Source organism: Quercus suber, unplaced genomic scaffold (genome assembly GCF_002906115.3).
Source record: "Quercus suber isolate HL8 unplaced genomic scaffold, Cork oak 2.0 scaffold_135, whole genome shotgun sequence".
NCBI lineage: Eukaryota > Viridiplantae > Streptophyta > Magnoliopsida > Fagales > Fagaceae > Quercus > Quercus suber.
Window position 1 is genome coordinate 55,970 of NW_027069597.1, and position 72,089 is coordinate 128,058.

The 72,089-nt window shown below is 36.9% G+C and overlaps 3 protein-coding genes across 5 annotated transcripts; 1 reads left to right on the forward strand and 2 right to left on the reverse strand.

Moving 5' to 3' along the window:
- The first annotated feature begins 21,259 nt into the window (after positions 1-21,259).
- Positions 21,260-26,202, forward strand: LOC111994395 (transcription initiation factor TFIID subunit 15b). Of its 2 annotated transcripts, XR_002881079.2 has the most exons (7): positions 21,260-21,597; positions 21,711-21,834; positions 22,464-23,154; positions 23,750-23,900; positions 23,975-24,056; positions 25,532-25,743; positions 25,865-26,202. XR_002881079.2 is itself a non-coding variant. In XM_024026269.2 (6 exons), the coding sequence occupies exons 1-6, from the start codon at positions 21,345-21,347 to the stop codon at positions 25,641-25,643; spliced, it is 1,413 nt and encodes a 470-aa protein (XP_023882037.2). In that variant the 5' UTR covers positions 21,260-21,344; the 3' UTR covers positions 25,644-26,123. The 2 variants fall into 2 exon arrangements, 1 of the variants encoding a protein (XP_023882037.2); XM_024026269.2 differs by having other exon boundaries at positions 25,532-26,123.
- Positions 26,203-38,399: 12,197 nt separating this feature from the next.
- Positions 38,400-39,353, reverse strand: LOC111994385 (uncharacterized). Its single transcript, XM_024026257.1, has one exon. It carries the CDS (start codon positions 39,351-39,353, stop codon positions 38,400-38,402), a length of 954 nt encoding a protein of 317 aa, XP_023882025.1.
- A 9,379-nt stretch (positions 39,354-48,732) lies between these two features.
- LOC111994408 (protein FLC EXPRESSOR) lies at positions 48,733-55,108 on the reverse strand. 2 transcript variants are annotated; one of them, XM_024026282.2, is made up of 4 exons: positions 54,353-55,106; positions 52,199-52,371; positions 52,004-52,086; positions 48,733-49,044 (listed from the first exon to the last, which is right to left on the reverse strand). In XM_024026282.2, exons 1-4 carry the CDS (start codon positions 54,877-54,879, stop codon positions 48,952-48,954), a joined length of 876 nt encoding a protein of 291 aa, XP_023882050.1. In that variant the 5' UTR covers positions 54,880-55,106; the 3' UTR covers positions 48,733-48,951. The 2 variants fall into 2 exon arrangements, with proteins under 2 accessions (XP_023882050.1, XP_023882051.1); XM_024026283.2 differs by lacking the exon at positions 48,733-49,044 and adding an exon at positions 51,198-51,378 and having other exon boundaries at positions 54,353-55,108.
- Between the last annotated feature and the right edge of the window lie 16,981 nt (positions 55,109-72,089).

Sequence of the window (72,089 nt, forward strand, 5' to 3'; positions counted from 1 at the left end):
CGAAAGGACAGAAGTTATTTTGCCAAAATCCCGAGGAAGAACCCCGTCCGTTGGATCAATAGCCCACCGTTGGATGCAATGGACAAGGCGCCCCCTAGCGTAATTAATGTAGCGCTTCGGGAATCCGGAAAACAACGGCAGTAATGATGGAACGCGCGCATCTATGTCTACACGCGTGCCAAGCCGAACTTTTGTCTGTTTCCAAGCTTTTACCCCGTAACAAGTCAAAATCCCATTTTTTCCCTTCGGATGCGAGGGAAAAATTAAGATTTTAAGGGGCTATTGTGGGGGGAAAAAGCCCAAAGCTACTTAATGGGCTCGGAACCCCCTGTTAAGGACTATTGTATTTTCGAGGATCAATAGGTGGTTGGGGCGGCCCATCTAAAGCAGGAAGCCCAGAAGCAGAGGGGGAGTGTCGTCCGAAGAGGTCACCATTGGTCCGAAGACGTCTTGCTCCTCGGCTACGACAAGCCTTGATCAAACGAACGTGTGGAAGGTCCGACTAATCTTCCTAACAATCCCAACGGTAATGATAGGTCCTGGGTGGATCCGAAGATGATCAGAACTAAAAAATATCTAAAGGAAAAGCTGCTACCACCGCATTTAATGCTCAGCAACAGCTTTTCTGGCCGCATTTATGTGGAGAAGACCCCTAAACAGTGCAACCTCAGCTACCGTCACTCACAAAGAACTAAAGTAGACACATGACGTGACATGCACTTGAGTAGATGCGCGAATGAAGAATAGGTGGACGATGGAGATGATAGGAAGAGATGTTATATAAAGAAGAAGGGTCCCTGATAATAGGGGACCGGAAAAGAAAAAGAAAAAGAGAGAGAAAAGCTCTACTGTAGTTCTGAATGTTGTAATCACTGCTCATTCAATAAAACACCTCTTCAGACATTCATTCATGGAGTTATTTGAGTTTTAGTTCATGTTATCATCATTGCACGTAACCTAGCCAACTGTTCTGTGCTTCATAACAAGCTCAGCTCTTTCGCCCACTCTCTACAAATTCATTGTTCTGGATTCGTTGGGCCTTTAACCCATATCCTTTGGGCTTGAGCTACAAAAACTGACCCTACAGTAAATAATATCTGATTGACCTAAAATTTGACTTACATATTAAGAGTATAAAATACATGCAATTCAATGGTTAAATTTTCAAAATATGTAGCAGTATTTTTTTTTTTTTAGCAAAGTTATAGTTTTGAGTTACAACCAGTTTTGTAGCTAAACTTTATATTATTTATATATTACACTCGTATCATAAAAGTAAAAATAAGAAAAGAGAGGGTGTGAAAAAACCAAATGGGTCATGATTTTCTATGTCAAAATCACCTTCTATTTGGGATGATCATCATCATCTTCTCTTCCTAGAAAAGAAAGAATCTTTAAAAACGCCATTGCTGATTGCTGACCTCGTTTTCATTTTTGGTATAAAAATGTCACTTGTCGAATCGGTTTTAGACAAATAAAAGTACTGTTGTCTATGTTGTCTTGACTCCAAAACTTAAAAGCAAGGTGGCAGTTCGGATCGAAAACTTGGAATATCGAGTCAAAGCTCAAAATTATTGGTACTGCAATCTAATCAAAAATAAAAAATCATCAAACTTTCTTAAGATCGGACGGCCCCAAAACATGTTTGTTTTTCATTGCAAAAATTCATGCTAATTTTTCTATTTCAAGTACTTATTTTTCAAACCAAGGCATTTAATTATTTATTTTATACTAAATTTTATTAAAATGTCATTTTTTTTATTTTTTATTTTTTCATGTACAAAAATTATTATCTACTCTTTTCTTTTATTCTCAAGATATAAAAATAAAATACAAAATTAAATACAAAATGAATAATGCAAGTGTAAATTTACACAGTATTATTAGTAACTATGTATTTTTACATAATTAGGCAAGACTTAGGTACAGTACTTAAGTGTTATTCCTTATATTTCTTTTTTCAGATTTTACTATGTAAATTTTTTCTCATGGAATGGAAGTGTATTTTTTAATTAAGTAGTCATGTGACTGAATCATAAGAAGGGAACCTAAGAAATAATACCTAAGGTACTATATCTAAATTTTTTCCTACACAATTTTACATAATTCAATGTGAGTGAATTTTGAGCTTAGTTAACTAAAATAAAATATGGTACTAGGTTTTTTTTTTTTTATTAACAGTTTGCTATAATGTGCTCTTGATGTGATACACATTACGATGATGTGATATTAGATTTTTAATTTATTTTATTTTATTCTAACATTATCATAATCTAAAATATGAAATATATCACATAGCTCTCACATGGAGACTTAAACCTTGGCCCTTACCCCCCCACACCCCACCATCACTTATACTTATGGAGTGATTATCGCACTAAATGTATGTGGTGGTAAAACTATTTTTGTATTGAGATTAAATTAATATAAGATTACAATAATATAATATTACAGTATAATGTAACACCATGACAAACCAAACTTCTTTTAAAGCTCCCCTAAAAAAAAAAAAAGGCGAAAAATCCATTTTCATCCCTATATTTTCACATGATTCCCACTTTGGTCCCTATCTTTTATTTTCACTGTTTTTAGTCCCTATTTTAAAAAAAAAAACGCGTCTCGTTTTAGTCCTTTCCGTCAATGCCCTAACAATAAAGTCCTACGTGGCAGACATAACTATTAAAATAATAATAAAAAAATTTATTTTGGTATTAAAAAATGCCACGTCATTAAAAAAATTAATTTATTAATTTTAACTAAATAAAAAAATTTAAAATAAAAATAAAAACAAAAAATCACATGAATTGAGATTTAAGTATGTCTTGAACAAGAACACAAACCCAAATCTAAGAACACAAAATTAAAATCCAAAAATCACAAACCCAAAAAATAAGAACAGAAAATTAAACTATAGAGCCACATCAAATTAAACTTGAACAAGAAAATAAACATGAAAACAAAATTTAAAACTCAGAAAATTCCAAAGTCATAGTCATTTATTCCAAATTATTGAATTGAAAAACGGAAAACAGCAAGGACTAAATCTGAGTTTCAACCTTTTTCCCTTAAGGAATATCCCAAGGTTGTGGTTTAGGGATAGTCACAATCATACCTTGAAGCTCAGGAGTGAGAACAACCTGACAAGCAAGACGAGAATGCATGTTCATAACATGTGCACGCGAGCTTCTCTTCAAGATATACTCCTCGTCGTAGGTACAAGGTGGGAGCATGTTGAGCCAGTTTTTAGCGATGTTGACTTCACACTCAGCAGAACAAGCGTCGTTGTCTTCAAGTCTATGAGAGGCAGGGTCGATGAGACTAGTGTTTATTAAGGCTTTGAGAAAAGTCTAACCGGTTAGACCCACCACCTCATGCTTTTTCCCATATAGGTCCAGTGCTGTGAGCTTCACTATGCGATTTGAGACTTTGGAAGAGAATGGGAGATGGGCAGGATTAGAGATTTGGAGGGGTGGATTTGGGAGGAGAGTTATTTGTGATGTGGATCTTATGTTTAATTTTGTGATCTTATTTTTTTGAGTTATTTGTGATTTTTGGATTTTAATTTTGTGTTCTTAGATTTGGGTTTGTATTCTTGTTGTTTTTGTTCAAGACATACTTCGATCTCAATTCATGTGATTTTTTTTTAAATTTTTTATTATTTAGTTAAAATTAATAAATTAATTTTTTTAATGACGTGGCATTTTTTAATGCCAAAATAAAATTATTCATTATTATTTTAATAGTTCCGTTAGTGCCCTAATTGCAAAACACTAAAATGAGATGCGTTTTTCTAAATATGGACTAAAAGCAGTGAAAATAAAGATAGGGACTAAAGTGAAAATGTAGGGATAAAAATGAGTTTTTTGCCCAAAAAAAAAAAGCGTAAATGCACTTTTAGTCCCTACATTTTTTCTCGATTTCTATTTTGGTCCCTACATTTTCATTTTACCACTTTTAGTCCCTAAACCCAATTAACGTGTGACATTTAAGTCCTTACCGTCACCCAACTAACAGAAAATGCTGACGTGGCTGACGGCATAGTAAAATAATAATTAAAAAATCTATTTTGACATTAAAGAATTGCAACATCTACATCTAAATTAAAAAAATTAATTTATTAATTTTAATTAAATGAAAAAAAAATTAAATCCCAAAAATCAAACCCAGAAACCAATAGACTGTGTGGCGTAATTGAGTGTGGCGTGCAAGAACTTGTTCTTCATGTTCTTCCCATATCTAAGAACAATCAAATCCAGAACAAGAGTACAATCAAACTCAGAACAATGCAAAATTTCATACAAAATCCCTATCCTCCACCAAATCTCCAGAACATGAAAAAATTGTCAAACCCAAACCCACATAAAAAAACCAACCCAGAAAAATCATCAAACCTCCAACCCAAAAAAATGTCAAACCCAGAAACCTCCAACCCAGAACATGAACTTCATTCTTCATCTTCTTCTCCAAATCAAGACAAACCCAATTGACTAACCCACTCACAATCAATCTCAGCACAAAAAATTCCAACACAATCAACATTGAAACCTCTAGGAAATCAAACCCATAAATCCAGGAAAATATACAAATCCGCATAAAAATAAATATTAAAAAAAAAAAAAAAACAACAACAAACAAACAAACAAACAAACCCAGAATAGTTTGAGTCTTGACTCCAAAACTTAAAAGCAAGGTGGCAGTTCGGATCGAAAACTTGGAATATCGAGTCAAAGCTCAAAATTATTGGTACTGCAATCTAATCAAAAATAAAAAATCATCAAACTTTCTTAAGATCGGACGGCCCCAAAACATGTTTGTTTTTCATTGCAAAAATTCATGCTAATTTTTCTATTTCAAGTACTTATTTTTCAAACCAAGGCATTAAATTATTTATTTTACACTAAATTTTATTAAAATGTCATTTTTTAAAATTTTTTTTTTCATGTACAAAAATTATTATCTACTCTTTTCTTTTATTCTCAAGATATAAAAATAAAATACAAAATTAAATACAAAATGAATAATGCAAGTGTAAATTTACACAGTATTATTAGTAACCATGTATTTTTACATAATTAGGCAAGACTTAGGTACAGTACTTAAGTGTTATTCCTTATATTTCTTTTTTCAGATTTTACTATGTAAATTTTTCCTCATGGAATGGAAGTGTATTTTTTAATTAAGTAGTCATGTGACTGAATCATAAGAAGGGAACCTAAGAAATAATACCTAAGGTACTATATCTAAATTTTTTCCTACACAATTTTACATAATTCAATATGAGTGAATTTTGAGCTTAGTTAACTAAAATAAAATATGGTACTAGGTTTTATTATTATTAACAGTTTGCTATAATGTGCTCTTGATGTGATACACATTACGATGATGTGATATTAGATTTTTAATTTATTTTATTTTATTCTAACATTATCATAATCTAAAATATGAAATATATCACATAGCTCTCACATGGAGACTTAAACCTTGGCCCTTACCCCCCCACACCCCACCATCACTTATACTTATGGAGTGATTATCGCACTAAATGTATGTGGTGGTAAAACTATTTTTGTATTGAGATTAAATTAATATAAGATTACAATAATATAATATTACAGTATAATGTAACACCATGACAAACCAAACTTCTTTTTAAGCTCCCCTAAAAAAAAAAGGCGAAAAATCCATTTTCATCCCTACATTTTCACATGATTCCCACTTTGGTCCCTATCTTTTATTTTCACCGTTTTTAGTCCCTATTTAAAAAAAACGCGTCTCGTTTTAGTCCTTTCCGTCAATGCCCTAACAATAAAGTCCTACGTGGCAGACATAACTATTAAAATAATAATAATAAAATTTATTTTGGTATTAAAAAATGCCACGTCATTAAAAAAAATTAATTTATTAATTTTAACTAAATAAAAAAAATTAAAAATAGAAATAAAAACCAAAAATCACATGAATTGAGATTTAAGTATGTCTTGAACAAGAACACAAACTCAAATCTAAGAACACAAAATTAAAATCCAAAAATCACAAACCCAAAAAATAAGAACAGAAAATTAAACTATAGATCCACATCAAATTAAACTTGAACAAGAAAATAAACATGAAAACAAAATTTAAAACCCAGAAAATTCCAAAGTCATAGTCATTTATTCCAAATTATTGAATTGAAAAACGGAAAACAGCAAGGGCTAAATCTGAGTTTCAACCTTTTTCCCTTTGTTGAATATTAGCTCTGATACCATGTTGAATATTAGTTCTGATACCATGTTAAATGGATAATATTATCAAACGCAATGTGTTATACCATGTTTTGTATGCTAGAGTGGATGCGGAAGAGGAAGTATAGAATAGGAACATGAAGAACACGAGGGTTACGTGGTTCAGCCTTGACGGCTTACATCCACGGAGGAATCCCTTAAGGGCTACATCTTTATTGTATAGGAGTGTAGTACAATAACCTGTGTTACAATGAACCCTAACATGAGTATATATAGGCGACTAAACCCTAGACTACTAGTACAAGATAGATACTTACAGAAAAATGGAAGTGTTAGACAGAACCAAGGCATTGCATGGTCCTCGGACTCAAGCCTATGGGGAAACTAACCACTCAGCTATACTTGGGTACTAGACAGAACCAAGGTATTGCATGGTCCTCGGACTCAAACCTATGGGGAAACTAGATACTTACAGGAAAATGGAAGTGTTAGACAGAACCAAGGCATTGCATGGTCCTCGGACTCAAGCCTATGGGGAAACTAATCACTCAGCTATACCTGGGTACTAGACAGAACCAAGGTATTGCATGGTCCTCGGACTCAAGCCTATAGGGAAACTAACCACTCAGCTATACCTGGGTACTAGACAGGACCAAGGTATTGCATGGTCCTCGGACTCAAACTTATGGAAAAACTAGATACTTACAGAAGAATGAAAGTGTTAGACAGAACCAAGGCATTGCACGGTCCTCGGACTCAGGCCTACAGGGAAACCAACTACTTCAAAATATCCCAAGTCAGGAAAGGATCAAGCCCTACCTAACCCTTAAGGCGTAAAAGGACTGCCCATGCATACATTCATTCCCCTTATCATTGTTACTGGCGCAATTGGCCGACGTATAATTCATTGTCACCTTAGCCTGCAGATCTGCGATCAGATCCCTCGCGATCTGCAGCTGCTCCTCCGCCTCACCCAGGCGCTTTGTCTGCTCCTTAGCCTGGTTTTGGGCACCCGCAAGACCAGACTCTACACTGTCCCCAGCCCTGGTCATCGCCTTCAAGTCCTCTTGGGCCTTGGTGAGGTCGGCCTTGGAGTTCTTCAGAGCCCGGGTAGCCTGAAAGCACCAATCACGCTCCTGGTTGAGGGCCTTCCTCTGGTCGTTCGCTGCCCCCTTCAACCTATAGATGGCCTAGACAGCCTGCCAGAATAACCAACGCTCTATCAGCCCAACAAAAGAAAAAGGGGGAAAAGAAAAAGAATGGGAGGAAAGTCGAAATTATAGCCCTTACCATCCCCGTATATCGCTTAAGGCTAAGGAAGACCTGCTCGCTCAACAAAGAGTTAAGCTCGGCCATGTCTGCCGGGAGCAGTAGGCTCCTCTCCAGCACATCAACCACGCGCGCTCCTTCGCCCTCATTGAAGTCCCTGAGGGAGGCGTTATCCCTCAAGGGCTCCCCATGGAACATCGGAGCTGGGAGCCAGGCCTGAGCCTCGGACGGGGTGGTGTCGACGACTTGCCTACCCTGACTCTTGTCGCCTATTTTAAGCTGCTTGGACGGCCGCAGAGTATTGTCCTCCTCCTGCGAGGACACCGTCTTTTCCTCCACAGGCCTTTTGCCCTTATCCTTCTTCTTCTTGGGGCCGACAAGCGCGGACCCAAAGGGCGGGCTCGTCTGGGAAGGAGGTTGAGGGAGCTTCTGCTGAGCGGAAGTCGACCTAGTCTTCGGAGGAGGAGGGGGAAGCTTCTGTTGAGACTTCCCCGACTGGCCCTCAATTAGGTCCAACAAGTTGGTGGTGGGTTTCCTCTTGTAACCCATTGTTGGCGGAGGAGGGGCTTCTGAAGCAAGGAGGTCTGCTTCGGTCAAATTAGGATCACCCAAGTCCCCGGGAGGGTCCTCGGACTGATCAGGCTGAGCGAAAGCGTTAAATGAGTCCCCTTCCCTCTTTGGATCCTCCTCGGCGGCCTAGGCGAATACTTGTGAAGAAGATGGGACAGCTAGCGTGGTAGCTTCCTAATCGGAGGGCTTCTCGGGGAACGAAAATCCGTCCTCGGTCACAGTAATCCTCTGAAGCCGAGGATCGTTGGCTCGGATGACGTGCTTTGGAACCGGGAACGATTTTTGGACAGGTTTATACCTCAAGATTATGTGGGCAGCCCTAACCTGATTGTCGTCCTCATTTATATAAACTGATGCCCTCAGCGCCTTCTGCAGATCTTCCCGGTTGACCAAATGGAAGTGGCGCTCAAAAGCGTGTGGGTCTGCAAGGGGAAAACACCACCATGTTAGCAAAAGGAAAAAGGGATCAAAAAGGGCAAAAGAACTTAAAACCCCTCCTATTTCCCACTACCCCACCTGGTATTCCCTCTGTTGTTGGGCAGTGAAGGCCATCGTGCCACTCCCCTGACACGATGAGGAAATCCTCGTTGAGCCCCTTGCTGGACTCAGGGAGGCACTGAATGAGCCGCACCCTGTCATCCTTCGTCTTCAGGTAATAAGACTTGCCTTTAAGGAGCTGAAGGTTGTAGCACTAGTTCACGTCATGGTGGGTCAACCTTAGCCCCATCTTCTCATTTAGGGCGTCTACACAGCCCAGAATCCTACAGACGTTTATCCCACACTGGGTAGGGGCCAACCGGAAGTGCGTGAGGTAGTCCCTCATCACCGGCCCTATGGGGATCGTCATCCCCCCTTCAAGGAAGATGACAATAGGAATTACCACCGCGCCCTCCTGTCTGTGTAGGCCCCAATCCCCGTCCTCAGAATATCTCAGACTTACATTGCCGGGAATTCTGTAGTCGGCGATGAATTTCTCCATCGCCTCCTCAGTATTGACGTATTTCTTAAACCTACCCATCCCCGTTGATGCCTAAAGGAACTAAGAAAGAGCAGGTGAAGGAAAAGAAAGAGTAAAGAGAAAGAGAGCTCAAAGAGGGATAGAGCGACTTACTGGAAAGAGGAGGAGCTCCTCGAATAGGCTTTTTGTGCTGGAGATGTAAGTGAGAGTGTGGCTGAACTCAGGAAAGACGTACGAGAATTCTTGATTACAAATAAGGAACAGGGAGAAGCAGTTCGTGTGGGTATTTATACCCCAAATTGAAGAGCCATGCGGGTTTTCTCGCCCATAAATGCAAGACAAACCTCTACCGTTGGATTAGTAACGCCTAATTAGACGTGGGGAGCACAGAGCCACCTGAATTTAATGATGGACACGTTACGCGCTCCAAAACGTCAGCGACGTGCCTTGGGCAGATGAATGGACCCCAGTACTGACGGGGGGTAAGGCCGAGGATGTCAAAATCCTTTTCCCCGCCCGAGGATGTGTGCAGCAAGATTTTGAGGGGCTATTGTGGGGCCAGAAAATCGGGTAGCCTTGGCCCACTCCAAGCTAGGCCCAAATGGCCCACGCCGAGGATGCTAGATGGGTCCGAGGGCGAAAGCGCGAAGACCAACCTCCGAGGAGCATATCTGAGGATGACCTTATCTTCGGGCGTCCGAGACCTCAGAAAAACACGAGGATCACCCCAAAAGACTCCTTGAACATCCGAGGAGGAGAGGACCTAGTGCCACTTGTCGGCGACAGGAGCACAGCGAAGGAGCAAGCCTTAGGTGAGCTGTCACCTCCGTATTGAATGTGCTCACCTAACCCCCTCTGGCCGCATTAATGGGGATGTAACCCCTTGGCAGGGCAATATCGATCATGGTGAGCCACTTGAGTATGGATAAGACCTCTGATAGGACGGAGGGTCAGAGCGGAGGCCAATGGATGATCAACAGAAGGAAGAAGGAGAGAGGAGAAAGAGGAAGGATATAAGAAAGGCGAGGAAAAGAATAGAGGAGAGGACTTTTTTTTGGGCTGAAATTCAAAAGAATGCCATAGAAGGGCTTAGAGGGGATGTTAGCTTCAGGAAGAGGGGTCTCCTCGAACGAGTCTGAGGAGCTAACGTTAGTTGTAAACTGGGCTCACTCCCCTTCAGTGAGAAAGAAGTGATTTGTATTTCGTTGTTAATCTGTTAGAGCCTAAACCTTCGATCCATTCTCTAAAAATGTATTGTTGGGGAACTTTTCTAAAACAGAGTCCCTACAATTCTAGTATAGAAAAATGGATTTTTCCTATCTTTTAAACACTAATGCAAATGTAGAGGCCTTCAAAACTAGATTTAACATTCCTCATGATGTAAATATAGCATACTATTATAAGGGAGACATAGAGGACCAAAGGTTACCCTCCCCTAATGGCCATACTGGAGGGTAAGGTTAGGTTTCTAGTAGATCCCCTCTTACTTAAGGCTGTTAGTTTTTACGGTCTTAGCCTCGACTAGTGCCTGCCCAATTTTTACAGGGTGGTAAGTTGTGTGGGTGCCTTAACCAACCATGTGGCCTGACCATGACATTAACTTCTTGTACAACATCTAGGGTAGTTTAAAGAACGGGTACTATCTTCAGACCCGAAACCCCATGGTTAGACTAATATCGTGCCTCCCCAACTCCAATAGGAATTTCGAAGGGGAGTTTGTGAAAGTGAGCAGGAATTAGCTCAACGAAGAACTCACCTACCCGACCTCTCCTTAGGAGATAGGTCGGTATCTTCCTTCCCAAGACTTAGTACAACCCCAAAGAATGGATTTTGGCCTTAACTTCCCCCTTTATTATTTATTATTAGATTGTTCAAGCATTTTCTAACCTCTACTTGTAATGCTATCATCTGTTTCTTAATGCAGTCTCTAAGCAATTCTAACCCGACTTGAATGTTGTATAGGTTTGGGACCTCAACTTCGTCCTACGCTCGGAGATCTTCATCCATTATGATGGTCAGCTTAGAGCGTCACATCTAGTTCTTAGTTGGTCATACACCAGCTATCAAGAATATACTGGTGCTTTAAAAGTTGGTAGCCCTTTCCTATCCTAATTGGTCATTCGGCTACCAGGTTTTCTACAAAACAGCCTTACAAGCGGTGAAGCTCGACATCTTGGACCTCGAACGGTAAGGGAAGGCTCCTTTGAACCGATCCATGACAGTTCAGCAGACACAGTTTTTCACAATTGAGCAAAACACATACCCATCGAAGCCGTCGTCCTTCCCAAACCAACCAAAGACATGGTTCAAAGACATATCATGGGCCTCAAGCATTGGTTCCCGAGCACTCAACTCGTTGGCGGTCAACTCGTTCCACAACCAACCCCTCAACGAACAACTCCCCCTGTGGCCTGTCCTCGCAGGAAGAGGCAAAGGGGTACTAACGAACCTTCATCGAGATCTGGTGCCCTTCCCATTGAACAGTCCCCCTCTCTCGTCTCTATCGTTGCCAGGACTCAGCAGGCCAGAGATACTTCTTCTGAGGTGAGGCCTGCTGATCAACCAGTGATCATTAGGTCCAATGTCGCCTCCACCTTTATCCCTCCTTCCTCAAGGTGGTAATGTACCTTTATGCTGGGGGACAAGACCCTCCCCAATGACTGCTACGTCCAGACATGGAGGAACGGCTTGGGGGTCAGGTTGTAAAAAGCCTTGGCCAAGCGTGATTGCTGCCCGAGGACATGCAACACTACTCGAGCTGCAGGGATAAAGATCTTGTGCTCAAGCTGAAATGGCAAACTATAGCTGTGAGTACCCCCGCCCACTTTTTCTCATCCTTTTTTTTTTTTTTTGCCTTAAGTGTGAGTTCTCGGCTTGTACAAATTCTTTAGCTACTTCTATTATTGTTCTAGGCTGCCTAATTGACCTACATTGTGGAAGGTCAACTGAAGGGTGTCATGGAGGAGGCTGACAAGGAAAAGGCCTTGAAGCAGGTGGTCGAGTCCACTTTAAATGAAAAAAAATCCTTAAGTGGCCACTTCTTAATGAAGGGCAACTTTGGCTGAGAAGGATCAGGAATTGGCCGAGCAGAAAATTGAGGCCCTGTAGGGCAAGCTAGGGGAGGTTGAGACCAAACTCACCCAGGCCGTAAGCATAGTCTCGACTCATGACAAGGAGCTTACCAACGTGAAGGAAACCATGAAAACATGTGAGCAAGTATTCTACAACATGGGGTTCACTGGCACCGAGAATTCTTTTGGTGCGGTCATCTTCCAAGCTCGGAGGTTTAGATTCTTGGAAGGTTGGTTGGCGACTGTGAATGCCATCGGTCTTCCCAAGTCTTCCACATTTAGGGACCTCGACTAGATACCCTTGCCCAATGATCTGCCCGTTCAGGCCCCGACCCAGGAGCAGCCCAACAAGGAAGAGAGGAAGAGTGGGAAGGGGGTTGGTAAACACGAAGGGGGTGAAGAACAAGAGTGACAGAAAGGGAATAGGAATTAGGGAAGAGTAGGGATTAAGAGTGAGAGGTGTAAGGGTTAGAGGATTGGGTTGTTAAGGCAGCGTTTGAAGCTATACTTAGTAGAAGTGCAATGAAACCCACCAACAAATAAATTGGGAGCCCAAATTCATCGTCTCTAGTGGAAGCACCACTGGGTTTGGGTACCACAGATTACATTTTATTCTTATATCTTTTATGCTTAAAAAATTTCTAGAAAATTAAAAATCAATTGCTATGTCATCAATAAATTGTTTAAATTACAAGTTTTTGTAGTTTAAAATTATGCATAAAAATAGATTATATAGTAAATAATATCTGAATGACCTAAAATTTGACTTACGTATTAAGAATATAAAATACATGCAATTCAACGGTTAAATTTTCAAAATATGTAGCAGTATTTTTTTATTTATAGCAAAGTTATAGTTTTAAGTTACAACCAGTTTTGTAGCTAAACTTTATATTATTTCTATATCACACTCGTATCATAAAAGTAAAAATAAGAAAAGAGAGGGTGTGAAAAAACCAAATGGGTCATGATTTTCTATGTCAAAATCACCTTCTATTTGGGATGATCATCATCATCTTCTCTTCCTAGAAAAGAAAGAATCCTTAAAAACGCCATTGCTGATTGCTGACCTCGTTTTCATTTTTGGTATAAAAATGTCACTTGTCGAATCGGTTTTAGACAAATAAAAGTACTGTTGTCTATGTTGTCTTGACTCCAAAACTTAAAAGCAAGGTGGCAGTTCGGATCGAAAACTTGGAATATCGAGTCAAAGCTCAAAATTATTGGTACTGCAATCTAATCAAAAATAAAAAATCATCAAACTTTCTTAAGATCGGACGGCCCCAAAACATGTTTGTTTTTCATTGCAAAAATTCATGCTAATTTTTCTATTTCAAGTACTTATTTTTCAAACCAAGGCATTAAATTATTTATTTTACACTAAATTTTATTAAAATGTCATTTTTTAAAATTTTTATTTTTTCATGTACAAAAATTATTATCTACTCTCTTCTTTTATTCTCAAGATATAAAAATAAAATACAAAATTAAATACAAAATGAATAATGCAAGTGTAAATTTACACAGTACTATTAGTAACCATGTATTTTTACATAATTAGGCAAGACTTAGGTACAGTACTTAAATGTTATTCCTTAGATTTCTTTTTTCAGATTCTACTATGTAAATTTTTCCTCATGGAATAGAAGTGTATTTTTTAATTAAGTAGTCATGTAACTGAATCATAAGAAGGAAACCTAAGAAATAATACCTAAGGTACTATATCTAAATTTTTTCCTACACAATTTTACATAATTCAATATGAGTGAATTTTGAGCTTAGTTAACTAAAATAAAATATGGTACTAGGTTTTTTTATTATTATTAACAGTTTGCTATAATGTGCTCTTGATGTGATACACATTACGATGATGTGATATTAGATTTTTAATTTATTTTATTTTATTCTAACATTATCATAATCTAAAATATGAAATATATCACATAGCTCTCACATGGAGACTTAAACCTTGGCCCTTACCCCCCCACACCCCACAATCACTTATACTTATGGAGTGATCATCGCACTAAATGTATGTGGTGGTAAAACTATTTTTGTATTGAGATTAAATTAATATAAGATTACAATAATATAATATTACAGTATAATGTAACACCATGACAAACCAAACTTCTTTTAAAGCTCCCCTAAAAAAAAAAAAAGGCGAAAAATCCATTTTCATCCCTATATTTTCACATGATTCCCACTTTGGTCCCTATCTTTTATTTTCACTGTTTTTAGTCCCTATTTTAAAAAAAAAAACGCGTCTCGTTTTAGTCCTTTCCGTCAATGCCCTAACAATAAAGTCCTACGTGGCAGACATAACTATTAAAATAATAATAAAAAAATTTATTTTGGTATTAAAAAATGCCACGTCATTAAAAAAATTAATTTATTAATTTTAACTAAATAAAAAAATTTAAAATAAAAATAAAAACAAAAAATCACATGAATTGAGATTTAAGTATGTCTTGAACAAGAACACAAACCCAAATCTAAGAACACAAAATTAAAATCCAAAAATCACAAACCCAAAAAATAAGAACAGAAAATTAAACTATAGAGCCACATCAAATTAAACTTGAACAAGAAAATAAACATGAAAACAAAATTTAAAACTCAGAAAATTCCAAAGTCATAGTCATTTATTCCAAATTATTGAATTGAAAAACGGAAAACAGCAAGGACTAAATCTGAGTTTCAACCTTTTTCCCTTAAGGAATATCCCAAGGTTGTGGTTTAGGGATAGTCACAATCATACCTTGAAGCTCAGGAGTGAGAACAACCTGACAAGCAAGACGAGAATGCATGTTCATAACATGTGCACGCGAGCTTCTCTTCAAGATATACTCCTCGTCGTAGGTACAAGGTGGGAGCATGTTGAGCCAGTTTTTAGCGATGTTGACTTCACACTCAGCAGAACAAGCGTCGTTGTCTTCAAGTCTATGAGAGGCAGGGTCGATGAGACTAGTGTTTATTAAGGCTTTGAGAAAAGTCTAACCGGTTAGACCCACCACCTCATGCTTTTTCCCATATAGGTCCAGTGCTGTGAGCTTCACTATGCGATTTGAGACTTTGGAAGAGAATGGGAGATGGGCAGGATTAGAGATTTGGAGGGGTGGATTTGGGAGGAGAGTTATTTGTGATGTGGATCTTATGTTTAATTTTGTGATCTTATTTTTTTGAGTTATTTGTGATTTTTGGATTTTAATTTTGTGTTCTTAGATTTGGGTTTGTATTCTTGTTGTTTTTGTTCAAGACATACTTCGATCTCAATTCATGTGATTTTTTTTTAAATTTTTTATTATTTAGTTAAAATTAATAAATTAATTTTTTTAATGACGTGGCATTTTTTAATGCCAAAATAAAATTATTCATTATTATTTTAATAGTTCCGTTAGTGCCCTAATTGCAAAACACTAAAATGAGATGCGTTTTTCTAAATATGGACTAAAAGCAGTGAAAATAAAGATAGGGACTAAAGTGAAAATGTAGGGATAAAAATGAGTTTTTTGCCCAAAAAAAAAAAGCGTAAATGCACTTTTAGTCCCTACATTTTTTCTCGATTTCTATTTTGGTCCCTACATTTTCATTTTACCACTTTTAGTCCCTAAACCCAATTAACGTGTGACATTTAAGTCCTTACCGTCACCCAACTAACAGAAAATGCTGACGTGGCTGACGGCATAGTAAAATAATAATTAAAAAATCTATTTTGACATTAAAGAATTGCAACATCTACATCTAAATTAAAAAAATTAATTTATTAATTTTAATTAAATGAAAAAAAAATTAAATCCCAAAAATCAAACCCAGAAACCAATAGACTGTGTGGCGTAATTGAGTGTGGCGTGCAAGAACTTGTTCTTCATGTTCTTCCCATATCTAAGAACAATCAAATCCAGAACAAGAGTACAATCAAACTCAGAACAATGCAAAATTTCATACAAAATCCCTATCCTCCACCAAATCTCCAGAACATGAAAAAATTGTCAAACCCAAACCCACATAAAAAAACCAACCCAGAAAAATCATCAAACCTCCAACCCAAAAAAATGTCAAACCCAGAAACCTCCAACCCAGAACATGAACTTCATTCTTCATCTTCTTCTCCAAATCAAGACAAACCCAATTGACTAACCCACTCACAATCAATCTCAGCACAAAAAATTCCAACACAATCAACATTGAAACCTCTAGGAAATCAAACCCATAAATCCAGGAAAATATACAAATCCGCATAAAAATAAATATTAAAAAAAAAAAAAAAACAACAACAAACAAACAAACAAACAAACCCAGAATAGTTTGGGCAAAATCTCAGAACACATACAAACCTAGAACATCAAGGGCAAAAAAAAAAAAAAAATACAAAGAAACCCAAAATTCACCATCAACAACACCAAATCCGCTGTCAACAAACCCAAATCCACCATCAACAAACCCAAATCCACCATTAATAACTCAAAAGCACCAATGTTCTCTACCTTCGTTCTCCAGCGGAAAACTCCTCATGCAAAGCGACCTTGACCACTCCGATCCGGGGCTCCAACGCCATCGTTCTCCCTCACGTAGGTCGAGTTCATTTTTCCAATGAAATCCATTGTTCCCATCGTTTTCTCCGCATTAAGAGAGAACCTTGATCTGCTGCCCCACCAACCTAGGTCCACCCACAACACCACGACCCCACGCTGATGTCCACTATGACAACCCAAAATCTTAGATCGACCACCACCAAAACCCAAATCGCAACCTACACGTCTCGCTTCTCAAAACCTAGACCCAAATCAGTTATACTTCTTCTCCACAAATCAAAAACCCAAACCCATAGATTGGCTTTGCCGGCAACAGATTGGAGATGTTGGAGGTGGGTATGGCTTAACTGGTGTGAGGGAGATTTTTGCCTTGGTGGATTGGGTACATGCAGGAACAAGATTGGCCATGTTTGATAGAGAAATTTTCAATTTCAAACTTTCCAATGTTAACACAAAAAATCTTGCAGAATAAGGTTACAAGACTTATAAATGAAGTGATTTTCTTAATACCCAAATTGAAAAAAAGAAGCGTTTCTCTTGTCAATGATCAAGTTGAGGCAAAGAATCAAATTTGTGGACTCTGATGGCTTTGCAGACAAGGAAAACTGGGATTTGACTTCAAACCCAGACAGAATTCAACACCAAAAATGGGACTCAGCATAGACAACCAAAAAATGAGAAGACTTTACATTGATTTGAGATTTAGATTTGGAAGGTCTTAGCTTTTTTTGTACTAAATAGAGTAAAGAAAACAAAATATAAGGAAATTACAGATCAATCTGGGTTTGAGAAGTCCTAGGATTGAGTTTAATTTTTCTGGGTCTTGGGATTGAGTTTAATTTTGTTTTTTTGTTTAAATTGTAAAATGCCAAATAATATTTTTTTTAATAATATTTTAATCGCCACGTCAACGTCACGTCAGCTAATAGGGTGTTTCGTCTGCCACCTCATCTTTTCCCGTTAGTTGGCTGACGGTAAGGACTCAAATGTCACACGTTAATTAGTTTAGGGACTAAAAGTGGTAAAAATAAAATGTAGGGATTAAAATAGAAATCAGATCAAAATGTAGAGACTAAAAATGCATTTACGCAAAAAAAAAAAAAAAAAAAAAAAAAAAAAAAAAAAAAAAAAAAAAAAAAAAAACAACAACAACAACAACTTTTAAAGCACCACATTTTTTTAAGGTGTAAATGCACTTTTAGTTCCTACATTATGGATTTTTTCCATTTTAATCCCTACATTTTAATTTTACCACTTTTAGTCCCTAAATCAATTATCGTGTTCCATTTTGGTCCTTTTCGGTAGTGGGCCACTGGAATTTGCTTAGGTGGCAGACAGAACTATTAAAATAATAATAATAAATTTTATTTTACTATTAAAAATGTCACGTCAGCTTATAAATTAAAAAAATTTATTTATTAATTTTAACTAAATAAAAAAAAATAAAAACAGATAGTTTAAAAAAGAAATTAAATTAATTAAATCTCAAAATTCAAACAATCACACCACAACCAACCACAGTGTTCATCACAATCCCAAACCATAAAACCCTATCCCTAACCCTAGACCCAAACACCACCACTTTCCACTCCCTTAAACTCTCTCCCACCACCACACTCACATCCCAATCCACCACCTCCACTAGCTCTACCTCTCCCATCTCAAAACGACGCAGTCCTCCTCTCTTACCTCCGCATGGTATTGGACGGACCAGTTCGTTTCGAAATCAGAGCCGGGTTATGGAGGTGGAATCGGCTACAGCGTTTTACATTCCGTTCTACACTGGAGTTGCGGTGGGGAAGTATCTGTGGTCGAATTCGAGTGAGGAGGAATGCGATTGGGTTGGAGGTTGGGTGAAGAGAGAGAGATCGTAGATCTAGGTTTGCTTACACAAACAAAAATCTCTAAAGATCTCTTTCTCAGACCAAAATCTCCCTCTCTCTTTCATCTTTCTAAATCTCTAAAGCTCTAAAGTCTCTTTCTCAGATCATGGATTTGGAAAAATATCTAAAGCTCTCTCTCGGATCAATGGTTGTGAAGTGGTGGTTGGTCCGATGGTCAGTGGAGGTGGATCATTGGATGGGTTTGACGTTGGTGTGGGTTGTAGTGGCTTGATGGACTGATCGGTAATAGTGGAGGGGCTAAGGTTAGCGGTGGTTTGGATTTGGGTTTAAAGTGTATTTACCTCCAATCTCTCACAAATCGATGGGTTTAAAATTTCTGGGCTTGTTTACGGATGTCTCGAATTTGGGTTTGAAATTTATGGGTTTGTTTCTGGGTTTGATGTTTGTATGGAGGGTTTGATTTTTCGTGATGTTTTGGGTTTGCTAAAGATTGAGGGTTGGGTTTGGGTTTGTGTTCTTTGTGTTTTGAATCTTTGAAGGTCTTTGTATTTTGTAGGTCTGTGCCCTTTAATTTTATGTGTTCCATGTTGGCATGCTCTTGATTTTTTTTTTTAAATTTCCTCGGCAACCAAACATATTATTTGAGGAAGAATATGAACATGTTCTTCATGATGATTGGGAAGAGCATAATGTAAATAATTTTTTTAATTTAATTAATTAAATTTCTTTTTTAAACTATCTGTTTTTAATTTTTTTATTTAGTTAAATTTAATAATTTTTTTTTTTAATTTATAAGTTGATGTGGCATTTTTAATAGTAAAATGAATTTTTTTTATTATTTTGGGATAATTACACATAACCTACCTGTGGTTTGGGCGAAAATCACTTTGCCTACCCATGGTTTGAAAAGTGTCACTTAACCCACCTGATGTATATTCCATTTGTTTTCCATATCTCACCTCTGTTAAAATCATGGGTAAATAAGTATTTTTGCTCATATTTTATATCTCTCTCCTCCCAAAAAAAAAAAAAAAAAAAAAAAAAAATTTTTGCTCATATTTTATATCTCTCTCCTCCCAAAAAAAAAAAAAAAAAAAAAAGACACTAAAACAAGAGAAAATAAGATCAAAAAATGCAATTTGTAAGAATTTAGAAACTTGTCTCAAGAACTCCAATAAATCACAAACTATATTTTTGTAACACACTCAAAAGAAAATAACACAAAAGGAAAATTTTACTCATCACATTAACTTATTTTCTTCTCAGTACATTAATTTATTCCTCACACAGACACACAAACACAGAGAGAGAGAGAGAGAGAGAATATCATAGTGAGACACGGAAGCAGTGAACCCAACCCCTGAGCTTGAAATCGACCTCACCGATCTCACTAACCTCACTCTGTTGTACGTCTTTCACTCTCCGAGACACATAAAAATTTATTCCTCACACTTTTTCTGCCCTTCTCTCTCTCTGTTCTGTCCATGTCTCTCTCATCTCTCACACTGCAGTTCAAATTGTCGATAGCTTTAGGTCGTGGTGGCTTGGGTGATGACTGTGGAGGAGCACAAGTTGGCTGTGTTGGTTGGGTATGGGTTTTGAGGAGGAGCACAGTGTTGGATTAGGTTTGGGTTTTGAGGAAGAGCATGACGTTGGGTTGGATCTGGGTTTTGCCAAATGTCATCGTAATCGACTCTCCCATGTCAGCCAAGTCTATCTCAGTGGCAATGGCAACGGCAAAGGTGACGGCAGAGGCTAGAAGACTAACGGCGATGGCTTGAATATTGGTTGTTTTTGGGTTTATATCGCGTGGGTCTTGGGTTTAGATCAATGTTTCTGTGGTTTCTTGGTTTGATCGATGGTTATATTGTGTGGGTTGTGGGTCTTGGGTTTGATCGATATTTCTGGGTTTTGAAGATTGGTCTTAGGTCGTGGTGTTTGATTAGCAGTGGTGGCTGGTGATTTGGTGGTGGGTTTGGCAGTAGCAATGGGTGTGGATCTTGGTGGTTGTTTGTGGTTCTGTGGGTTGGAAATTTTGTTGGAATTTTTGGGTTTGTGATGTGTTAATGATGCAGTGGTGGTGGTAGGTGATTTGTGGGTTGTTGTGGTTCGGTGGTGGTGGCCGGTGTTATGGTGTTTTTTTTTTTTGGGTGTGGATTTTGTGGTGTTTCAGTGGTAGTGGTGGTGATGGCTTTGGTGGGTTCTTCATGTTCAAAATTTGTTTGAATGGAGAGAGAGATAAATACCAATTTTTGATCTTGTTTCTCATGCATTTTTGTTCTATTTTTTGTTTTGGGAGGAGAGAGATATAAAATGTGAGCAAAAATACCTATTTACCCCTAATTTTAACAAAGGTGGGTTACAAAAAACAAACGGAACATACCTCAGGTGGGTTAAGTGACACTTTTCAAACCACGAGTAGGCAAAATCATTTTCGTCCAAATCACAAGTGGATTATGTGTAATTATCTCTATTATTTTAATAGTTCTGTCCGCCACCTAAGAAAATTCCGGTAGCCCACTACCAAAAAGGACCAAAATGGAACACGATAAATGATTTAGAGACTAAAAGTGATAAAATTAAAATATAAGAACTAAAATAAATAAAAAATCAAAATATAAGAACTAAAAGTGAATTTACGTTTTATTTTGTTTTGTTTTGTTTATTTGTTTTTATTTTATTTTATTTTTAATCTTACTTGCTATTTATTTAAAGGAAAAATAAAAATAAATAAAGGAGCTCATTTGAGAAAAAAATATCTTTCTTCTGTTCGCTATATAAAACCCATACCACATTGGTGTGTGTTTACAACTTTAGCCTAATCTATCACACTCTTCTGACAAACCCTAGATCTCTTTCAAGAACCCTAGATCATGTCTGGGATGTACGGACAGGAAGCCGGCGAGGCCGCTCCTCCACCGTATGGAGCTAGCGGCGGTGCCGGAGGATATGATGGCGGTGGCTATGGCGGTGGTGGAGGTTATGGAGCTTCTGGGGCCTATGCTGGTGGATATGGAGGTGGAAACAGTGATGGTGGTCGTGGAGGTCGCGGAGGAGGAAGAGGCGGTGGAGGTTACAGTGGTGGTGGAGGCGGAGGTGGAGGCGGCGGAGGATTCGGTGGTCGAGGTATCTAATTTTTTGTTATTTCGTCTTTTTGTCCATTTCTGATTGATTTGTTGTAGAATTAGGGTTAGGGTTAGTGGCTTGTTGCTTATTGTTTGATTGGATCTTGGTTGCAGGAGGAGGTGGCGGTAGGTATCAAGGAGGAGATCGTGGTGGCCGAGGCAGTGGTGGAGGCGGTGGCAGAGGAGGTGGCCGTGGTGGTAGCGGTCGAGACGGTGATTGGCTTTGCCCTAATCCTAGGTGAGTATTTTCCTTCTTTGATTCTGATTTAATGCTATTTGTTTGGGTTTTTACTTTTTTTTTTTTTATTATTATTTCTTTTAATTTTTTTAACACCTAGAAAGTTTTAGGGTTTGAACATTTGAACTTAATTTCTTGGTTTGTTGGGGCTCTGTTTCATTTTTTATTACAAACTGTCTGTGTTACTGAATTGAGTATATTCTTTATCTGATTCTGATTTATTTTTATGAGTTTGGGTTTTTATTTTTTTAACACCTAGAAAAATATATGTTTTGAACATTTGAACTTAATTTCTCGGTTTGTTGGGCCTCAGTTTCTTTATTACAACTGTAAGTGTTATTGAATTGAGAATGGTAATAAAACATATCTTACTTGTTATATTTGTGTATGTAGAAAGATTGGCTTTGCCCTAATCCTTGGTGAGTATTTTCTTTCTCTGATTCTGATTTACTTCTATTTGTTTGGGTTATTATTTTTTAACATCTAGAAAGATATGGGTTTTGAACGTTTGAAATTAATTTTTTGGTTTGTTGGGCCTCGGTTTTAGTATCACAAATTGACTGTGTTATGGAATTGAGAATGGTATGTATGTGTATGTTGTTTTTGATGAGTGGTAAATGTGTATGCAGCTGTGGGAATATGAACTTTCAAAGAAGAACTGAATGTAACAAATGTGGTGCACCCTCTCCGGCTGGTGGCGGTGATCGTGGTGGTAGTGGTGGTGGTGGTTACAATAGAGGTGGTGGCGGATATGGTGGTAGTCGAGGTGGTAGTTATGATGGGGGTAGAGGTGGTGAATATAATGGAGGTAGAGGTGGTAATAATGATGGTAGAGGTGGAAGTGGCAATAGGGGTGGTTCTTATGGCAAAGAAGAAGGTGGCTATGGTCAGGCTCCACCAGCGGCACCACAACCTTATTATGGAGGGGCTGGTGGGAATTATCCAACGCCACCTTACAACTCATATGCTGGAAATGCTAATTATGGAACGGATGCGGTTCCTCCACCTACAAGCTATTCTGGTGGGCCTACATCTTATCCACCTTCTTATGGTGGACCCCCTGCAGGAGGTTATGGTAGTGAGGGTCAGGGTGATGTAAGGAGTGGCAGTCGGGGTGGCCCACCAAGTGGATATGATGGTGGGCGTGGTGCTGGTGGTCGAGGTGGTTATGGTGGTGCTTCTGCTGAGGCCCCAGCTAAGATAAGGCAGTGTGATGGGAATTGTGGTGATACTTGTGACAACTCTAGAATCTACATATCAAATTTGCCGCCAGATGTGACAACTGAAGAACTAAGGGAACTTTTTGGAGGCATTGGACAAGTAATATACTACATCTTTTCTTTTGAACTCCTTGCATTTAAGTTTTTATTGCTTAATTTTGAAGTTAGAGATTATTGTCCATCTGTGTGCCCTTTGCAGAATATGTGTAAATCATTGTCTGTATTCGGGTGTTGTTTTTGAGTCTACTTTATTATTTTATATAACAGGAGGATGATTTGACCTTGAAATTATCAAACCATGTAGTTTACTTTCCTCTAACCTCATTTTATTAATGTATATGATGAAAATACTATCAAATCTGATTAACTTAAAAAAATTACAATCTTGGTTTTTTGTTAAAAAAAAATTGCCGTCTTGGTTGTGTATGGATGAAGATGAATGTGCTGGATTTCCATCTGTCTCAATTGTGATGGAATGATAGTGGAAAAGGGATTTTAGTGTGATGAGTCTGAAGTTTTGGCATTTCCTACCTGAGGGTAATAATGGACAGGAATCTAATGATCCACGTGCCAAGAGCCTTATAGCTCAATTGGCCCCTTCTGGTGTTTCCAATGGAGGCATCCAGGGTTCCAATTCCCCCACCCCCAACTATTTGATGTATCAAAAAGAAATCTAATGATCCAATGTTACTTAGGTTGGAAGAATTAAGCAAAAGCGAGGATATAAGGATCAATGGCCATGGAATATAAAAATATATACAGATGAGATGGGAAACAACAAAGGCGATGCAGTTTTGTCCTATGAAGATCCGTCTGCTGCGCATTCAGCTGGCGGTTTTTACAATAGTACTTACCTTTAAACTTTTTTGTGATATCATCATTTTATTAGTAGTGTTCTTACCAGGAGCCTTGCTTCACAGATTATGATATGAGGGGTTTTAAAATCAATGTTGCGATGGCTGAGATGTCTGCACCAAAGGCTCCCCCTGCCTATGACCAGCGGTACCTCCCTGACCATTGTCCTCACTTTATTTTTACATGCAATGTTGGAATGAGATGTTTGGTACTGTGTAGTGCCATGTTATTGAGATATCTGCTACTGCATGAGAATTGTGTTTTCTCATGTAATCTTGATGTTATGAGTCTGATGATGCATTGTTGATTCTCTTTATGATCATCAATGACTGATTAATGTGGGTCCAGCTGTCACGGGTTAAAATTGTTTGCCAATTGTAATGTTCATTTTTACCAAGGTTGCATGCTTTTTCTCAGGACAGGGTTACCATGGTTGTTAGTGCTCAAATAGTTACATTTTGTTCTGAAGTGCTTGTGGTGATATATTGTAATAAGGTCTTATTGTTTTGTTCTAGAGAATATGTTGCTTTACATCAGTTGTTGAAAGTGGGATCTTACTCTTGTTCTCACACAATTGGGCCATACATATGTGTGTGTGTGTGTGTGTATTGAATTATAATTGGGACATACCATTTAAAGATTATTCTTTGGGCAATAGCCTCTGTTTTTTTATCTTTACCTAGCAGAGACTTTATTGTATTTCTTATAGTCTTTGGGAAGCAGTTGCAATGTTGCTGCTGGTTGGTTTTAGAATGCTATGAGATCCTGTTGACGAAAGTTATTGATTGTACATTGAAATATATGTATGTAATGCAAAATAGGAGTTCAAAAACAATGAGAGGCTTGCAATTTCTACATTTATATATATATATATATATGTGTGTGTGTGTGTGTTTGTGTGTGTGTGTGTAAATGAATATGAGACGTATAAGACAAGAAGGTCTGATTTGCATATTGCTTTTACTCCGTGTCCTGTTTCGTTTTCTAGTTTAGAAAATTTAACTTGGGAACATCATCTCGAAGAAAGATTTGTGATTTTTCAAATTGCCTTTTTATAAACTGTTGAGAATTTAAACCTGAATAAAATAAAGGGAGGGGATATATTATGAGGTCAGTAAATTAATGACCTTTGTCTTCTAAAACTTGACAACTATTTTAGGACAACAAAAAATCGAATATGGGAGAAACAAAATGGGACAAAAGGGTGTATGTTTTACTTCTACCATCAATTGCCAATCTTTTTGTTTTTGTCCTTTTTTTTAATGTGAGCATCTGATTCATCAAGAAATTGAAGAAAGTGGCTCAAAATGGTTGAGAAACATTCTGATAGATGGAGAAATGGTTGGGGAATTTATATCATTGTAGGAGAAAATAACTACTGAAGTTTTGGTTTTTTAGATAATTAGGGTCTCTTTCTCTCTCTCTCTCGCGTTGGGTATGTATATAATTTGACAAAGAAATGTTTTTTCTCCCAGCATCTCTTCACTTATATTTATTTGCACTTCTATGTAAGCAATACAAATAGCATGTTTCAATACTTCAGTTTAGTTGACTGGTTTAACAGCCGCTCAAAATTTTATGTTTTTATGGATTGTATCATTTACCTATAATTTGTGCAACAGGGGTGGTGGTCGAGGTGGCTATGGAGGCGGAGACAGGCGCAGGGATAATAACAGAGATGGGTCTGGGCCTGACAGACATCACTATGGTGGAAACCGATCGCGTCCTTACTAAAAGAGAACCGCAGCATAAAGCCTTTTATGTAACTAAAAATTATGGTCTGAGAGATTTTATTATGTTGCTATGGCAGGATACTTGAACTGGAGACTAAGAGGTAGGTTGTTCATTTACTCTGAGCAAGACCTCTTTTCTCCCTTTCCCTTCGTTCGCCGCTAACTGGAGGGGTTTTTATCTTTAGACATGGGATTGATTTTAATTGTGTGAATTTTTTATAGAGGCAAGTGGATAATCTCCAAATTGCTTGCTGCTAAGGTAGGTTCATATTTTCAGGTGAGTGCTGCTTTTTCAAAATTGTGCTATAATCCTTAACTGGAATTTGAGCCAAGTGTCATTTTGTGGATTTGGTTGCATCTCTGGCATGTCTAATGTGACATCAATACAAGCATGTAAATGCATGTCCTGACTACATTAATAGGCCATTTGTAAGTTTTGGCTAGACAAATTTTTGGAATATTTATTTGTTGTTTGGGTGGAGCCTAATTGTGCCACTGTTTCTAGCATTTTGCTAAAGGTGGCTAAAGTTTATGTGGTTCATTTGTTTCCACTTTGTAAATATTTGATCCACTATCTTGAATTGTGGATGTGTCGAGCAAGTTGAACAAGAAGAGTGGTCACTTGCATTGGAGGTGATTAGGTTGGTTTTAAGGTCTGCTAATTTTGTGAATGTTTTGGAGATGATTTCTTTTTTAAGCAACCTAAATGAGATTCTCTTAATTAACCAAACCAATTAAACATATATGAATTCCAGCTTCAAGGCTTCCCTCCCCCCCACCCCCCCAAAAAAAAAGAAAAATAGAGGCATTATTCTGATGACCTGTTTGTGGGAATTAGCAACTAAAGAGGTTGGATATCGAGCATTAAGAATGGCCTTGTATGAGAACTTTATTGTTATATTTGCTGTCACTATGCCTGCAAGTTTTGTGGATTCATCCTCTTATGGATATCTTAAGGAATCACCAAATTTCTGTGGATTCTATTGGGTTTGCCACATGTTTTAAGTAGTAATTAATGATATATAAGAATACCCAGTATCAGCACTAGCATGCAAAGCCACTGATTTTCAATTAGTTTTGGAGAAATATCTTATCATGACATCCTCCATTGTCGTAGGCTTTGTTCTGCAGTTGAGAGTCAATCTTTTGGTTCCATTACTCTAATGGAATGTTGCTTCTAGCAAGTTTAATAAAGTAAATGTTGTAAATCCACATTGCAAGCTATTTTTGCTGTGCTAGGTGGCAATACTGGCAAATTCATGAAGATGCATTTCTTTTTAATTCTGCTGTCGTCAATTGATACTTTTCAATTTCCTTGGGTTTGAAGTTTAATAGCCTGATCAATGCTAAAAAGTAATAATTGGTTCCTAATTGAATGTATTTATTTCTAGTATCTGCTATCCTTGAGTACACTTCCTATTATTTGGTTTGGTATTTTGTTTTTGGGAAACATTTTTGGTTTGTTCTATAGGAGTCGCTAGGTGTTGTGATTTATTTTGATCTTTAATTTTGAGTACTGTAGTAAAGGGGGGGGGGGTGTCTTTGATAAAATGAAACTCATATTTCGGTCACTTTGGAGAGGTGGTGGTGCTACTGATCAGCAGTGTTAGTAGTCAATCTTCTATTAATCTACCTTTAGTTTTCACTTGAGAATTGTCTCTCCGACTAGCCTAGCAGCGTGAAGTGGATTCGGTGGATGTACGCACGCACTGGAGGCATTTTAACATCTTCAGGGCTGTGAGTTAGCTAAAATTCTGCTTTAGATTTCTTTGAGTTTAAGTAGCGTGCTCAAGAAACACAGTGATCATTGTATCTTGTGGGAAAATTTTTTTTTTTTTGGGTGTGAAGATATAAACTCCCGTATCACTTGTATTTAAATTGTATGTTTTTGATTTGCTGAGGTAGTATTTCTAAGGAGTTATCTGCATATATAACGCCTAGCCATCTTCAAGAAGTGCAACTTGAACGCTAGTACCCGATGGGTTATTAGCTGGACATAAGGAAAATAAAAATTATATTGGCATTCGGTACTAAATTAATACATGAGAATAAAAATACGTCCGTCGTCCCATTTTGTTTATTATGTTTAGAAACGTGGTCTATTGCACAGTTTTTTATTTTTATATATTACTAACTATTATAAAAGGGTGAGCAACTCTATCTACGTGTGATTTGTTTGGGTGGGCAATTAAGTTTTATAAGACAATAAAAATCCCCACAACACTTATCTTCTCTCGATACTTAAGTTCAATTATATCTGTTGTAAGTTTTTGTAATTACTTACTTTTTTTTTTTTAATTTAAAATATATGTTGAATATAAAAGGTATTTGACAAATTTAAAATAAAATAAATATTTATTTGTTATACAAATTAAATAGATTGTGCTAAGTAGATCATTTTGGGTTGACACAAATAAATTGGTGTGTTAAACGTGTCTATTACGAGTTACGCAGGTTGACTCACTAATGACACGCTTTTTTTCGTGTCACTTTCGAGTTGATCTGTTTATAATTCAAACTCATTAAGATCCAGTCTTAACTTGAAAAAATTCGTATCGGGCTTATGTCATATTCGTAGATTGGGTTGAGCATTGATAGCTCTAGTCGTTTGTAGGTGCAATTTGTATATATATGGCTCAAAGAGAAAGGGAGAGAGGGTTGTAGGTTTGTAAGGGGGAGAGGGTTGGTTTAAAGAATGGAAAGAGACTATTATTTGACTTACTTTGGTAAAGATTGTGGGTGGGTGTGAGTTTCTTAGAAGTTGAGAAAGAAATAGAGGGCCAAGTGTGAGGGATCGTGCCCGATCTATTTTGGATTGATTGGTTTGGCGGTCATGTTATTGTCTATCAAAATGGAGATTTGATTGATTACATTTTCTTTTTATAAGAGAGTCGTCACTTTTTTATTTATTATAAAAAAAAAAAACATAATTGAAAAACTCATCATTTTATTGATTTGAGAATTAATGTACATTGATTATAAGAAATTACATGGTTTTAATCCTGGATACAATTTAAGATAAAATATATGACTTTGTTTCTTAGTTATAATTTAGAGATTGAAAATTACATGAATAAGTACTAACCCTTGATTTAAACTCGGAAGTTATGTTACAAGATGGGAAAGTGTTATGCACTCGCCTTGCTCGGTGAAACTGGTATTCTAGACTATGGTGATCAACGTTCGTATCTTATGATCCAACATATTATCAATCAATTGCATGTTCATTACTTGGCTTGAATTTAATGTGTGTACATGTGATAAACTATAATTCCATTTATTAATCATTACATTTGAATTGAAAAATAAATTCTAATAAATGTGTGTAAATTGTGATATCCTAGATTCAAATAATCGGAAAAATTATGAAATTAATATGTTTTTCATATTTTGGATATGGATTTAAGATCAAAACTAGTGTCATGTATGAACATGTGATGAACATTCAAGAATATGTGAAGAACGCATATAAACAACATTCAAGTATATCAAGACCATTCAAGCATATTCAAGTAATTTAAATAATCAACTAGAATGATTTAATCTTAAATTAATATTATAAAAAAATGAAAAAAAAAAAATTGAGGAAAATGGATTATACTTGTATGCAAGATTCACATGTTGGAAAATGAGGCTTTTGGTAGAGGTTTTAAGGGTGGAGTAGAGAAGAAGAACTACCAGAGAGAGTGAGACTCACTCAATATCTTGATTCTCAAAAAGACCAAGATATAACAAATCTAATTCTATTTCATTAGAACTCAAGAAGAGAGAAGAGATGATGTTTTTGTGTCTTTTGAAATGGAAAAGAGGGGGAGGAGGGGAGAGAGTTTATATAGTAGTGGTAGAGAAAATATGAATGGAAGAGCATTCAATGAGAGTTGACAAAGGATGAGAGAAAATCATAAACCTAGACCCAATTTTAGAGTTAGAGAAGGCTAGTGTATTAAATTCGGAGGTTGGTGGGAGTCGGAGGGGGCGACCTAGAGACTAGATTAAAATAACTGGTAGGTGAGTAGAGCCACCAAAAGAGAAAGGGCTATCATCGGGTCAGTGGTGGTAGAGTGAGCTGTCGTGGACGTTGGTTGTAGAGCATGATGATATATTATGATCCTAGTATCCTACATGGATCCTGTAACAACCATCAGAGCCAACTTTAAAAAATTATATCTTACTCATTTCTGATCGAAATTGTCTCATTTTTGTGTCCAAATTAAAGCCCAAGATGTATAGTTTTTAGAAAAATTAACCTCACTCATAAATTCAAAATTTCTTGAGATATATTAATGAAATAGTGAACATATGTCATTTGTTAGAAAATAGTTTCAGCACAATTAACATTAATAAGCCCTAATTACTTCAATTTTAGAATTAATTAACCCCAAGTCATGACATAATTATCCAAATTAAAAATATAATTATATCAATTACTCATTGAATAATTAATGTTTGACTATCTTATTAATCAAGTGTGCGCAACCTTACCATAAGTTGTAGTCTTAGCTAATTGCATTATGATACGTTATTAATTTCAAATTGAGTATAATTATAACCAATCGAAGTTAATTGTTCATAATCATATATAGTCGGACTTAATATGCATCTCATTCTCGGCTATTAAAACTTGATTTAAGGATGACTTTCAATTCGATGGTCTGATTAAGACTTATAACTAGTCAATTTGATCGTTACATCATCAAGATTTCTTTGATGAAATGAAATTAAGGATCTAATGGCCAAACTTAAGATGATTATCTCTAAGGTAAAATTACTCTTTAACTCTCTATATAAAGTTAAATGCGGGTTGCAAAATGGAGTGTCTACACCAGACAACAATGGGTGTTGATTTGTGGTTTAACATTCTTAACTCATTACAATACATGTATTTCTCTCTCTAAAACTCTATTCTCTATGGGTTGATTTGATTTCTTATTCTTTTTTGTTTTGTTGCTTCAATTTTTATTTTACTAATAGAAAACAATGCAAACCTTAATAAAATGCATGTATAAAAACATTTGTATAAAACTAAAAATTCAACAACCACTACATATTTCTTCATCAAATATTTAGGCAATTAAAAATTGAAGCAACGAAACAAGAAAGACTGACAAAAATTTGACAACCACTATATATTTTTTCATTAAACATATAGGTAGTTAAAAATTGAAACAATGAAACAAAAAAGAATAAGAAATCAATCTAAAAAAAAAAAAAAAAAAGGGGAAATCAATCAACCCCTAGAGAGAACTTTAGAGAGAGAAATACATGTATTGTGATAGGTTGAGAAAGCCAAACCACAAAACCAACACCCTTTGTTGTTCGGCCCTTTATTTCTCTCCCAACTTTCAAGAAACCTAAACCCACCCACAATCTCCACCAAAGTGAAACAACAGTCTCTTCCTATGCTTTAAACAATCCTCTTCCTTACAAACCTACAATCCTCTTTCCTTCTATCTCCAAGCCTTATCTCACTAAATCAGTATGAATTGCACTGGCGCCGTACACGCACTTATCACTCACACACACACACACTCTCTCTCTCTCTCTCTCTCTCTCTGTAGAAATTTCTTGCTCTTTGCCTTGTGCATCTAGCTTGAGCTTTTCTTTCCCATAACAAACATTAAGGAGTTAAGTAACTAGGAGATAAGTGTTGTGGTTTTTATTATTATTTATTTATTTTTTTGTCTTTTAAATTGAATTGCTAGCCCAAACAAAATACGTGAAACTGAGTTTTTGCCCACCAAATTGAACAAACCAAATGTTATTGTAGATTTGTCTTTGCTTTTTTTTTTTAAAAAAATTATATTTTTTAATATTTAATGTAGGGGTGTTGGGCCTGAAAATTCGTTATGTATTTGGATTTTGGGCCTATGGCCCAAGCTAAGGACACCATCTCATTCGAGGAAGAAGAATCTTTGTTTAAAGAAAGTGTGATGGTAAGTAGAAAGGTTATCTTCATCCACAATGACTCAGTGGGATGAGCCGAGGACAAATACATCCACAACAAACCAAGGCTAAAGTCCGAAAAGGTTACTTGCCAACTAAAGGTAATGTTCCAGGTAGATCTGTTGGTGTAGGTTAGTATGGCAAGGACATCCGATAGGAAAGCACTCAAGAACATCTAAGGGGAAAGTTGCCTCCGCATTAAATGCATTACACCTAACTCCCTGGCCACATTAATGTGGAGGTGATACCTGAATAATATATTTCAGCCTTATAGCTACCAAATAGAGATGAGTGAAAAGGGGATGATGAGACAAGTATCAAGACCAACCATCTAGCAAGCACGTGAAAGATAGGGATGAAAAGGAAAAGGAGTATAAAAGAAGATGGAGGTAACGAGAAAAAGAGGCATCAAAAAAGGAAGGGTGAAGCACTGTAGCAATTTAGAACCAAACTTGTAACCCCATCCAAGATCATTATATAAGAACCAGTCTCCTCGGATATTGCTGAGGATATTTATTACTCATCCTACAATTGTCCATCTTCATTCTTTCACCATCAACCTACTTAATTTGTTGCTTGATTAACTAAAACCCTGTTTTCTAACCCATTTCTCTACAAATTCATTGTTTTGAGATTTTTGGGCTTAAGTCCATTCCTATCTTTGGGTTAGGAATTCAAATCTGATCCTTACAATTGGCGCTATCTGTGGAAAAGTCTAGTGTTTCAGTAATTCTAACTTTCAACAATGGTAGGTTCAGGTTCACATCAGGCGGAATTTATGAGATCTCAGCCCCATGATCTCAGCCCCATGATCATTTTCGCGCTTTTAAGCGGCAACAAGACCAGGAGAGAAGTGTACATACTACCCATACTAGTAGAAGCCAGGCTAAGGGTAAAAGCCATGTCTCTCAGGAAGAAAATGCTAGAAACATGCAAAAGGAGATTGATCACTTAAGGAGAAGCCTACACTGTGAACGACGTAGGCAAGCCTCACGAGACCCTTACTTCTCTTCTGATGATGAGAAAGATTTCAACTACAAACGCAGATCGAGAACTCCCCCTAGTGAGACTTTCTCATATGACAAGGATTATCATCATGGGCGGAGGGATAGAAAGTCATCTTCAGTCAGCCTGGGAAATGATGCTGTGAATAGAGCGCTCAATCATATTTCTAGGTCGCCTTTTACACGTTGGATTAAGAGAGGGAAGCTTCCTCAGCGGTTTTCTCAACCCACGTTCACCCTGTACAACAGAAGAACAGATCCTGTGGAGCATGTTAGCCATTTGAATCAGAGGATGGTTGTACACTCTAGGAACGAGCCTTTGATGTGTAAGGTATTCCCATCCAATTTGGGGCCTGTGGCAATGAGATGGTTTGATAGTCTGAAGGCAGCTTCCATTTATTCTTTTAAGGAACTTACTCAGGCGTTTAGATCTCACTTTGTAACATGCAGAAGGGTTGCTCGGCCTTTAGCCTCTTTGTTATCAATGTCCATTAGAGGAGAAACTTTGAAAACTTATTCGAACAGGTACTAGGAAACATTCAACGAGGTTGATGGGAACTTTGATGACGTAGCCATTAGCACTTTCAAGCTCGGCTTGCCAACCGAGCATGATTTAAGAAAGTCTTTGACTGGAAAACCTGTCAGCGGTATACGCCAGCTTATGGATCAGACTGACAAGTACAAGAGGGTGGAAGAGGACCAACAACAGGACAAGGAAAAGGCCAAGGTTGGAAAAAATACTGTATTCAGAGATCCAGTACATCAAGTGTTGAAAAAAATAAAGAACGAACCATATTTCAAATGGCCAAACAAGATGAGTGGAGACCTCTTAAGGCGTAATCAAAGTCTTCATTGTCAGTACCATCAAGAACGAGGACATACTACTGAGGATTGCCGTACATTATGGAATCATTTGGAACAGCTGGTTAAGGAAGGAAGGTTGCAGCATCTCTTATGTCACCTAAGCAGGCAGAGAGATCAGTCAAGGTCTGGGACTTAGGAAAATGCTTCTTCGAGGCCTCCCTAGGCACCATCAATGTTATCTTTGTTGCACTAGGGAGGACTGGTTCCCAACCCTCTAGAGTGATGTCTGTAGCTTGATTTCCAGCCGATGACATAAATTCTGGATCGAAAAGGCACAATGTAGAAGTCCAACCTTGAGTTTTTCGAATGAAGATAAGGTAGGAGCTATCTAGCCACATGATGATGGTTTGGTGGCAACTCTCAAAATATAAGGGTATGACGTAAAGAGGGTGTTGGTGGATCAAGGCAATGGTGTAGAGATCATGTATCATGATTTATACAAGGGGCTAAACCTAACAACGGAGGATTTGACAACGACGGAGTTCTCGGCCTCAGTTAATGATGGTTTATAGCAATCAAAGTCTACGGAGTTACCTGCTAACATGCAGACTAAGGAGACTAAATGTGAAGATCTTGAGAGATTTGCCATAAGTGATGATCCAGAGAAGTTTTTCTAGGTTGGTGCTTAGTTACCATTTCAGGAAAAGGGAGAATTGGTGAAATTCCTTCAAGAAAACATTGATGTATTCGCTCGAAATGCCTACGAAGCCCCAGGCATGAATCGAGCTTCATATGTCACCATCTGCATGTTAATCCCTCTGTCATGTCTAAGAAGCAACTAGCTCAGCGTTCATCCAATGAGCACTTTGATGCTGTCAAGGATAAGGTGACAAAACTTAAACAAACGGGGGCTATAAAAGAAGTTTTTTATCTAGAGTGGTTGGCCAACACAGTGGTGGTAAAAAAGAAGATAGAGAAATGCCGCGTATGTGTAGATTTTACATACTTGAATAAGGCCTGCCCAAAAAACCCTTTCCCTATGCCTCGGATTGACCAACTGGTGGATGCGACGGTAGGCTATCCTCGGATGAGCTTTCTAGATGCTTTTCAAGGATATCATCAGATACTATTGGTTGCAGATGACCAAGAGAAGACAGCTTTTGTTACTCTTACTGGGAATTATCATTATAAGGTTATGTCCTTTAGTTTGAAAAATGCAGGGGTTACCTATCAGAAAATGATGACTAGAATGTTTGAGTCTCAGTTGGGGAAAAACATCGAAATTTATATCGATGACATGGTAGTAAAGAGTAAGGTAGAGTCTGATCATGTTAGTGAACTCAGTAATACTTTTGATATCTTGAGGAAGCATAAGCTACGACTTAATGCTTCCAAATGTTCATTTGGATCGGATTAGGGAAATTCTTAGGCTACATAGTTACTCACCGTGGAATTGAAGTTAACCCTGACCAGATTAAGGCAATTAGCAACCTGCAACCACCTCGGAATCCCAAGGAAGTTCAAAAGCTTACAGGAATGATTGTCGTCCTAAACTGATTCATCTCTTGGTTAGCTGACAGATGGAGACCCTCCTTTTAGTTATTAAACAAGTGAAAAGGGTTTGAATGGACCGAAGAATATGCCTTGGCTTTCCAGCAGTTGAAAGAATATCTGTCTCGGCCTCCCATTATGTCCAGACCTGAGGTAGATAAGGTGTTGTTCGCCTACATTGCAGTAGCCTCCCACGCAGTGAGTCTAGTACTAATACGTGTAGATGATGGTGTACAAAGGTTAGTTTACTACGTGAGTAAGTCATTGCATAAGGCCGAAGTCTGTTACTTACCTTTGGAGAGGGCTATTTTGGATGTAGTGCATGCTACATGTAAGCTTCCCCACTATTTTCAATCGCACGGGGTCATTGTCCTAACCCAGCTTCTGCTTAAATCTCTGCTACGAAGTGTTGATTACACAGGAAGAATTGCTAAGTGGAGTACTATTTTAGGGGCTTTTGACATCAAGTACATGCTTCGCACCTCTGTCAAGGGTCAGGTTCTTGTTGACCTGGTTGCCGAGTTTGCTGAATCCTTGAAAGAAGAAAAAAATAAAAGAACAGAACATGGATGAGAAATCGGTTGGAATGATCTCCATGCAAGAACTTGCACCCTGGAAAGTCTATATTAATGGAGTAGCGAATCATAGGGGGTCTTGAGTGGGGTTAGTCTTGACATCCCCAGAGGGCATTACGATTGAAAAATCTTTAAGATTGGGATTCTCGGCTACAAACAATGAAGCCGAATATGAAGCCTTGCGGGAAAGGATGATCATGGTACAAAAAATGGACGGAAAAGTAGTGAAAGTGATCTCTGATTTAAGATTAATTGTAGGCCAAGTCCAAGGAGAGTTGGAAGCCAGAGATCCTAGAATGCAAGGGTACTTAAACCAGGTTAGACATTTACGGTCTAAATTCAAATCTTTCAATTTATCACAAGTCCCTAGAAGTAGAAATACACATGCGGTTTCTCTTGCCACATTGGCAACCTCCTCGGCACAAAGTTTACCTCAGGTAATTCTTGTAGAAGACTTGTGTAGACCTATCGAGGTAGTAAAAACCGTAGTTTATGTTCATCAAATAAAAGCGGCTCCTAGCTGGATGGACCCTATTGTTTTGTTCCTTAAAGAAGATGTCTTGCCATAAGAGAAATCTGAAACTGATAAAGTACGAAGAAAAGCTCCTCGGTTCTGGTTGTCCGAGGATCAGAAGTTGTATAAGAGGTCTTTTTCTGGCCCGTATCTAATGTGTATACATTCAAAAGGAGTTGAGATAATTCTGGAAGAATTGCATGAGGAAATTTGTGGGAGACATACAGGAAGAATGTCTTTATCACATAGGGCTATTACGCAAGGTTACTGGTGGCCGAGGATGAAAATAGAAGCAAAAGACTATGTAAAGAAGTATGACTAGTGTCAGAGGTTTGCCCTTAATGTTCACCGACCTGGGGGGGTCCTTAATCGTCTTTCTAATTCTTGGTCTTTTGCTCAATAGGGCTTGGATATTGTTGGCGCTTTCTCTAAAGCAATGGGGAATAAGAGATATTTACTGGTTAGCACAGATTACTTTACCAAATGGGTCGAAGCTGAACCATTGGCCAATATTAAGAACGTAGATGCCAAACGGTTTATTTGGAAAAACATCGTAACTAGGTTCGGAGTCCCTCGCACCCTCATCTAAAACAATGGCTTGCAATTTGATAGTAAGGCCTTTAGGAAATATTGCTGCGACCTGGGTATAACAAATAGATACTCCACTCCAGTATATCCACAGGCAGGGACGGACGCAGGATTTTAAGTTGGGGGGCCGGAGATAAACGAAAAAAAAAATTTCAAATACGCATCCATATAATATTAATAAACTATCAACCAAGACAAATACCAAAAAATCATTGTTTCTTAATATATTAAGATACAATCATCTACTAACAAAAATAAAAGACATGAAACACTATTGTTTCTTTATACAATCATCTATGAAAAGAGAACTCGACGCTCTTTCAAATCTTCAAAATCATCTACAATTGAATCCAAACTAAATGTCAAAGCTATATCCTTTTCAATGTATAACATCAAAGAGTCTGTCAAAAAATCATCTTCCATTTTGTTTCGAAGGTTGTTTTGACAATTTTCATAGCTGAAAATGCTCGCTCTGTAGTAGCAGTAGAAACTGGAAGAGTAAGCACAAGTCTCACCATTTTATAAACAAATTTGTAGTGTTCTGAATTTCTACTTCTCACTAACCATTAAGACAACTCAGATGAACTTTTCAATTCTTTGAACTCTGGATCCTAGACTACATTATGCTCAAAATGATAAAGCTCCTTCTTCAACACTTGTTTGTCATAATCTATGAAATCTTGTGGATAGAAATTCTCTACCAACAAACAAAGATCGCTACTTTTGAAAGATTTTAATGCCTCTCGAGGTTCTAAAGCTGAGCTAAGCCTAAGTAACTCCATTGCATCTTCATTATACCGATAATTTAGTTCCTGTAGTTGAGAATCTATTGTAGCATAAAAAATATTTACTCGATAATGATGCTCAATTGTAACGTTATCTTACTGATTACGAGCTCGACCTCACCTCAGAACATAACGAGCATTCATATCCAGGACATCAATGCAATGCTTCTCACAAAATGATATCATAGTGGTGAGTAAGCCATCCTATCCATCATCTCTAAATTTTTGGATAAATACTTTAGTAGATGAAACTAAATGCATGACATTTAAAATGTCTTGAAATTGACTTTGCAAAACTTGACAAAGTTTATCAGTGATCTCCATAGTTTCCTTCTCAAGATGCAAGATGAAGACAAATTCAAATGAAGTTAAACCCTCATAAGCTGACTCTACATCTGCTCGATGTTCTCCATCAATTGCATCATCAATTATATTTTGTAAAACTTCAACAGTTGAAGTAAACATCCTTAATAAGCTAGAAACTAATCTAAAATGTGAACTCCAACGTGTTTTTACAGGTCGTTGTAAAGTGCCAATTTGATTAAGTCCACTTCCAGTCTCAAGCTCTTCAAGATCAATCAAACGTGCTATTTCATTAGCATTGGCAACTTCCAATTGCTCATTACGCTTGCATAAAGTATTAACAATTTTGATCAGAAAGAGCAATGCAAGAAAAAAATTACTAATGACATTAACTTGTTTTGATGCTTTTACTAATGCCAATTGTAAGCGATGTGCAAAACAATGGATATAATAAGCATATGGGCAATCATTCAAAATCAAAGCTTGTTATCCATTCCACATACCTCGCATGTTGCTTGCTCCATCATATCCTTACTCTCGAATATTTTGTATATCTAAACAATGTTGAGATAACAAAGAATATATCCCCTTGTTTAGAGTCAAAGCCGCAGTGTCAGCAACATGAATAAGCCCAAAAAAACGTTCTTTGACAAAGCCTTCTGCATCAACATATCTAAAAACTACAGCCATTTACTCTCTCATGGACTCATCACGAGCTTCATCAACCATTATGTAAAACTTTGCATCACCAATTTCTTCCCGAATGGCTTTATTCACTTTGGCTGAGAAAACATATAGAATTTCTTTTTGAATCCTAGGTGATGTGTAGGTTGCATTTTTGGGAGCTTTTTCTATTATTTCAGCAACCTTCTCATTCCAAAAAGTCACAATACCCAATGATTCAAAAAAGTTCCCACGATTTAATGAACTACAACTTTCATCTCGACCTCTAAAAGCTATAACTTGAAAGGCAAGATATTGAACAGTAAAAATTACGGCCTTCAGATGCAACCGATTATTTGCAATTTGTTCAGTAGTGAAATGATCAACTACCCTTTGTAAATGCTGCCATTGGTTCATCAAATCCTTACACTTTTGCTCGGCAACTCTATGAGCTGAGTTAGGATCTTTTCCTATATGACATTGAAAAGAACAATCTTTGCCCCCAACTTTTTTCCAATTCCTAAATCTACCAACAATGAATGTATTTTGTCCCACAACCCCATTTGGATTATTAAAGATAAAGCAGGATAGACAATAAGCTGCATCTGTGGTAGGAGAATATTCAAGCCATGTTGAATTAAATCCAAACCAAGAAGCTTGAAAGCTACGATTGCGCTTTCCACTTTTTGGGTATGTCTTCAAAGGAAGTTGGTGCAGACCTTTTTTAATGTAAGCCCGTCGAATTTCATCACGTTGATTAACATAATATTCCCATATTTGTTTGTATGTTCTGGGATCATAATCCAAAGAATCAAGATCGACTCTTTGAAATTGTGTTTGAGAGATTGGAACATCAACGTTTTCCGGAATTGAGAAATGCACATGTTCTAGAATTGGAGCATCCACATTTTCTAGAATTAGAGCATCCTCCACATTTTCTAGAATTGGAGCATCTAAATTTTCTAGAATTGGAGCATCCATATTTTCTGGAATTGGAATAGCAACATTAGTTGTTGGCAATCCTACGTTGACTTCGGAAGAATTTGAACATTTTCTTTTGAAAAAAATCAAGCATTGTAGTTGATTTTTTCATGATCTACAAATAAAATAAGAATCATCGTTATTTTTTTAAATTTGTGTGACAATTTTCTATAATATATGATTTGTTTGTTTGTTTGTTTGTTTTTGTTTTTGTTTTTGTTTTTTTGTTTTGTTTTGTTTTGTTTTTTTTTTTGTTTTTTGTTTTTTTTTTTGTGTGTGTGTTTGGTTGCCTTTATTTATGTCTTTGTGTTTGGTGCCTTATTTATAATTTATGTCTTTGGCTTGTCTCCATTTTTTTGACACTGACCCACTAACCTAATGAATCCACGCCAACACTAAATTTATTCCCTCACTACTAACAAGAACTTTTCTTTTAAGTTTTTAACTTTACTTTTTTTTTCCTTCACTTGCCCGTTGCCCAACCTCACTTGTCCTTATTATGCCTAACTAACAGTCAACAAAGAAAAAAAAAAAAAAAAACTAATCTCTACAAACTCTACTCTCTGTCTCTCTTATCTCTCTTATCTATGTAAACAAGAGAGAGAGTCACAATTCACAAACACAGACAAAGTCACAAAGCCAAAAAGTCAAAAAAAAAAAAAAAAAACCACAGGAGCAACACAGATTCAAATATTCAATTCACAATTACCAACATTTAGTTCATCACTCATCATCAGTAAAAACACAATCATGAAACACACAAGTCCACAAGGCAATCTCAGATTCTCAGATCACAAAGTCACAAACACTTTATTAGGTTTTGAACTTTGAAGTTGAAGGAAAAGATAAGAGTAAATACCTGAACTGTGAAGGCTGGAGCGACGAAGCTAGGCTGAGTAGATCGAGCAACCGGCATGGGCGGCGACAAGTGGGTCTCGTGACTCTCGCCGGTGTGGGTACTAGAAAATCAGAAAATGGGTGAGTCTCAGTCTCAGATGGCGTCATCGTGGGTGAGTGTATTGGAGTCGCCGGTGTGGGTCTCTGCTCTTTGCTCTCGCCGGCGTGGGTATTAATGGCCAAATGGGTGAGTGGAGGCTGGAAGGAGTGGATCGAGCAACCGCCGGTGTGGTGTGGGTCTCGACGGCGTCGTCGGCGTGGGCGGTGGGTCTCTCAGTCTCGCACTCTCAGCTCCGGCGATAGACTGTATCGCCTCTCCCTTCCTCTCTATCTTTTTTTTTTTTTTTTTTTTTTTTTTTTTTTTTTTTCGTGTTTTTGCTCTCCGTGTGGTGTTTGGTGTTGGAGTTGGACTAGTGACAGCTGAAGGTTGTGCTGTGTTTTTTTATTTTTTATTTTTATACATGGACTGGCCGGAAATTGGGCTGGGGACTGACCGAAAAATGGGCTGGGGGGTTCATGATTTTGGAGGGGGCTCGAGCAAAAAACGTAGGGGGCCCAAGCTTTTTTTTTTTTTTGAAATTTTTACTTGCTCAAAAAAAATTTTTGGGCTTAGGGAGGGCCCGAGCCCCTTTGGGCTCAACGTGGGTCCGTCCCTATCCACAGGGAATGGGCAAGCTGAAACTGTCAACAAAGTCATAGTAAATGGACTCAAAAAAAGGTTGGATGATGCGAAAGGGGAATGGGTTGAAGAACTATAACACGTCTTATAGACTTACGGATCACGCTTCGAAGATCCACAGGAGAGACGCATTTTTCAATGACATATAGAGCCAAAGCTATTATTCCTTTAGAAAACGGATTTCCCATTTTGAGAACAAGTTCATTCACTCCGAGTAGCAATGATGAGTTATTAGAGAAAAGTTTAGATTTAATCAAAAAACGAAGAGAAAACGCCATGGTCTAGTTGGCATATTACCAACACAAATTGAAGCAAGGGTACAATTCCAATGTAATGCTAAGGCTGCTAACAGTGGGAGATTTGGTTTTAAGAAAGGTCATAGGAGCTGCCAAGAACCCAGCATGGGGAAAGTTAGGACCTAACTGGGAGGCCCATATCGTATAACGTCAATAGCTGGAATAGGAGTGTATTATCTTGAAGACCTGGAGGAAAGAGCTATACCTCGTCCCTAGAATGTAAATAATCTTAGAAGATATTATTATTAATATAAGTTTTTCTTCGTCTTCTTTGGGCTTATTATAGTACTTATCTATCGACTTAACCATCGTTCTAAGTATCAAACAGTACCTTGTTCATGCTTGGCTTCTTGAACCACATACCTTGGAAAATTAATATCTTTTACATAATTTCCTAAGTGTTAAACAGAATCTAAACAATGTTTGGTTCCTCGGACCATCTGTTTGGGAAAATTAACACGTTATGACATCTGTAAAAGTGTCAAATAGAACCTTGGTCATGCCTGACTCCTCGGATCACATACCTTGGGAAAATTAATATCTTTTACATAACTTTCTGAGTGTTAAACAGAACCTAAGTTATGTCCAGTTCCTCGGACCATCTGCTTTGAGAAAATTAACACGTTATGACATCTGTAAGAGTGTCAAACAGAACTTTGATCATGCCTGGATCCTCGGACCACATACCTTGAAAAAATTGATATCTTTACATAATTTTCGAAGTGTTAAACAAAATTTAAGCTATGTCTGGTTCCTCGGACTATCTGCTTTGGAAAAATTAACACATTATGACATCTGTAAAAGTGTTAAACAAAACTTTGGTCACGTCTGACTCCTCGGACCACATACCTTAAAAAAATTGATATCTTTTAATTAATTTTTTAAGTGTTTAACAAAAACTAAGTCATATCAGGTTCCTCGACCATAAAACTAAGTGGAAATTGATACACTATGGCATATATTGAAGTGTCAGTCAAGCCTTATCACAAACATTAAAAAGAGGCAAACTCTTAATTCCCTTCTTAGGTCATATGGTTTGTTATCGCCCAATAGAGATGTAAACTAAAGTTCATGAGTATCACTTAAAGCATTTTGGGGTGCACTAGACTTGGTTGTTGTTTGATCAACACTTGAATATTTTTTCTTAAGGTTAGAGAACTTGTTAAAGTTGGTAAACCCAAGATATGCATTAACAATACTATGAGTTTAATAGTCTAGATTTACTCTGATTCTTGTAGAATATAAAGAGGAGTCAAAATGAAAATTGCTATGTTCAATCAAGGAATAATCGAAATGAAAATTGCATAAGTAAAGAAAATGACTCGTATGAATTTGGAAAAGTAAAGTGCATATTCCATTACAATATATCTTAAAAAAGGGAAGCTACACTACAGAAATTGCAATTACATGATAAAAATAAAGATTCATCATTTCAACTTTATCTGAAGCCCAGCTTTGGAGGTCTTATCAGCTTGATTGGCTGCTTCAGTATGAGTCACATTCTCTTTCTCTTTAGGATCTTCCTTGGTAGGCATGGTGACTGAAGCTAGGACCATTTCAAAGCTTTGGGAAGCTGCCCCACCCTGTGGAATTTCTATATTTTTTTCCAAGGGCTTATCCACATCGGAGGAAGTTTCCTTGGAACTTCAGATTCTCTAGTTGCTCCTGCTGGTAGGAAGAGGAGGATCTTAAGGCTGTATCTCACCTATAGGATCAACAACTGTAGAGGCTGCTTCACCTTGAGTGGAAGGGAGGTCCGACGCTCGTATAGCTAGGGAGGGGGGGGGGGTAGTAAATTCTGTTTGGTTTTCTTAGCTTAGAAGAAGCCTCAACCCCAGCTTGATTGAGGGCTTCATCCCAAGTCTGAGCACAGTAGATTCGGCACACTACTGGGACCTCTGCCCTAAGGGTTTCCTCAATCTTGGCCATCCCTATGTCATAACCATGCTACTCAGCCTCATCCCTAGCCTTCTCAGCCTCCCTCCTTGCTTTTTCAGCCTCATCTTTGGCTTTCTCGGCCTGATCCAGATGCTTTTGGATTTCAGCTAATTTCTTCTGAAGGGCCGCCACTTGCTCTTTAGAAGAAGCTAACTGTTCCTTGGCATCACGCAAGAGCAACCTTTGATCCTCGACCTACTTTTGCGCACTCTTTAGAGTTGAGTCAGCACTTTTTCTTGCTTGCTCCTTCTCTACCAGTTTTTTCCTTAAGTCCTTGTTGGATTGATTAGCAATATTGAGCGAGTTCACGGCTGTCACGCGCCTCGCCCTCTCGTCATCCAACTGCCAATAATAGGAATTGGTAATCTCCTCGACCCTAAAAGTAGCTTGGACAGCCTGAAAGAGCAGGATAGTCACCCTTTAAAAAAAAAATGGGGTTGCGTACCATTCCCAGGTATCTTTTAAGGTTGAGGAAAATTATTAATATTATTTTAGTAATATAATTAGAGAATTAAATTTCTCCCTTTAGAAAATGAGATGGAGTTGGTATAAATTTAAATATAAATATACCAAAATAATAATTATTTTTAATGCAATTAAGTTCAAGTTAATATAAATATACAAAAAAAAAAAAAAGTTATTATCTAACATTAGTAATAGAAAATCAATCATAGATGATTGATTATCTATGAATTATGTATCAAATTTAGTAATCATTTGCTGTGAGTTTAAAGTTACATGCTACCTTAAATTCTCCAATAGAAACAAAATTATGAACCCCAAAAAGAGAAGAAAAAGATATCAACTTTAAGAACTCAAAAAAAAAAAAAAAAAAAATTAATTGATGAATTGACATCTAGGACAATTAGAGAAAAAATAATGTAAAAATCAAACAATTTGAAACGAATATAGTGCTTTCGAGTTTCATTTTGACTTTACTAAAAGATTAAATTGCAAATTACACCATTAACATTTGGGATAATTTTAATTTTGTCCTAAAATTTCAAAATTTTGATCCACCTCCGTTGCCCTGCATATTGTTTGGATGAACTCCCTTCTATCTATCCATTAATGATTGGCAGTTGAGAGAGAGAGAGAGAGAGAGAGAGAAACCTTTATTCTATGCAGCTTAATAGAGTGAGCAGTGCAAGTATTATATCCACGCTTTGATTAACGATTCACCTACTTGTAAATTAATGTTCTTTTCCTACTTAATGCCTACCTCAATACATAATCCGTAGTTTGTAAAATTGCATCAACATATTTTGTCAATGATCAGGCCAAGCAATAACCGTTCAGAAGTCTGGCATAGTTGCTTCCACGAAAGTTGACCACAGGATCCTGAATCAAGTATGCAATTGGTTCCTGGGTAGAATACTCCAAATACATGGGGTCCCCAATTGATTTATTTTTATAGGTAAGTTACGTATCTAGTAGGTCTTGAACCCATAATATTACCCTCCATTCCATTATTATAGTAGGAAGAAGTATCAATTGAGCTATAGATATGAAAGGATGGATGCTAGAAACAATCGGGAGTGGTCCATTGTGACTGCAATAACCTTTTATGTGAACAAGAAGGAATAATATGCCCTTTAGAAAGAAGTCTTATCAAGAAGGAATAATATGCCCTTTAGAAAGAAGTCTATCTATCTAGGGCAGTTACTTAGCAAGGCTACATCATGTGCCAAGAACCTTGTAGCTCAACTGAAATCTTCCAGTGTTTCTAATGAAGACATATAAGGTTCAAATCTCCTCTCTCCTAACTATCAAATTATCCAAAAAAATTAAAATAAATAATAATAACAATAAATATGACGAAGAAGAAGAAAGAAAGCAAGGCTACATCATGTCAGAACTCCCAGTGAGCGAGGACTTGATGTATGATTGGTTGAAAATGTATGTTGATGCTGTAGTTGGGAATTGGGAAGCTTTTATGGCAGCAGTTTCCAGCAATGATGTGGGCAGAGTTTTAGAAGCGTGGTCATCTAAAGTGGCTACTAGCAATCCACAAAAGCAGAAGCTTCAACTTTCAGGTTTGCAGTAACTTTAATTAGAGCACTAGTATTGGTGATGCTAAAAAGCTATATTGCTATTTTTAGTGCCATTAAGTGCAAAAATGAGGCTCCATTGGTGGAGCTACAGCCAAAAATTTTGGCTTCTTTGGCTGTGCACTATAGCTCAAAGGTTTTTTTTAAAAAAAAAAATCGCACTTCACACTACTCTGATTATTTTAATATATATATATATATATATTATTTTTTTTCCTTATTTTTTTTCTTCCTTTTGTTTCATTTCATCTCAGCCGTCTCTCTCCTCACATTTTCTTCTCCATCTTCCCTCACTGTGCACTATAGCTCAAAGGTTTAAAAAAAAAAAAAAAAAATCGCACTTCACACTACTCTGATTATTTTAATATATATATATATTATTTTTTTTCCTTATTTTTTTTCTTCCTTTTGTTTCATTTCATCTTAGCCGTCTCTCTCCTCACATTTTCTTCTCCATCTTCCCTCTGAGTTTCTCTCTTCCTCCATCGCCGATCTGCACAAGCCCAACCACCACAAACCCAGCTCGCTTGCCTAGCTCTAACCCAGCCCTTTCGCCGACCCAATTCGCCGATCTCTCTAGCCCATTCCATTGACCCAATTCTCTCTTCAGTTCCTCATTCTTGCCAACCCAACCCATGGGTTTCGCCGTGTTCAATGTGGGTTTCAAGTTTAATGGTTTGTGGGTTTGATGGTGGTGGATTTTGGCCATGGTAGTGGGTTTGTGGCAGTAGATTTTAGTTGGTTTTGTGGTGGATTGTGGGTCAGTGGTGGTATGGCTGGATTTTGAGGTAGCTAGGTTGTAGGATTTTGTCGCCATGCCTCCCCTTTTTGGGTGGATCATGGTCGTGGTCTGGGTTGCAAGATTTTGTTTTTTATTTTTTTCTTTTCTTGTTATTGGGTTTTGTAGTGGATCGTGGTTGGGTTCATGGTGGTTGATCGGTGGTTAATGGTAGCTGAGTTTGTGATGGTGGATTAGGATGGTGGCAGATTGGTGATTGATGGTTGTTGGGTTTGTAGCGGTGGATTGTGGCAAATCGATTGTGGGTTTTGCCATGGGTTGGTTGAGTTGGTAGCTGGGTTGGTTTGACACAGCAATGAGTGGTGGTGATGGTGTCGTGGGTCAAAGAAACGGAGAAGATAGAGAGAAAGAGATGAATAGTGAGAAAAAATAATAAATAGGTGTTTGTGGATATATATTACTTTAGGTGTAAATGCATTTTTGGTCCTAACATTTTGGGCCAATTTGCATTTTGGTCCTAAAATTGATTTCGTTCCTATTGTCATCCCTATTTTTGTTTAAAATCGTTTCTATTTTAATCATTGCTGTTAGCCAAGTAACAGAACCCTATTACGTAGCAGATGGAGTGCCCTGGTTGCTGACATGGTGCTAATGTGACGCTGACATGACATTAAAATATTATTAAAAAAATTATTTAGCATTTTTCAATGCCATGTTAGCATTTTAATTTTTTTTACTTTCATATTATTATTATTTTGGCCTTAAATTTGATATTATTTTTATTTTTGTTTTTATTTTTATTTTTATTATTTTTTTCCCGTAAGAACATAACATGTTCTTCATTTTCTTCCCAAATTCAAGAAACAAACCCAAGAATCAATCCAATCTCTGGCAAACCCAAATCCAAATCCAGCAACCAAATCTAATCTCCATCAAATCCAGAAAAAAAAGAAATAAAACCCAGAATCAAGAGCAAACCCAAAACAAGAGCAAACCCAGAACAGTGCAAGTGAACCCAGAACTGTTCTTCATGTTCTTCGGAAAAGAAGATGAAAACTTGCCCAAAAAATTAAAATAATCAATATTTTCTTTTCTTTTATTGATTTTCTTAGCAAATAATCAAACCCATGAATCCAGAAAAATCATCAACAACCCGAAACCAGAAAAATCAAACCCATGAACCCAAAACCAGAAAAATCAAACTTCACGTTCTCACAGTCAAACCCACTGATTAGTCAACAAACCTACGCCTACAAAGTCACCAAACCCACTACCACCATCGTTGATCAAACAAGAGAGAGGAAGAGGGATTCGGGTTTAGAGAGAGAGAAAAAGTCGGAGATTGAACAAAGAAAGAAGCAAAAGTCGAAGATTGCATGCTATGCCCATGTTGCTGATCTCCTCTGCCTCTTCTTCTTCTTTTTTCTCAGGTCGATCTCCTCTTCTAATTCTTCTGGGCCGATCTTCTTCCCTTTTCTTTTTCTCAGCAATGGTTTTGGATATTTTTCAACCAACCCAATCTGAGAGCAAGTCATCTCAGATCGAGAGAGACAAAGACTAATAGAGACAAATGCCACAAACACACAAACTAATTTGGGTTTTTTTGCACTATAAATACACATCTCTAGCTGATATCGTTTGGCATATTTATTAATTTATTTTTGTTTTGATTTTACTTTTTTGGTTTATCTTAAAAGAAAGAAGAAAATGAAATAGATACAAACACAATAACGCCGACATAGAGCATGAATAGTGTTAATTTAGTATTTGTTTCTTAAAAAAGTTCAAGAAAATTTGAAATAGTTGCTCTAATTTTTTTTTTTTTCTCAATCTTTAAAACTGCAAAGTTTTTTTTTTTTTTTTTTTTTGTTTTTGTTTTTGAATTTTTTTCATTTTAAATTGAAAATTTTTTTATTAGAATTTTTTTAAAATAATTAAAATGCTAACATGGTATTAAAAAATGCCAAATAATTTTTTTTAATAATATTTAAATGTCATGTCAGTATTACGTCAACGCCATGTCAGCAACTAGGGCACTCTGTCTACCACGTAATAGGGTTCCGTTATTTGGATAATGGCAGGATTAAAATAGAAACGATTTTTTAAAATAAGGACGACAATAGAAACAAAATCAATTTTTGAACCAAAATGCAGATTTGCCCAAAATATTAGGACCAAAAGTGCATTTATGCCATTATTTTATTATGTAGTTTATGTTATTTTATTGTGTTGAAAGCTAAAATAAAACACTGATGTTGGAAGTTTGTAAAGTGAGAAGGTAAAATAAATAAAATAACTTTTGGTGAAGCTAAATAGCTAAAATTATGGATCCACCAATGTGGATGCTCTTAAAGATTATGCTCTTAACAATGTAAGATATTGCAGGTGATGCTCAGTTGGTGGTGCCAGGATTGAAGAGATTGTCTGGGAGATTCACAGAGCGGTTCAGGACATTAAGGAGTTGCTGATACTTTCTGGAGAATGCTCTGCTTTGTTTAATTGGGTTAAGCATGAGTGTAACTCATTATCTAATAAATGTTCTTATGTTCCTGTTGGGATCTACTTAATGACTTCTTGGTTGTTCCTGTTGTTTGTTTGAATGGGGGCTTAATGGCCTAGTTGTTTTGGGAATTCTATGGTTTTTTGTTCAATGTAATTATCTCTCCCCCCCCCCCCCCCCCCCCCCACACCCCCAAAAAAAAAAAAAAAAAAAATTACTCTCAGAAATATAGAACTCACGTTCCTTGCTGGTATCAAAGTCTAAGAGTAAAATGAGAGGGGAACAAAAAGAAATGTGATAATATAGATGCAACTTATCTCTTTAAGGAAGATATGCATATGCTGGGTAATAAGAAGCCATAAAGACAATATCAACTAGCTACCAAAAAGAAATCAACTCTAAAATTTTTTTTTTGGCTAGAACTCAGGCAATATGACCTCTTAGTGGCCAGATAAAAAATTTGTTTGAATCCTTATTATTTCTATTTCGCACTAAAGCCTATCTATGTACATGTGTTTGTTGTGTGTCATAAGGGCCATTCAGGAGTGCTCCAGAAACGAATTGAGGACCAGCATTAGCAGCACCTTGAACCTGAATGAAGCACACAATATTAAGAGATCTGATTGACCATAATTTCTTGCTTGGGAGCTACAAAGTTATCTGGTAGTATCAAATAAAGTCATTAGATTACATGGTATAACGTGCTAGTTTGGTACTACATAGATTAATCTGGTGACAGCTAGTATGTTGTCGATATTATGGTCTGAGAACTGGATATGTGACTTATAGGGTTTGTGTAAATAACAATGGAACTGATATTATTTTATTATTATTATTATTATTATTTTCATAAGTAACAATGGAACTGACAGTAATAATTTCACTTTTTTTCTTTTTCTTGGATAGATATCAATGCTTTCACTTTTATAAATACATATACCTGGGGATTGAGACAGGTGTCCCAATCATAGTTTTATATATGTAACTGTCAACCTGCAGATTCATGGATATGAAACTTACATAGTGTAATAGGTTTCTATTCCAAAGTCTGGGAGAAAATGTTGAGCAAAGCAGCTTTCCACATTATTATTTTCAACCCTAATACTTCTCAACTGTAAGCTCAGTTGGTAACTGATCATGCAGAATCAGTTTGGTTTAGAAGCAAAGTCATATCCTTTAGGGATATCTTACAAGATAGAGCTTAGACGTAACTTATGAGATTGCGATAAGGAGACTCTATCTCCTTTGCTCTTCTCGTCCTGGTTATGAAGTTCTTGAGTAGGATGCTAAGGAAGATGGAGAAGATGGGACTCCCTAAGAACTTCAAGGTTGGTAATGTGGAGGAAGATTGGTTGTGTGCCACACAATTATTGTTTGCAGATAAAACAATAATTTTTTGTGATGCCAACACTTTGCAGATGATACAATCATTTTTTGTGATGCCAATACTGAACAGATTCTCTATGTTCGATTGTTGGTGATTTGTTTAGAGGAAGTGACAAGCCTAAAGGTTAACTTGAGCAAGAGTGAGATGGTTCCAGTAGGTGAGGTTCAGAATATCTTGGGCTGGAGGGTGGGGTGTTTGCCTATGACATGGTATGCCCCTGGGGACTCCTTTTAAGTTGAAGTAGATTTGGAACCCGTGTTTTGGAGAGGTTTGAGCATGGTTTAGCGGGCTGGATGAGGTTATATAAAGGGGGTCAATTGACATTACTGAAGAGTACTCTTTTGAGTTTACCTACATATTATTTCTTCTTATTTACTATCCCTACTAGTGTGGCAAATGAGATTGAGAAATGACAAAGTAAATTCTTATGGGGGTGCTTTGGGGGATGAGTTTAAACACCATTTGGATATTGTTAATGAAGGGCTGGGGATTAGGGAGCTTACAATCTTCAATCAGGATTTGTAGGGTAAATGGATTTGGTGGTTTGGGGTAGAGGAAACTTGTTTATGGAGGCGTGTAGTAGCTACAAAGTTCAGCCAGGAGTTGGGTAGTTCAGTAAGGAGTGGGGTGGTTGGAGTTCCAAACCTATTTGAGGTACTCATGGGTGTGGTTTGTGGAAGAGCATTAGGATGGGGTGGGAAAGATTTTGCATTACATTGACTTTGATGTAGGAATTGGTAACCGAATTCAGTTTTGGCATGACTATGGTGTAGCAATCAGCCTTTGAGGTGGTTTTTCCGGACTTGTACAATAGCTCTACAAATAGAGAGGCTACATTATAGTAGGATGGAGAATCATGTGCAGATATAGTGGGGAGACGGTGGATCATCTATTGGTTCATTGTAAGGTGGCCTATGACTGGAGCTTTGTTTCCAAATCTTTTGGGATACATTGGGGTTTTATGGAGAAGGTGATTGTCTGTTACTTGAGAAATTGGTTATTGGGTGGGTAAGCATTCAATAGATATTTGGAACATCTGGAGAAATTAGGTGGGGATGCATTCGTGAGATATCTGGAACATGGTTCCTTCGTGTCTGACGTGGACTATATGGGGGGAACACAATTGGCACACATTTGAGGATGGGGACTGCATAGGAAATGAGTTGCTAGCCATCCAATTTCTCTAGCTCCTTATTTGATTGGTCTCAGGCGTGAAGTTTTACGAATGGGGAATCTATTGCTATGTTTTTAGATACACTGTCTTTCAATATATTATTTTTCCTTTTTTTGTAATTCTTTAGGCTCTTTGTGTCCATTTACATGAACTAGCCTTTTTTAATAAAATTATTCTCACCTATAAAAAAAATTAACTTATAAAAAAAGAAGAAGAAGAAGAAGATAGAATTCAGATCCAGTCACAACTCTTGTTGATTTGTTGCTGGTCTATTCATCAGCCTGAACACTCAATCCACTACCACCTCCTCGGTGTGTAATCTGAAACTATCTATTGTTCATGTTTAAGAGTTAGGGTACTGCTCCTGAAAAGTAAAAAGGATAGGGAAATTCAATACCATCTCCATGTATATTTATTTGTAGTGCCATCAAGTACTGATTGTTTTAGCATTTTAGTTCTTGGAGTTACTATTCAGACTAAAATATTAAGTGCCAAAGTTCCCTTAATATCAATCTAGTTTGATATTAAAAAAAAAGGCTAAAATATTGTTTCCAACCCTAAAGGCTAAAGTTTGCATGAATTTTGCCTTTCCTCCCTAAACTTTAAAAGTTTGTTTTCATCCCTATACTTTTTAAAGAGATTTTGTCAAAATAGTTTAGCAATGAAAAACAAATTTTTTAAATTGAAAATTCTTACAAAGTCTAGGGACGAAAACAATATTTTAGCCAAAAAAAAAAAACTATATGTAATCAGGACTGCACTAGGGGTCTTAGAATTTAATAGCATTACTGAGCATAGGATGGTCTTGGTGCAAAGGCAAGTGCCTTCTACCATAAGCAACAAGTCACAGATTCGAGTCTGGGAATTAGCCTCTCCAAACAAAATTAGGGGTAAGGTTGCTTACCATGACCTCTCCCAGAACTTGAAAAAGTGGGAGCTTTGAGCACTGGGTATGACATTTTTTTAATTGAGCATACAGTGGGACATACCTTATTAATGCCATAGGGATCAGGGTATGAATTTCCTCCATATGCCATATCAGGATTACTGTAGCTTGCAGTATATCCAGGACCTGAAAACAAAACCGCTCCAAGGGTTAAAGAGTTGAATTCAATATATCTCTTTAGTCCTGCAGATGCTGCAGTTTGCAATCACTCATATCTACTGTGTTAAATGTGAATTACTTGGGTTTGCTGCTGTGGCTGCAGCAACTGCAGCTCTTGCTCTCTTCTCAGCATTAGCTAGCTCTGCATGTAGTTTTTCAATTTCATTAGCCATGGAAATCATACTTCTCTCCATTACCTTCCTTTGCTCAAGGTTACTAACACGCGTTTTCTTCTCATATTCAATAGCAGCCCTATTCACATCCAAAAATAAAAGAGGCCACATTTAAAACTTGTGGAAAGAAAATCATGCAATTTCTTAATATATTCAATCAACAATTCAAATCATATATTTTTTTTTTCAACTTTAATTCATTCCACAAGTCAATTCAAGTTCTCTATATAGTTCTTGTCAGATTATGAATCTATCATAGGTTTCTCAATAATTTTTCTTTGATATTTCTGCAACTGAATTAGCCTAGTTTCAAGTAATTTCTGCTCTAATATCATTCCGAATCATAGATCAAGTGTCATCTGCAGTGTCAACTTGCATATATCTAGATCTAGTGGACAAGCCCAAAAAATAGTATCTTTTTTGTTATTTTCAAGTTAATTTAAATCATTATTGTTATTTCTATCCATGTTTTAAATTTCTAATAGTTCATCTTGTTGTGCTTACCTTCAACCTATGCAACTGTGCTCCTGTATGATGCATGATATAAATAAATTTTTTTTTTTTTTTGAGAATTGGTATAAATAGGTTAAAAGAAAAGATAAACAACAAATATGAAAAAACAAGAAAGTGTTGTTCAAATACTGGGCTGGCTTTCTGTCGGTAACACTGGCATATAATATCTTTCTTATGCATCTTGGCTTACAATGTCTATACGAACATCTCAAGTAATAATCACTAGCCTCATTACTCATTAGAGACTTAAAAAAAAAAAAAAAAAAGTCCAATCATCCATATTCAGGATCAATAAAGTTTTTCAAGTAGATTGCGTGGCTTTGCACTTGGGTATAGGCCCTGTAATTATACAAGTATAAATTATGTAATCTCGCTAGATGTATTTTTTAATATACATTTTGATGGTCTAATCATTGAGGTTTTTCCTTTTTAATTATGAATTCCAAGTCAAGAACTAATTAAGGATGGTATGTAACAAGAAAGGACATATACTGATACAAACCAGTATATTATGATTAACCCTACTCCCTAGAGTTTGATTTTTTTTTTCCCCCCTTCCATTTTTGGGTAAAGTTGGCTTTCATCGTAATAACTAATAATCACTAGCCTCATCTATTGCGTTATGCACGAGCTCAAAGACTTCCTTTTTCTTTTTCTTTGAATCTTTTTTAATGTCCAATTATCCACATTCAAGATCAATAAAGTTTTCAAGTAGATTGCAAGGCTTCGCACTTGTGTATTGGCCTGTATTCATACATTTAAAAATTATTAAATTTGAATAGATGTATTATTTAATATAAATTATGATGGTCTAATCATTGAGGTTTTACCTTTTTAATTATAAATTCTGAGTCAATAACTAATACCCAAATCAAAGGCATTAGAAAAAAAGGGAAAGATACAATGTTGATCCCTAAACTTTAGACCATAAACAATATTAGTCCCTAATGTTTAAAGTGATCACTTTTAGTCCTCTAGATGATGTGGTCAAAACTAAAAGCTGACTTGTCATCGCTGTATTAAACATATTAGGGACTAAAGAAGATCACTTTAAATTTAATAGGGAATAAAATCTATCACTTAAGTTTGGTAGGGACTAAAAGGAATCACTTTAAGTGTGTTACCGAGTAAAAGCGATCCCTAACTTCTCAGTGACTAAAAGTAAAATCGTTCATGAGCTACAATATATTTTGGCAAAAAAAGATAACCCGAAAATAAATGTACTACTACTTCCAGCACTAGAACTATTACCAAAAGATTCACATTCGCAGTATAATGACAGATATGTCAATAAACTCATCAACCATCACAAACGGTGAATTTGTAGCTTCAAATAAATATAATATAGAAAACAAAAATCAAAATTTTTTTTAAAAAAATTTAAATTTATAACAAACAAAATCAAAATGTGAGTGAAATTGCATTAAAACTAATCTCCAAAACGACCTTTCCCTTTGAATCTCCGTAATCAACAAAATTATGCTCAAATAATGAACAAAACACATTCACACAATCGCAATTGTTTTGACTTGGAAAAAAAATGTTACCTTCCTCTCTGAATTTCCTTGCGCATGATCTCAATCTCGGCCTTAATCTCTGGAACCTCCTGCGAGTCCTCACGAACCCTCGCAAGGTCGTCCTCGATGGCCTGAAGCTGCGCAGTGAGGTCCTGGCGCGCCGAGCCGAATTGATGCAAGTCAGCTTGGACACGAGCGAGCTCTGACGTCATAGCATCGACGGCTCGAGCCTCGGCGTCGAGCTTCAAGGACCTCTCGTAGACGTCTCTGATTTCAGCGTCTCTCTCGGCCTTGATATCGGAGGCGGTGACCGATAAGACGCGAAGGTCGTGCTGAGCGGCGGAGAGGTCGTGTTTGAGTGCCACGTGTGCGGAGGCGAGCTGTTGGTTATCGCCGAGGAGGGATTGGATCTCGCGGTGTTGGATGGCGATGCGGTCTTCGAGGATCAACGAGTGTGGGTGGTGGGACCTACTACCGTGGAGGAGGAGACCACCACGACGGTCTTCGATTCGGGAGAGTGGGACTTGGATTTCGCGGTGGTGGTTTCGTCTGGACATGTTTTCTTTCTTTATTTATTTATTTTTGCAATGCAATTCAATTTTACTCCTTCTCAGCGCCTCTTTCTCATTCTCGTTTTGGTTTTGTTATTTGGAGGATTTTGTATCTTTTTGACTGATTGCCTGATTGGGAAGTTGCCGAGCTGAGATTTGAGAGAGTCTCGTTTAAGCCCATGAAAAGAAAGAAGAAAAGGTCTGTGAACTTACCCAGACCAACAAAACATGATAGCCACAAAATCTTGATTAAGAAATGACAAGCCCAATTCTTAAATAAAGGAATGATGGGCCCAAGAATATGCACAAGCCGAAAAGCCCTATATAAGGATATAATCGACCCAAATAATGACCCAGTTTGGATAGTACGGTTAGTTACTTAATTCAGCGTTTCACATTTTGCACTGGGGGACCCACGCACACTAGCTGGAGAGGAAACGCAGGTCTGAAAACGTAAGTTTTTTTTTTGCCAGTTTTGTTGACTTTTGAGAGACAAAAATTATTGTGCGTGTACTGTGCGTGCACTGTTCACGCACTGTTTATGTACTGTTCACGCAATATTTAATATTAAAAGTGGGTCCTACAATACTATTCACACATTTAAAAATTATTTTGCTACAGTGTTTTCAGCAACAATCAGTTTTTATCAACTTTCAGCAACTATAAGTGCTATCCAAACGGACGTAATAAGAAAATGAAGGGTCTGTGACGGTACCATCTATGAGGACTTGGGTCCCACCACAAATCTCCCAAAAAAGGGAGACAAGGAACACGAGGCTGTCCTTGAAAGAGAACATACATATTACATTTTCAAAATGCATAGAAATAGAGACGGAACCAGGATTCGAACTTAGGGTTAAAACTTAAAACAATTTTTTTAATGAAAATAAAAACTAACACCTATTTCATATTCAACAAAATACTACATATAAAATAAGTGTTTCTTAAACATTTGATATTATAAAAAAATGTTGACAAAGTATAACATACAAAATAAGTGTTTTTTAAACATTTCAACACATTTATCAAAATGGAACTTGACCCTCTTACCAAATTTTGTAGCAATTTCCCTCTCAATGTACAAAATCATAGAGTCCATTAGAAAATCATCTTCCATCTTGTTGCGAAGCCTATTCTTGATAATATTAATGGCTGAAAATGCTTGCTCTGTTGTTGCAGTAAAAATTGGAAGAGGAAGCACAAGTGTAATCAATCTATAAATATATGGGTAAAATAATGATTTTCGGGTTTTTACCAATCATTGGCACAACTCAGAAATACTTGATAGCTTCTTGAAGTCTGGATGCCAAACTACATTGTGCTCATAATGATCAACTTCTGCCTTTAAAAGTGTCATTTCTTGATCTGTGAAGTCTTTCAGATAAAACTTGCTTACTAACAACAAAATGTTTATACTTCTAAAAGACTCACACGTCTCTTTAGGATCAAGAGCTGAACTAAGATTAAGCAATTCCACCGCATGCTTACTAAACCGATGATTTAATTCTTGTAATATAGAATCTATCGTAGCATAAAAAATATCTACCCCATAATAATGCTCAATTGTGAAGTCATCTTATTGATAACGAGCTAGACTTCCTCTCTCAAAATAACAAGCATTCATATCTGGGACATCTATGTTACGTGCCTCACAAAATGATTTCACAGTGGTAAGTAAATTATCCCACTCTTCATTTCTGAATTTTTGAATAAGTGCTTTAGTGGATGAAACAAAATTCATAGCATTTAAAATGTCTTAAGACAGACACTGCAAAGCTTGACAAAGTGCATCAGTGATCATCATAATTTCTTTCATGAGATGCAAAATGAACAAAAATTCAAAAGAAATCATAGCATGATAACATGAGTGTTAGAGTACCTTTTTTTTACACCTAATTTTATTTGAGTATCACCTATTTATTTTCAAATACCACTAATAAGTTATCGGGGTTTCTCAAATATTTTTTGCTCTATTATCATGTTAATAACAAATGTTTCATATCTCATTGCTTAAATTGGGTTATGATATAAATTATCACAAAAAGCCCAAAAACTCATATTTTATCCAATTTTATTATCATTATTTAGCTAAGCTCAAAACCAGCCCTATGAACCCAATATACACATCCTATTCTATTTAAAGCTTGAGAATACTTATACTTGGCAATATTTGAAAAGCCTATGATTCAAATCCATGGCAAAACAATTTTATCAAAGGAATTCAAATCCATAATCATAGCGCATGGTTTAAACCCATGGCAATTTATTTATCCAAAACCTAATTCACATTAATAATATCAAAGCCGACAACATCAAAGCCCAGTTCTCGCTGGCAATATTTAAACCCCAATTTTCATTAGCAACATCAAAGCTCAATTCTCATTAGTAATATCAAAGCCCAGTTCTTGCTGGCAATATTTGAAGTCCAATTTTCATTGGCAACATCAAAGCCCAATTTTCATTGGCAACATCAAAGCCCAATTTTCATTGGCAACATTAAAGCCCATTTCCCACTGACAATATCAAAAGCCCAATCTTCATTGGCAATATCAAAAACCAAATCTTCATTGGCACTATTTTATCAAAAAACCTGAGATTATTAACGCTTGGCAAAGAGAAAAGTATCATGGCATAATTATTGCTTAAGTGTTACTATGGCAAAAAACCATGGCAATTGTTTTATAAATGCTCATACGGAGTTATCTTGAAGAATATGTTCTCACATTATAACCCATGAAACACATGGTCATCACTTGCATCACAACATCTATAAAATATATCTTTCAACGCTCATGGAAAATACTCGATCCCATAAGCTTATCATTTAAATTATGATGTGACTATTAGAAGCCATGAACGTTATTTATGGAATCCATCATAGTGAAGGTTATTTTCGAAGGTATTTTGAAAACTTGTCATATTGTTTCAAATATTACAATTAATTGCCCAGAAAACCCATTGCAAGTATCTATAAAAACCCAAAGAATATTTACTAATAAAAGTCCACGAGGAAGGAAAGCCCATGGCAACATGTGTTATTGATTTTGTAGGATACATACAACCCGACCCAAGGGAACCAGCCCAGGTAAACAGGCCCAATCTAAAAGATCCCAGCAAGAAGCAGAGGACTGAAAGTAGGCAAAACAGCCCTTGTTCATCCCTGACCAAAGTACAACAAGAGAACCAAGTCCTTAAGAATGAACTAGAGGTTGTCCCATCAACTTTTGGTCACTCTCTACTTGACGTGAACAGTAGCCAAGGCTTGTAACATCAGCTGAAGTCTAAAGGTGATGGAACTCTATCATCTTTTTCAAGATTGCACCTCCAGCGGAAGGGGAGCTGAAACCAAATTATTCAAACTCCAGCAAATTGATGTTATAAATGTTAAAAACATTCAAAACATGATTCATATGCCAAGCCCATGAATCCTAAAGGGGGAAAAATTAGGAACATGTGGTTTGGAGGGCATAAAGAAACCTCCAGTAGAACCCCTTGAAGTAGGCTTAGAACTTGACATCTGGCTTGGGGTGTTGAATCTTACTTCTTGGGGTCTAAATCTCAGTTGCAGCTTTAAGATTTGCTCTTGATACACGCTCCAATCACATCGATTAAGCTTAGCCCTAGAAATCCTGACATTTAATGCAAAATCTTATCATTACCCAAAGAAGCAAAGCAGCCCATAAAACAAACCTTCTACTTCTAACAAAAAATCCCAGGAAGATTAACCCTGGTTCTCCACTTTTGATTAACCCTATGTTTTTTGGACTCATGTTAATTAATGCTTCCCTAAAACTCCATTATAAAAGCATAAGCATCTCAGCCCAAAAACACAACAACTACCCCTTTGAAACTCTTGATTTATTTGCCATTTTACTTGTAGTTTAGCTCTCTTTAAGTTCACTTCATCCCTTTCAGCCCACATTCATCGAACCTCAAACATTCTTTCCTCTCCTTTACACAATCACAACTCATAAATGCCTCCCACTACTCATAAACAACCCACTGCTCACAAAAAGCCTTAACCTCAGAGTTAATCTCATCCCATTCACTCAAAACAGCTCATATTGTCTCATTCATGCCTTACGAACACACTCTTATCAAAATCCTAGTTTAATACTTGCTGCACTAAGCTGGGGATCTTTCTCTCCCTTCATTCCATTTTATTTTTTTCCTCTTTTATCTGTAACAATGGAGCCTTTAATCCTTGTTTATTATTATTATGATGAAGGATATAATGTATTTGTAACAATTGAATTTTTCCCTCACATTGATGTAATGATAGCTAAAAGTACTATAAATTCCCCTAACCGAGACACGCAAGGACCCCCAAGACTGAATACCTTCATAAATTTATTTAATCATTAACTTCTGGACTTTTAAGTGTAATTTCACCTTTACCGTTGAAGGATTGATTTGAACTATGACGCTGTAAAAAGGACTAATAATATAACAAATTAACAATAGTAACGTGTTTATTGGGCTTTATTGTTGTCTTCTTGATAGGGTGCAGCCTCTATCTCTTGCTTAGGCGGACTTCCACAACACCGAAAGCCTTTAGGCTCTATTTCAAGGGTCCATCATCGAGTTTCGACTTGGCTACCCCATACTCTATTTGAGAACATCAAAAATTTCCCCTCAACAATGAGTATGCTGCTTCTCGTTAGGAAGCAGTATTTCCTTCCTTGATGTTCTTAAGTAAAATTTCACATGTTGGACTAAATATATTTACCAAGCTAGAAATCGATCTCAAGTGAGAACCCCAACGAGTATCTCCAGCCCTTTGTAATGTGCTAATTTGATTAAGTTCTCTTCCAGTTTCAAGCTCACCAATTTCAACAAAATATGCAATTTGATTAGCATAAGCTTTTTTTAGTTGCTCAATATGCTTGCATGAAACACCAACAACATTGACAATAGATGATAATCTATTAAAAAAACTTTGAACAAGAATAACTTCTTTTGATGCTGCCACTAATGTTAATTGCAAGCGATGTGCAAAACAGTGAATGTAGTAAGCATATGGACAATCATTTGAAACCAAAGCTTTTAATCCATTCCACTCACCTCGCATATTGCTTCCACCATCATATCCTTGCCCTCAAATATCTTGAATATCCAGACTATGATGTGACAAGATAGAATATATTTCATCTTTTAGGGTTAATGCCATAGTATCGGGGACATGAACTACCCCAAAAAAACGTTCTCAAACAAAACCATCTTTGTCTACAAATCTTATAACAATAGCCATTTGCTCCTTCATTGACTCATCACGAGCTCCATCAACAATTAGGCAAAACTTTACATCACCAATTTCTTCACAAATTGCCTTCTTCACCTTGTTTGAAAATACATGTAAGATTTCCTTTTGGATTTTTGGTGATTTGTAGGAGGCATTTTTGGGAGCTTTCTCTATTGCTTCTGCAACATATTCATTATATGATACCACGAAATCTAATATTTCAAGAAACTTCCCACAATTAATTGAATCAGAACTTTCATCTCATCCTCTAAAAGCAAGTCCTTGAAATGCAAGCACTTTGACAACATCAATTGAGGCCTTTAACCGCAATCGATTGCTTGCAATTTGATCAAAATTGAAATTTTCAAGTACCTTTTGTATGTGTTGAGACTGGTTCATCAAATTTGTCATGGCTTGCTCAGAAGCTCTATGAAAAGAGTTAGGTTCTTTCCCCATATGATTCAAAAAGAAACAATTATTTCCATTATTAACTTTCTTCCAATTCCAAAATCTGTCTTTAGTAAATACATGACTCCCAGAATTCCCAATTGGCTTGTCAAAGAGAAAGCATGGTAGACAAAAAGCAGCATCTTTACTAGGTGAATATTCAAGCCATGTACTAAATGCCTTAATTGCAAACCATGAATGTTTAAATTTACGAGAATGACTTCCAAATTTAGTTTTCTTGTACTCATCTAATTTAGGTTTTTATGGACCAAGCGTAATGTAAACTCGTCGAATTTCATCCCGTTCATTAGCATCATATTCCCATATTTGCTTACATATTCTAGGATCACGCACAAAACCTGTACTTTTGTCAATGGTGACATTTGGAACTTCTGTTTGGAGATTTTCAGAAACTGGGACATCAATGCTAGGGGTTGGCAATCTTGCATCATTAGCTATGACTTTAGAATTATTTAGATTTTTTCTTTTGAAAAAATTTAATATTGTAGTGGACTTACTCATGATCTACAAATTAAAAAAAAAAGTTTCATTATTTCTATATTTCGTAGTTCTATACACCAACTAAAAAAGGAGTAGACGTCTCTGATTTCAGCGTCTCTCTCGGCCTTGATATCGGAGGCGGTGACCGATAAGACGCGAAGGTCGTGCTGAGCGGCGGAGAGGTCGTGTTTGAGTGCCACGTGTGCGGAGGCGAGCTGTTGGTTATCGCCGAGGAGGGATTGGATCTCGCGGTGTTGGATGGCGATGCGGTCTTCGAGGATCAACGAGTGTGGGTGGTGGGACCTACTACCGTGGAGGAGGAGACCACCACGACGGTCTTCGATTCGGGAGAGTGGGACTTGGATTTCGCGGTGGTGGTTTCGTCTGGACATGTTTTCTTTCTTTATTTATTTATTTTTGCAATGCAATTCAATTTTACTCCTTCTCAGCGCCTCTTTCTCATTCTCGTTTTGGTTTTGTTATTTGGAGGATTTTGTATCTTTTTGACTGATTGCCTGATTGGGAAGTTGCCGAGCTGAGATTTGAGAGAGTCTCGTTTAAGCCCATGAAAAGAAAGAAGAAAAGGTCTGTGAACTTACCCAGACCAACAAAACATGATAGCCACAAAATCTTGATTAAGAAATGACAAGCCCAATTCTTAAATAAAGGAATGATGGGCCCAAGAATATGCACAAGCCGAAAAGCCCTATATAAGGATATAATCGACCCAAATAATGACCCAGTTTGGATAGTACGGTTAGTTACTTAATTCAGCGTTTCACATTTTGCACTGGGGGACCCACGCACACTAGCTGGAGAGGAAACGCAGGTCTGAAAACGTAAGTTTTTTTTTTGCCAGTTTTGTTGACTTTTGAGAGACAAAAATTATTGTGCGTGTACTGTGCGTGCACTGTTCACGCACTGTTTATGTACTGTTCACGCAATATTTAATATTAAAAGTGGGTCCTACAATACTATTCACACATTTAAAAATTATTTTGCTACAGTGTTTTCAGCAACAATCAGTTTTTATCAACTTTCAGCAACTATAAGTGCTATCCAAACGGACGTAATAAGAAAATGAAGGGTCTGTGACGGTACCATCTATGAGGACTTGGGTCCCACCACAAATCTCCCAAAAAAGGGAGACAAGGAACACGAGGCTGTCCTTGAAAGAGAACATACATATTACATTTTCAAAATGCATAGAAATAGAGACGGAACCAGGATTCGAACTTAGGGTTAAAACTTAAAACAATTTTTTTAATGAAAATAAAAACTAACACCTATTTCATATTCAACAAAATACTACATATAAAATAAGTGTTTCTTAAACATTTGATATTATAAAAAAATGTTGACAAAGTATAACATACAAAATAAGTGTTTTTTAAACATTTCAACACATTTATCAAAATGGAACTTGACCCTCTTACCAAATTTTGTAGCAATTTCCCTCTCAATGTACAAAATCATAGAGTCCATTAGAAAATCATCTTCCATCTTGTTGCGAAGCCTATTCTTGATAATATTAATGGCTGAAAATGCTTGCTCTGTTGTTGCAGTAAAAATTGGAAGAGGAAGCACAAGTGTAATCAATCTATAAATATATGGGTAAAATAATGATTTTCGGGTTTTTACCAATCATTGGCACAACTCAGAAATACTTGATAGCTTCTTGAAGTCTGGATGCCAAACTACATTGTGCTCATAATGATCAACTTCTGCCTTTAAAAGTGTCATTTCTTGATCTGTGAAGTCTTTCAGATAAAACTTGCTTACTAACAACAAAATGTTTATACTTCTAAAAGACTCACACGTCTCTTTAGGATCAAGAGCTGAACTAAGATTAAGCAATTCCACCGCATGCTTACTAAACCGATGATTTAATTCTTGTAATATAGAATCTATCGTAGCATAAAAAATATCTACCCCATAATAATGCTCAATTGTGAAGTCATCTTATTGATAACGAGCTAGACTTCCTCTCTCAAAATAACAAGCATTCATATCTGGGACATCTATGTTACGTGCCTCACAAAATGATTTCACAGTGGTAAGTAAATTATCCCACTCTTCATTTCTGAATTTTTGAATAAGTGCTTTAGTGGATGAAACAAAATTCATAGCATTTAAAATGTCTTAAGACAGACACTGCAAAGCTTGACAAAGTGCATCAGTGATCATCATAATTTCTTTCATGAGATGCAAAATGAACAAAAATTCAAAAGAAATCATAGCATGATAACATGAGTGTTAGAGTACCTTTTTTTTACACCTAATTTTATTTGAGTATCACCTATTTATTTTCAAATACCACTAATAAGTTATCGGGGTTTCTCAAATATTTTTTGCTCTATTATCATGTTAATAACAAATGTTTCATATCTCATTGCTTAAATTGGGTTATGATATAAATTATCACAAAAAGCCCAAAAACTCATATTTTATCCAATTTTATTATCATTATTTAGCTAAGCTCAAAACCAGCCCTATGAACCCAATATACACATCCTATTCTATTTAAAGCTTGAGAATACTTATACTTGGCAATATTTGAAAAGCCTATGATTCAAATCCATGGCAAAACAATTTTATCAAAGGAATTCAAATCCATAATCATAGCGCATGGTTTAAACCCATGGCAATTTATTTATCCAAAACCTAATTCACATTAATAATATCAAAGCCGACAACATCAAAGCCCAGTTCTCGCTGGCAATATTTAAACCCCAATTTTCATTAGCAACATCAAAGCTCAATTCTCATTAGTAATATCAAAGCCCAGTTCTTGCTGGCAATATTTGAAGTCCAATTTTCATTGGCAACATCAAAGCCCAATTTTCATTGGCAACATCAAAGCCCAATTTTCATTGGCAACATTAAAGCCCATTTCCCACTGACAATATCAAAAGCCCAATCTTCATTGGCAATATCAAAAACCAAATCTTCATTGGCACTATTTTATCAAAAAACCTGAGATTATTAACGCTTGGCAAAGAGAAAAGTATCATGGCATAATTATTGCTTAAGTGTTACTATGGCAAAAAACCATGGCAATTGTTTTATAAATGCTCATACGGAGTTATCTTGAAGAATATGTTCTCACATTATAACCCATGAAACACATGGTCATCACTTGCATCACAACATCTATAAAATATATCTTTCAACGCTCATGGAAAATACTCGATCCCATAAGCTTATCATTTAAATTATGATGTGACTATTAGAAGCCATGAACGTTATTTATGGAATCCATCATAGTGAAGGTTATTTTCGAAGGTATTTTGAAAACTTGTCATATTGTTTCAAATATTACAATTAATTGCCCAGAAAACCCATTGCAAGTATCTATAAAAACCCAAAGAATATTTACTAATAAAAGTCCACGAGGAAGGAAAGCCCATGGCAACATGTGTTATTGATTTTGTAGGATACATACAACCCGACCCAAGGGAACCAGCCCAGGTAAACAGGCCCAATCTAAAAGATCCCAGCAAGAAGCAGAGGACTGAAAGTAGGCAAAACAGCCCTTGTTCATCCCTGACCAAAGTACAACAAGAGAACCAAGTCCTTAAGAATGAACTAGAGGTTGTCCCATCAACTTTTGGTCACTCTCTACTTGACGTGAACAGTAGCCAAGGCTTGTAACATCAGCTGAAGTCTAAAGGTGATGGAACTCTATCATCTTTTTCAAGATTGCACCTCCAGCGGAAGGGGAGCTGAAACCAAATTATTCAAACTCCAGCAAATTGATGTTATAAATGTTAAAAACATTCAAAACATGATTCATATGCCAAGCCCATGAATCCTAAAGGGGGAAAAATTAGGAACATGTGGTTTGGAGGGCATAAAGAAACCTCCAGTAGAACCCCTTGAAGTAGGCTTAGAACTTGACATCTGGCTTGGGGTGTTGAATCTTACTTCTTGGGGTCTAAATCTCAGTTGCAGCTTTAAGATTTGCTCTTGATACACGCTCCAATCACATCGATTAAGCTTAGCCCTAGAAATCCTGACATTTAATGCAAAATCTTATCATTACCCAAAGAAGCAAAGCAGCCCATAAAACAAACCTTCTACTTCTAACAAAAAATCCCAGGAAGATTAACCCTGGTTCTCCACTTTTGATTAACCCTATGTTTTTTGGACTCATGTTAATTAATGCTTCCCTAAAACTCCATTATAAAAGCATAAGCATCTCAGCCCAAAAACACAACAACTACCCCTTTGAAACTCTTGATTTATTTGCCATTTTACTTGTAGTTTAGCTCTCTTTAAGTTCACTTCATCCCTTTCAGCCCACATTCATCGAACCTCAAACATTCTTTCCTCTCCTTTACACAATCACAACTCATAAATGCCTCCCACTACTCATAAACAACCCACTGCTCACAAAAAGCCTTAACCTCAGAGTTAATCTCATCCCATTCACTCAAAACAGCTCATATTGTCTCATTCATGCCTTACGAACACACTCTTATCAAAATCCTAGTTTAATACTTGCTGCACTAAGCTGGGGATCTTTCTCTCCCTTCATTCCATTTTATTTTTTTCCTCTTTTATCTGTAACAATGGAGCCTTTAATCCTTGTTTATTATTATTATGATGAAGGATATAATGTATTTGTAACAATTGAATTTTTCCCTCACATTGATGTAATGATAGCTAAAAGTACTATAAATTCCCCTAACCGAGACACGCAAGGACCCCCAAGACTGAATACCTTCATAAATTTATTTAATCATTAACTTCTGGACTTTTAAGTGTAATTTCACCTTTACCGTTGAAGGATTGATTTGAACTATGACGCTGTAAAAAGGACTAATAATATAACAAATTAACAATAGTAACGTGTTTATTGGGCTTTATTGTTGTCTTCTTGATAGGGTGCAGCCTCTATCTCTTGCTTAGGCGGACTTCCACAACACCGAAAGCCTTTAGGCTCTATTTCAAGGGTCCATCATCGAGTTTCGACTTGGCTACCCCATACTCTATTTGAGAACATCAAAAATTTCCCCTCAACAATGAGTATGCTGCTTCTCGTTAGGAAGCAGTATTTCCTTCCTTGATGTTCTTAAGTAAAATTTCACATGTTGGACTAAATATATTTACCAAGCTAGAAATCGATCTCAAGTGAGAACCCCAACGAGTATCTCCAGCCCTTTGTAATGTGCTAATTTGATTAAGTTCTCTTCCAGTTTCAAGCTCACCAATTTCAACAAAATATGCAATTTGATTAGCATAAGCTTTTTTTAGTTGCTCAATATGCTTGCATGAAACACCAACAACATTGACAATAGATGATAATCTATTAAAAAAACTTTGAACAAGAATAACTTCTTTTGATGCTGCCACTAATGTTAATTGCAAGCGATGTGCAAAACAGTGAATGTAGTAAGCATATGGACAATCATTTGAAACCAAAGCTTTTAATCCATTCCACTCACCTCGCATATTGCTTCCACCATCATATCCTTGCCCTCAAATATCTTGAATATCCAGACTATGATGTGACAAGATAGAATATATTTCATCTTTTAGGGTTAATGCCATAGTATCGGGGACATGAACTACCCCAAAAAAACGTTCTCAAACAAAACCATCTTTGTCTACAAATCTTATAACAATAGCCATTTGCTCCTTCATTGACTCATCACGAGCTCCATCAACAATTAGGCAAAACTTTACATCACCAATTTCTTCACAAATTGCCTTCTTCACCTTGTTTGAAAATACATGTAAGATTTCCTTTTGGATTTTTGGTGATTTGTAGGAGGCATTTTTGGGAGCTTTCTCTATTGCTTCTGCAACATATTCATTATATGATACCACGAAATCTAATATTTCAAGAAACTTCCCACAATTAATTGAATCAGAACTTTCATCTCATCCTCTAAAAGCAAGTCCTTGAAATGCAAGCACTTTGACAACATCAATTGAGGCCTTTAACCGCAATCGATTGCTTGCAATTTGATCAAAATTGAAATTTTCAAGTACCTTTTGTATGTGTTGAGACTGGTTCATCAAATTTGTCATGGCTTGCTCAGAAGCTCTATGAAAAGAGTTAGGTTCTTTCCCCATATGATTCAAAAAGAAACAATTATTTCCATTATTAACTTTCTTCCAATTCCAAAATCTGTCTTTAGTAAATACATGACTCCCAGAATTCCCAATTGGCTTGTCAAAGAGAAAGCATGGTAGACAAAAAGCAGCATCTTTACTAGGTGAATATTCAAGCCATGTACTAAATGCCTTAATTGCAAACCATGAATGTTTAAATTTACGAGAATGACTTCCAAATTTAGTTTTCTTGTACTCATCTAATTTAGGTTTTTATGGACCAAGCGTAATGTAAACTCGTCGAATTTCATCCCGTTCATTAGCATCATATTCCCATATTTGCTTACATATTCTAGGATCACGCACAAAACCTGTACTTTTGTCAATGGTGACATTTGGAACTTCTGTTTGGAGATTTTCAGAAACTGGGACATCAATGCTAGGGGTTGGCAATCTTGCATCATTAGCTATGACTTTAGAATTATTTAGATTTTTTCTTTTGAAAAAATTTAATATTGTAGTGGACTTACTCATGATCTACAAATTAAAAAAAAAAGTTTCATTATTTCTATATTTCGTAGTTCTATACACCAACTAAAAAAGGGGCTTCTCAACCAAAAAAAAAAAAAATCTAAAACCAAAATAATCACAAACAGACAAGCACAAGTTTATATATATTACTAATATTAGCCACATCATACAAAGTGACAAAGACAAATTTTTTGATAAAACCAAAATAATCAGACTAAAGACTTTGGTCAATTGGTCTCACAAAAAAGTCATTTATGACTTACCAAAGACTAGTCTCACAAATTCACAATCACAGCTAATAGTACTCATAAATGACAAAACAGTGACTAGCAAAAACTACTCTCACAATTCTGTACTTACATGTCCTAGTGGTCCCACTTTATTTCTTTATAGATAAAACCAAAACCCAAAAAAAAAAAAAAAAAGTTACAACCACTGAAACCAGTCCACACAATCACAAAAAGCCACAAACAGTTACACAGTAGTCAATACAGAGCCACAAACACACACTAGTCTACGGTCCACACATGACACAACACACTAGTCCATAAAATAAAAAGCCACAATTCACAAATACAATAGTCAACATAGTCCATTAAAAAAATGCAGAGGGCAGGGGGCTAACTAGCTAAGGCAGAGCAATATAGCAAAGACAAAAAAGTAAAAAAATAAAAATATGAACTTGAGAGAGGAGAGAAATTTCTTAGATTTACCAGACTTGTGTGTGACTGTGATCAAGAATCTAAGGAGTGAGGAGGAGCAACAGCAACAATCTGGATCTGATTCGAGGAAAAGAACAGCAGCAACAATCCGGATCTGATTTGTGGAAAAAAGTAGCTACAGCAGCAATGATAGAGACGTTGATGAGGTTGAGTAGAGGAAGAGTGAGGTTAGGGTAAAAATTTGAGAATTGTAATTTAGGTTTTCAGTCCATATTTATTTTTTATTTTGTAGTTTTTAGTTTATTGGTTATTTATTTATTTTGTATGAGAGTTTGTCAGTTATTTTTTCAGATTGCATTTGTATACTAGTTTTTTTTTTGGGGGGGAGGGGGGCTACTAGGACGAAAATTTAATATACTAGCTATTTTTTTTGGGAAGGGGGGGGGGGGGGGGAGGGCAATGGCCCCCCTTGCCCTACTGTAGGTCCGTCCCTGTATAGAAATCTTAAGGAAAAACACTAAGATTCACTAGAAATAGTGAATTAAAGAGGGATTTTTTTCACAAAACATTCTCAAGTCAATTTTCTTTTGATTAGGGCATTTTTTGGCATTGATCTTTGAGTTTAAAGTTACTAATCATTTTTTTATTGATTGTCAATAGATTTGACTGAGGGGAATGGTAAAAAATTAAGCCTAGGAGCTGTTTTAATATAATATATATATATATTTTTTTTTTTTAAGTTATTGAGTTTTAAACTCTTTTCTCTCTATTCTGTTTTAAGCTTGCTTTTAATCTTGTTTCTTTGCTTGTTTTATGTTTATATGTGTTTATGTAGTTTTTATGTTTTAAAGCATGTTAGGTTGTTTGAATTATTGTTTTGAAGTCCTGCTCTATTTTCTGTGTTGCTATGTTCTTGGCTAGGGTTTCAGTGGTCGCAACCATGTGCGCATAATCCTACTTGCGTACGTAGGCTAGATTATGTGTACACAGACTTGTTCATGCGTACGCATGATCTTGCCCAGAAACCTTAACCCTAGTTTATCTGATTTTGTTTCTTATTTCCTTCATGCTTCTATTTTTATCCTCCTTTGTATGTATAAGTCTCTGTTTCATTGTTTGATTGTTTGTTTGCCTTTCACATGTTAAAATTAGGGTTTATCTTTCATTTCTTTGTTTTGATGCCATGAACACGCATTCACATGTTCTTGCATTAATGCCATAGGTGCTGAGATGTGGCAAGATAAGTAAGGTAAGTTATGCATTCATATGTACACGCATTTTGTTTTTAATCTTGTTTAAGATTGATGAACATGATGTGGTGGTTTGAATAAGCATGTTGTGTTCTTAATATCTTCCAATGATCTCTTGATGATACCATGATTAGTTTATTGCCTATGTTTCTGCCTTCAATATGATATGATGACATGGTACTAGATGAATGCTAGGTGGATGATATGTATGATAATAACATGCTAAGGTTTATGTTATGATATGTCATGATAGATGAATGACTAGGTTCTTTGAAATGATTGATGTCATGTTGTATGCTGAGATGTATGCTAGTGTGTGTGTGTGTGTGTGTATGTGTGTGTGTGAGTTAGAATGCAATATTGAGTATGCCTTTAATAGGATTAAGACATAATACATAATGAGAGGAAGCCAACTCTAGGGTTGGGCAGTTTTGGGTACTTAACACCTTCCTAAAACTATACTTAAACTCCGAACTCATATCTTTGGTAGTAAAATAAAAAAGGTCATTCCTTGAAAGGACGCTATATATATGGTTCCTAGGCCATTGCAAAAACTAGGTGGTGACTCTTCCCGTTGTGTCCACATGGGGGATTGTGCTCGATGTAATCGTTACCTTTCGGGGATGCCAAACGTTAGGTAATAAATGCACTAAATTTGACAGACTGCCCTTCATGCATGCATTTAGCCAACTGTTAGGATCAACGTTCAGGATTGCCTGACCATTCAATTATCGAGGTGCACGTGGATTGAAGGGCAGAAGCAGTTGGTAATTTTCCTGCCTGAAGCATTAATTACCCCTCCCCTATAAATAGTGTTTGGCTTTCTCTAATTCCATTCTTCACTCCCAATCTCATACCAGAGCCTTCTAAGTTCTAAGCCTTCTTCCTAAGAATACTCCTCCTCTTGAGAACGTCCCTTTTCTTTGTGGGTCTTCTAACCCATTTTTCCTCAATTCCCTTTCTGTTCCATTAATGGGTTCGCCCATTTTGTTAATACTGATGTCGCCGTAGAGCCATTTAAGGCCAGGTACAATATTCCTTGAGACATATTAATTGAATACTATCTAGAGGGGAATATAGAGGATCAGTGAGTGCTAAGGGCAATCTTTATTCCCCTTATGGTCGTATTAAAAGGTGGGGTTAGGATCCCTTTAGAACCCTTATTACTAGGAACCTTAGGTTTTATGGGCTCAGCCCTGACCAGTGTTTACTTAATTTTTACAGGGTGATTAGCTATGTTAGACGGTTAAATAGGCTCTACAAGCTAAGACTCACCCACTGTGACATAAACTTCCTCTATAGTTATTGTGTTAGCCTTAAGAATGATTACTACCTCAAAGTTCAAGACCCCCAAATAAGGTTGATTTCTTGCCTCCCAGACTCTAACAAGAATTCCCAAGGGGAATTTATAAAGGTGAGCAAGAACTGGCTTGTTGATGAGCTTACTTGCCTAACTTCTCCTTGAAGGGTAGGTTGATAACCCTAGATTTTGTTTTTGCATTCCCATTTTTCTTTAAACTTGCCATATTTTATATTGTGTTTTTCTAACTGTTGTTCCTTGGATTGTCACTACAGATTCCAGGCACACTAAGCCAAAAATTGGCCTTGTTGAAGTTTAGGATCTAAACAGGATCCTCCATTCTAAGCTGTTCGTACATACTAACGAGTAGCTCCGACCTTCGCATCGCATTCTCGGGTGCACCCTCTCCTACACGGGGTTCCAAGATTTGGGAGATGCTTTTCAAACGAAGCACCCCCTGCTATTATATAACAATGTTTGGCTGAAGGGATTCCTGCCAGACATTTTGGAGAATAAGGCTTGGCAAAGAGGTCCTTGTAGAAGAAGGGCAGATTCCCTGCAGCTATTCAACGATGGTTCGGGGGATATAGTTTTTCGAGCAGAAGCCCGACATATTCCTGTAGATGAGCCTAAGTAAGTTCAAACTGTCGAGGCGATGGTCCAACGGAGGGACATTCAGCTGTCAGACTATTTCACAGGGGCTTGAATTCTCGCGGGACAAACCCCTCCTCATTAACCCACGGTGGTTGCCCCCAACTATGGACGGAAAAGGTCGAGGGTTGTTGATAGCCTGAGGGGCCAGGCTGGAGCTCCTCCTATGGCATGATCCTCCAGCCACCCCTGTTGCAACCGATCCACCAGCCTCCCAGCCGAGGAGAAGGAAACCCTATTCATATTTCAAGGAGAGGGCTTGGCTGCTTAGTAGCCTTCTTGACTGAGCCAAGATCAAGGTAGTTTGGTGCCAAAGCAACACTAGAACACCATTAGGGACATCAATAGCCACTTCTTGGACCTCTTATTATCGGATAAGCCCAATCCAGAGTATAAGTAAATTGGGGGTCTAGGCATAAAAGCCTAAGGTTATTGGGAATGGATCACCACAATTGGTGTCGTTTGTGGGAAATTCCTACTATGCTGAAGATCTAGAGGTAGTGGAGGTAACTACTAGATGGAAAGGCAACATGCAGGCAAAGGGTCAGTGGGGTTCAGCGGCAATCAAT

Excerpts from the sequence above, each read along its gene's own strand:
- LOC111994395 (XM_024026269.2), top strand. The coding sequence starts at position 21,345 with ATGTCTGGGATGTACGGACAGGAAGCCGGCGAGGCCGCTCCTCCACCG. Across the intron at positions 23,155-23,749 it reads TTTTTGGAGGCATTGGACAA|GTTGGAAGAATTAAGCAAAA; the intron begins GTAATATACTAC and ends AATGTTACTTAG. Across the intron at positions 24,057-25,531 it reads CCCCCTGCCTATGACCAGCG|GGGTGGTGGTCGAGGTGGCT; the intron begins GTACCTCCCTGA and ends TTTGTGCAACAG.
- LOC111994385 (XM_024026257.1), bottom strand. The coding sequence starts at position 39,353 with ATGGATGCTCCAATTCTAGAAAATTTAGATGCTCCAATTCTAGAAAAT.
- LOC111994408 (XM_024026282.2), bottom strand. The coding sequence starts at position 54,879 with ATGTCCAGACGAAACCACCACCGCGAAATCCAAGTCCCACTCTCCCGA. Across the intron at positions 52,372-54,352 it reads AAGGAAATTCAGAGAGGAAG|GGCTGCTATTGAATATGAGA; the intron begins GTAACATTTTTT and ends GGATGTGAATAG. Across the intron at positions 52,087-52,198 it reads AGCCACAGCAGCAAACCCAA|GTCCTGGATATACTGCAAGC; the intron begins GTAATTCACATT and ends TTTTGTTTTCAG.